This window comes from Bidens hawaiensis, unplaced genomic scaffold (genome assembly GCF_021521415.1).
Source record: "Bidens hawaiensis isolate Kalapana, Puna unplaced genomic scaffold, B.hawaiensis_p1.1 tig00031154_1, whole genome shotgun sequence".
NCBI lineage: Eukaryota > Viridiplantae > Streptophyta > Magnoliopsida > Asterales > Asteraceae > Bidens > Bidens hawaiensis.
In genome coordinates, this window is record NW_027495236.1 from 144,550 (window position 1) to 216,638 (window position 72,089).

The following is a 72,089-nucleotide window of genomic DNA, read 5'->3' on the forward strand; positions in this document are numbered from 1 at the left end:
TAACTCAATTAGCAGGTTGCGAGATAATTTCCCAAATAGGATTGCAATTTAAAAGTACAGAATCCCCACCTCAGCGCGCGATATGGCAACTGGACGGTTGCACCTGCGTGATGCTTTTGAGGTTAAGGAAATTTGTTGACTTCTCATGTAGGTGTCATTTGTATCATTTGGCTAATTTAGTTTTTTTTTGTTAATGGGTCAAAATTATCACTGTTTTGCCTATAAAACGATGTATAATCAAAACTGACCCATTTGCTTAAACGGGTCATATTGCATATGAGTCATACCTGCCTTTCTTCTTTAATAACCCATGAAACGTATTTTAAGTTTTATTTATTTGAAACACCTAGACTTATTTTAGGAGTCTCACTGTCAGGTTTTTCCATGGTCTGTTGTTATGGTTTATATAGCACTTTTTTTTTCAAGTTTATATTTTTGTGTAGAAGCTACACAAAAGATGATTTTAAATGGTTTGGTAAAAAATGGTTTACTGACGTAAAAATTGTTCCATTAATAATGGTTGGATTAAAAACCGATTCATTCATTATTTGATATTTATCTGGTAAGATTTAGTGTTTTTACGGTCACGGGAACGCAATGATTGGACTAATGAAGATACTTTAAATGATAGTCTTCGACATGCAACAACGAGTGATTGTAGATTTGCTGGTGAAGATGCGGAATGCCATAGGTTTTCCACCGACACTGAGATTTATGCTTTCAGTGTGTTTACAAATACGCAGGTAATCATATTCACATATTGTACAGTTTTATTAGTTAATAACCTTAATATGTAAAAAAACAGGTGTTTAATTAAAGAATACATTTTTGTTCAGCTTATTCCAGATGACTCAAGTTGTTGCTCATATACTAAAAGTAATCTGTTTCAACCCTTATGCTTTCAGTGTGTTTACAAATACGCAGGTAATCATGTTCACATATTGTATAGTTTTATTAGTTATTAACCTTAATATGTAAAAAGCAGGTGTTTAATTAAAGAATACGTTTTTGTTCAGCTTATTCCAGTTGACTCAAGTTGTTTCTTCATATACTGAAAGTAATCTGTTTCAACCCGTTACTTGAACCAATAAAGCCAGCAAGTTTTACAAAGTTGTGGATTGTTGATAAAAACCAAAGTATAATATAAGAGGTGATAATTAGCATATTTAGTTTTACAATGTTAGGGGGTAATATATTATAAAAAGTTACAATTTCAGTTTTACCTTCAATCTCTAATATATATTTTGATAGATTGGAAGAATAGTAATTCAGTTTTACCTTCAGTTAATTTTTTTTAACAGCGGTAAAGATAACAGTTCTTTTTTTAATAATATCATTACTATGTTGTGGCAGAATCTACGTGGCATGAATATTTGTGAGAGATGAAGAGGTCCTAATTTTAAGTGTTTAGTAAAGTTAGAAAAAATTAAGCAGAATAGTTTGGTTCTGTGAATGTTTTTACAGCTTTTGTTCATTAATGAATTACAAACTTTGTAATTGTCTGAGACATAGTGAATAAAGGTTTAGGCCAAGAAACAATGGGCCATAAGTCGACCTGTTGTTTACGTATTGATGCGCTGCAACACACGCTGGTAAAGTTTCCATCCCCATGCTATAGTCAAAACGTAACTATTTCTTTAACAACATATCCGTAAAGATTAGTTGCGGCGGGGTCTAAAAACTAGTTTAATGTTTATCTTGTAATAAACAAAATTAATTGCATCACTATGGATTTATAACAGTTAGTAATATGAAATGAGCTGAGCCGAAGCATCCATAGGAACACCATCAATAGTTCAGCCATTACTACTAACTACACCATCAGCAAAGCCAATAGGGAAAGTCAGGTCAAGAGAGAGTTTCTTTCCGATTAGCGCATCTCACACTTCCAAGTCATTCCGAGTTAGAAAAAGTCACAAGAATAGGGTCAGTAGTCTCTGTAGTCTCTGTTGTTGCAGGTCCTTCTCCTTCTGCTGAGAAGGCCCTCTTTTTTACTATAAGAAGGAACTAAGCCATTAAAAGGAAATGAGTTATGAACACCAGCTTGCTACATATGAACATTGAACCAAGCTTCAAAAATACAAAGACGGCTCTCTATTATGCGTTTGTGTAAAGCATGCCACAAAAAGCCATATTGAGTTCTTCATCTATGATCGTCGTCACAATGTGTGCATGTGTGTAAGGGTACTCTGCATATCTTGGGTCCCCACCTTTTCCGTCGAGTATATTAGTAAATTCCAAGATATGATTGATATGATCCTACTCAGGGCCGGCCTTAAGGTATGGCAGTCGAGGGCCACAGGCCCGACACCCCACTAGGCCCGAATTTTTTTTAAAATTATATACATTTTTAATAAAACAATATGTATATTTAGTGTTTAAACTCAATTACATAATCACGAGTTTGGTCTAATGGTAAATGGGTATTACTCATGAGTTCTAGTCTCATTTGAGACATGTTACAATCTTACTTTTATACAAAAGTTTTTTGCACAGCCTAAATTATAACCGAATAAGCCTATATCAAAATTAAAATTGTTTAAACTCACAAAATACCCTTTTTACTTAAGGCCTAAAAAAAATTCGCCTTCGGCCCAAAATTTTTTTTTGCTTTCTCGAAGCCGGGCATGATCTTACTTATAAATCACTAACGTTTGGCCGCACATCTATGTAAGATAAGTTTAATCCATTTTCTTCAAGTTTCATATCAATCCCTCCAATATGATCATCAATTCATATTTAACTAATTAACTTCATTTAACTTCATCAATATCTCAATTCATATTAACTTCATTTAACCATTTTTATTCAATTTAGCTCATTATGAAGCTCTCATCATGGAGAGCATAAAACCATAAATTATTAATTATACAACTAATACATAAATATAGTTATTATTTGTAGCTAAAGTTAGCGAAAATCATATTTTGAATGGTTTTTCCAATAACCCCCACATGAATGGAAATCGATTGGAAAACATGAAAATCTCAATAAAACCTTGATGGTTGTAACTTTAAGAGGATAGGTACTGTATCAACTTTAAACCTTTCACTACAAAATCAAAAACGTAGTGTCCAAAGTGTTAAGTGGACTTGTTGATTTTGAACTAGTTGTAGTTTAAAGTAGATCACTCTACTTAACCAGGTTCATGCTATCACTGTCATGTCCATTATGGTTCGGAAACACTAGCATAGTCCTGTTAAAGCTCATGAGTTGCAACCGCCACACTTCCATTCTAAACAATCTTACTTTTCTCTTAAGCGATTTACCAAGCGAACTATTAAAAGCCGTATGCCAAACATAGATCTAGTAAAACTAAGTACTTTACTAAAAGTGTTAAAACTAGTTATAAAATATTAACATAAACTAAAACCAAACCAAACCAAACCAAACCAAACCAAACCAAAAATATATGGATGTGGAATGTACTGAAATCATCACAAAATGCATGTCATGTAACATGTAGACGAAGGCATGCCAAAATCAAAGAGCATGAGTTAGAAATTACCACCATCTACACAACAGGCACGAACATGAGACGTATAAAGTGTCGGAAATTATACGGCAGATCAATAACCACCCTAAGCTATCTACTTGAAAAACAAAGGTGGGTGTTCTTAGCACCTTTCAAAAACCCGATATAGCTTCTCCAAAGACGCCACCTACATATCCAGCATCAACGATGTTCTCAGCATATGAATAAATCATTTTATAACTAAAATATTAGAAAAATAAAATAAAATAATAATAATAATAATAATAGTAAGTTGATATTGGCTCAATCTAATTTAGGGGTGTCAAATGGGTCGTGTTCGTGAATGAACCAGAAAACACCACCTGTTTAACCCAAACATAAAATGAGTTTTCAAGGGTTGACAAGACGACCCATTTAACCCAAACTTTTTATTTTATTTTATTCCTTTTACATTTTAGTTTTGTATAGCCCTGCTTGCGGTGCGCACATATGATGTATATATGTGTGAACCCTCGGGTGGGCAAAAGTGAAATTGCACTAATTTTGACGTTATTTTACTAATCTCGTGAAAATAACGTTAAAAGTGACGGACGGTTAATCAGGCATCATGTAGTGGCGTTGATAGCCGAAAGACAAGGGTACATGCACCGATCAGCCGGTGTCCCGATGATTGAGTGCTATGTGCCTTATGTCCAAGGCTTGATGCAAAACTACTATCGAGCCGGGGGTCTCACCGGAAGCAGCCTCTCTATCCTTATGGGGTAGAGGTAAGGCTGTCTACATCTTACCCTCCTCAGACCCTACTATAGCTTTGCTATTGGTGGGATATACTGAGTACGATGATGATGATGATGACATTTTAGTTTTGTAAAAGTACATGTTTACAATAAAAAAAAGTCAAATGTGTATAAAACATTTACATTAAAAGCTTTAAACTATAAAACATGATGCCTTTTCTGCTTTAACTTGAACTTTGTAAAATAATACTCAGTAAGTTCACATAAACAGTTTTTTTTTATAAATACAAAAGTAAACAGGTCAACCCGCGAGCTAGCCATGTCGACCAGAACCCACTTAGCCTAAACCCAAACCCGCGAATTTCATGTTAGATTCATGTCACGTCATAAATTCACACCCGTGGGAAAATCATACCTGCACAAATGTTCCATTTGCAGCCATTGAAGTCGGGGGCTTAAAGAAAAGTCGCATGGAAGGAAATAAAACATGTTGTATTGACCATTCACGCTGGGCCCACACGTTCTCAGCTTCTGATATTAACTCGTCATCAACTCCTACAATTTTGTTCAACAGAGTAACGATCCAAATAATTGGGTTTAATACAATTTGTATTATCCAAATATGCAAGTGTAATTTTAGTATCTGAGGGATGAATTTAGTGATTAACGGACAGTATCCATACCTTCAGCACCTCTCTTATAAAAGTCTGAGTTGTCACCTGTTGGATTTGGCAGTAGAGGTGGATGCATAGCATAAAAGTTACCAAGAGCAGCAGCTATTGTTTGAAAGCAAACTTTCTCATCATTCCATACCACCTAAACAAGAAAATAAAACCACCAGTTATGTTAACAGCTCGCAATTCTCACTGGACCAAAGAATAAGATCAACATAAAAGACTATTTACTATCTCCTCTCTCTCCAGTCTTTTTTTTATAATGTGTAAAAATGTGCACGTGTGCATATAGAATTATCTCCTCTCTCTCTCTCTCTCTCTCTCTCTCTCTCTCTCTCTCTCTCTCTCCAGTCTTTTATAAAAATGTGAACATATGCATATACATGTGCATATTGTATATATGTATATAGTGTATATGCATATATGTGCATTCAGACAACAATATCAATACCATATGTTTAGAAATAAATCTTAAAAATATTGAAATCTACATGCATTCTAGTCAATTTATAATTTAATATGATATAGTACGAGGGTTAAAGTGGTTCTCACAATTCTCAACATGTCCAACTATATATGTGTGTTTAGGTTAACTTACATCATTTCCCAAACATAAAACAAATTCGGGAACACGGTCCATGTCAGGTGTGTGCTGGTCAAGTATGACAGGAAGTCTTGACAAATTGCCTTGTGGGTCCACATGGATGCCAAAATATTCATCAAGCAGTTCAGCCTTTTCTGTAAGTAACTTCACGTTCATTTGTGTGTAAGATGATCAAAAGAGCTTAAACTCTAGTTAGACATGAGCAATCTTTCCTTTTAATTACTAAATGAAGTGAAGCAACAGAAAAATAATCTTACTTCAGCAATCTTTCCTTTTAATTCATCATTTTCAGTGCCTTCTGATTCCGGATCTTCCTCCTTCAGTGCCAGCATGAGTAGTTCTTGCAATGGAGCAGGATCACTTAATTGTATTGCATTAAAGTAACCAAATCTTTGTAATACCAGTTGATACATAAGTTCTTTGCTACAAAATAACAATAATCAACAACAAAAAGAAAGTAATAACTAAACTTCAAGAATTTAGAAGAGTTTACACTTAACTATAAAGATACAACGAGTATATTACCTTAAATTTACAACATTAGCAAGATACAGATGAGTATTATGCTGAAGGAGAGCAAAAACATCATCAGCCATTCCAACATATGTGCAATTCCTTACAATGTCCAAAAGACCTACAAAAAATTAGGAAAAAACTGGCTTTACTAGCACAAAATCATGCATTTTCAAAAATATTTAGTCTGCATACCAGAATGGCAACCATGTTCAACTTCATTAATAAGCTCCTGAACACTTGTAAGATCAGCAGTTTCCTTTGGATTTCTCCTTTGCTTGATTGAAGACCTGTAGTCAAATGACAATATTTTAGCCCATGGTTGTTTGTTCTATAAAGAAATATGTTTTATATAGTTCGTAACATCAATTATTAGTATAACCTCAATGAATTCAAACCACAGTTTCTTTCAAGTTGCCTAGAAGGCTTTACTTGCACGTAGGCATGCAACCTTCCAGAAGGATCCTGTAAATCCGTACGTACCATCTTATGTGGATATACTTTTTGGGACCCTTTGATTAAAAGCATAAAAAAAAGTCAGATCATTATGAGATCCATGTACGGTAAAAGAAAAGGGTGTCAATATGTATACCAGAAGTTGATGTACTTATAGGAGAAGCTTTGTTAGCGGCTACTTTATTGGCTGGAGAGGTATCCACTGCCTGTTAGGCACATAAAAAAAAGGATACCATCAGTATCGTATTATGTAACTTGATATATTGGAATTTAGAGACATAACCTTCTATTAATGAATTGATGTGTATTCAGTTATTCACAAACGAAAAAGAAAAGAGTACTCACTACTTGTTCTTGATACGTGCTTGTGTCATTGAAGTTCCTTAGCTTCAATTCAATTGTTGATTGTATTTTCTCAATAATGACCTCCTGGTTCAAAAGGCTAACCTGCATAATTGCATAAATATGATACATTAGTCTAGCGATGATAAAACAAAATGAAAAACATAGAAATCATGAAAGAAGCATCATTACCTCTCTCTTTGTGGGATGCACATTAACATAAACATGCTCAGGAGGTAAAGTAATTGACATATATATGAAAGGCTTTGATGCTTTGGGCAGGGTTACACCATACACAATTTCAATTGCCCTCTTCAGAGCAGTACACTCAACTAATCTTTCTGCAAAAAAAGAAAATTATGCATGAAAGTCAATAAACTAGCAGAGGTCAAAGTTTAATAAACATGTAATATTGAATACATACCATTGATAAAGAGAACCATGGTAGTCTTCTTTGCAGAGTAATTTGAGTCGGATATATAACCACTCATTTCAAAAACTGAACTAGAAGAATTAGAATCTGAAGCTTCGATTTTTATCAGATTGCGAGCGACCGAGACCCCATAAACAGATCTGATTGCATCAAGCCTTGATGACATGGAAATTGAGTGAACATCAGCTTTAGATGCACCATGCTAAACAGATGGAACAGTAGACATGTAGAACATATTAAAACAATGATACAATACGAGGAGATATAAATAATAACTTTAGTTTGAAAGGCAACAACAGCTCCTTAAATTACTCACCTTTTTGCAGGAGAAGCTCACATTTTTGTGATAATCGCAAACCGACTTAACAGATCAACAATTTTTGGATAATCATCAGCAGAGCTCTGAAGAGATTTCCTTCGAGCAATCATGTTATAGAATAAATTCTCAATCTGGTAGAAACACGGGTGGCATCAATCAAAAGAGAATCTTTTTACATTTTTACATTTCAGAATCTTGCTAATTAGACATTAGCGTACATCCTAATAATGGTAAGACATTTTCAGAATCTTGTTAATATCATGCCAATAATTCTACAGTCCACACACATTCATGCGTGTACACACACTTAGAACGCACAACCAATATGTAAAGACTGTTTAACACGCGAGTGTATACAAAGGAATAAAATCACACCATTATTTGAGTTCCCTTAACAGCCGCACAAGCCCTAGGTTCATGCTCCATCACACCATCTCTATAAGAAACCCTGACACACAAAATCCAAAACTAAAATCAAAATCAATCACAATCGATAATCAATACGTAGTAATACAACCAGCATACCTATAACCATGCAACTGACCATTGGTGATTGTAGTTACAGTAACATGAGCAACATAAGTCATACTTGCTAGGGCTTCTCCTCTAAACCCCATAGACTTAATTGACTGCAAATCTTCAAATGCAGACAGCTTTGATGTCGTATGCCTCTCACATAGTATCGGTAAATCCTCATACTGTAGCAAAAAATCACCTCTACATTTAAAATAAAAAATATAAATAAAAATAAAAAATTCAGAATTTCAAAATAAAATGCAATGTTAAGAAAATTCACCTCTACATACAAAAAAAATTAGAAAAAAAATCCCAATTTCCAAATTTCTAAATAAAATGCAATGTTAGGGATAATTCACCTCTAGAATAATTTTATAAAAAAAAACCAAGATTGGGGATGCAAACGAGCCGAGCTTAACTTACATAGAGCTCGAGCTCGTGCTCGGCTCTATTTGCTCTCCATTTCTAAAGGTCGAGCTTGGCTCGTGAGTACTTTTTGAAGCTCGAGCTCGGGTTGTTTACTATTTCTTAATTATTTTTTAATATATTTATATTTATTTTAATATATATATTTTTTTTTCAATTATAATTTTATATATAGCATGATGTATATTAATTTATTTATTTTTTCATAATACTACATAGATTAATTGATAATTATTAAGCTATAAATATATATAATAAAAGTTACGTTAATGACAGGCTAGCAAGCCGGCTCGAGCTCGTTTAGTGAAGTTCTGGCTCTGGCTCGTTTATTAAACGAGCTAAGTTTTAGGCTCGAGCTTGGGCTCATTTAAGCTCGGCTGGATCGAGCTTTTTCACGAGCCGATCTCGAGTCGCTTGTTTGCACCCCTGCCCACTTTCCGAATTTCGAAATAAAATGCAATGGTAGGGTTCTGAATCTTTCAACTCACAAAAACTGAACTAATTTACACATGCAAATCAACAATTTCCACAACTTATAATTGTTCAATTTGTGAAAATTACATATGAACATGAATTAGGGTTAGGGTTTTACGCGAATTCCATGGCCATCTTCGGAGACTTGGATGAGTTTGAGTCCTCCATCTTTAACAGACACGTTAATCGATGTAGAACCGGCATCGAGGCTGTTTTCGATTAGCTCCTTGACGGCGGATACCGGCCGTTGGATCACCTCACCGGCGGCAATTCGGTTGACGACGGAATCGTCAAGACGGTGGATCCTCGGTGGTTCTTGTGGTCGTGGAGGATGCACTGTGTCTGTGTCCATAGGGTGTGGTGGTGGTGGTGGTTCGGTTGTTTCGAATTCCATGGCCGGAGTCTGTGAGTGGATAAAGATGTGCCAATGGCTCCAATTTGGCGGCAAAATGTAAGGGCCCGTTTAGTATGGTTTGTAAGTATGTGAACTAGCTAAACGGAGCTCGGCTTGGTTTATAAATGACCTGTGTCCAGCTGGCTCGCTTAGTAAACACTATTTCAAGCGAGTTTTTTTTTATATCGAGCTTCGAGCTTTAGGTAATTAGTATTGGGTAATCAGTTTTGTTATGGCACCTGCTGCTGTGGCTAATTGTTTATCGTTTTCAAGTGTGATTTCCATATCATTCGATTCAAATTTCTATTAGAATCTTAACTCTTTAGGAAAAAAAAGAAAAGTAAATAAAAAAATTCGAGATATGCACTTACTTATTGAATCACAATGGGTTGCCAACTTGCTGGGGAGTTAGGGATTCTAACTCGGAACTAACAGAATGAAGAAGATACAAATATCTTCCTTAGTCATGCTTGCATTTTTTATTGCATGCGACTTTATTGAAAATGACATATGGATGTTAATAATGTTCTCATTCTCCCCAATAAATAGGAACCAGGTTTTAACAACACATATATCAATTACTAAAAAAAATAAAAACTTTAGTTATGTACACTTGTGCTTTGATGGCATAAAATTTGTACATAAATTAAAATATATACTTGTTATTTTTACTAAGTTGTAGATTTTCGAAAAGCATTTCGCTCACAAACCAACAAATATATATAGATATATGTGTGTTAGATAAATTAATTCGAGTCTAGCCAAGTCAAGCTAACTTGACTTGTAAAAGATCCCAGCTAAGCTAACTTTTATGCGAGACGATTTAAGCTACTTTTTTTCGAGCAGGCTCAAGTTATTTAAATACCTTACTCTAGTGGCAAGGTACTTAACAACAAAACGCTAGACATGAAAAAAAAAAAGCAATTGAGGGGATGTTTGGGATTCCTTATTTTACCTCCTTATAACTTTTCATTAAGTTAATAAGTTACAAAAGTGTAACTTATTAACTTTTTCCTCTCATATTAAAAGCAATCTCAAACACCTTATTCCTTTCAAAAAGTTAATAAGGTATATAAGTTAGTGAAAATAAGCAATCCCAAACACCCCCTGAAGATAGGGCCGGCCCATAGGGGGGCTGGGTGGTCGACGGCCATAGGCCCGACACCCTGCTAGGTCCGAATTTTTTTTTAATTTATATGTATTTTTATTAAAATAATATATATTTTTAGTTTTTAAACTCATTTGCATAAACATTAGCTTGGTCTAGTGGTAATGAGGTATTACTTCTAACTAAAAGGTTATGGGTTCTAGTCTCATTTGAGACATGTTTAATCTTATTTTTATACAAAAGTTTTTTTCACACAACCTAATTTATAACCAATTAAACTCATATCAAATTTAAATTGTTTTAACCTAACAAAATACTCCTTTTATTTAAGACCCAGAAAAATTTTCGTCTTCGTTCCAAAATTTTTTTTGCATTCTTAGAGCCGGACCTGCCTGAAGAGAGAGTTGGAACACCTTCTTATGAATTTAGCAATAACTCATCCTACCGATCGGAATTCATGATGTATATTCAATTTTTTAATTATCCATTTTGGATGTTTTCTAGCTTCTTGCTAGATTTTGTGTGTTGATAAAATTTTCCGTTTACAAAAGGAAAAAACAGAAAATAAATTATGGCGGTTAAGTATTATTATTATGTGAGTCTTTTTTAGCATGATTGAGTCCCATACCAACTATCTCTTAAACCTATTTTATATTCATAATGATACTAAAATCCTAGAAGAAACATATTTAGTAGACAATTTGATACTCTAAGATACAAGCCTGTTGGTTTATATCATGCAACTTCAAATGGTATCTTGTTGGGTTAATTCCTTTATAAAAGGTGTTATAGGGATGAGCATAAACGAAGCAAGACCCGTGAGACCTTCAAAACCTGTACAGGCCAGACCTGATTATATTATAATAGGCGGTTCTTGGATCCTTAGAATATCATTAACCGGGACTGGATCGGGTAAGACATGTTTGCTCCGACAGGTGTGCGCATAAATCGAGTAAGGCCCACCCTATGAATTGTGTGAAAGTAGGATACTCCATATTCAAAAGTTAAAAAGTTTTATAAAACGTTATTGGTGGAAAAAATCTGAATGAAAGATCCCACTGCTGAACTGACTGGACCCGGTTATTTATAATAGGGTCGATTTCCAGGTCTTGAAAATACCATTAACCGGATCTGAGTCGTGTACCACGGATAAGACTCGTTTTCTCACCCTTATGTGTCGATGGTGGTGGTGTGATTGTGATAATGGTATCGCTAGCCCTAGGTGGTGGTATTTAGTGATAGCGATACAATGAATTCATCATCCGTTCTTTAAGGGGACCACTATACCCTTGTCTAAAATCCACACATTTGTTGCAAGGGCATGTGCAGAGGCAATTATAGCAGTTAACTTTTAATTAAATAATTCTTCTTCTTCTTCTTCTTCTTCTTCTATTATATTTTTTATTGATACTTGACGTCTTCACCAATTATGTTCCAAGTGTGATAGAAGAAATATAAGGAAAGAGTTATTTCATTTTATGGTAGACATACTCCATTAAATATATATTTATACGTAAGATTGTTCAAACATCGCGTAACTCAAAACTTGTTTGAAAGTAACTAGCTCGAATTGGCTTATATAATTGCGGATTATGCTCATATAAATTTCAACATGAGATAAGCTACCTCAAATATATATAATAACGATTAACGACCATATAACATAAGTGTCAAGAATTGAATAGTACGGGTATGACTGGAAAAAAAATATAAACACAGAATTAAGAACACAGTGATTCGTACAAGAACATTCAAACCAAAACGATAAAAATACTAATATTAACCCTAGAATGGTAAGGAAGATTATAGACTACATGGTTAATCTTCTTTTCCAATTATCCCTGTTTTGCTAGCTTAAATAATCAATGGGTAGGCATGGAAAAGAGATAGAATTAGAGCTGATAATTGGGTACCTGCTTAAAACATAATAAGGCCTGCTAATAAAAAAGTACGGTACGTAATTTTTTCTTCTTAAATAATTGAAATTAGTAAGTTATATTAGACACCATCATTTTCCATTATTGGTGCATGAAACTTAAAACTGTTTATTTTTCATTATTGGGATATGAAACTTAAAATTGTTTATAGTCATAACTTATAAAATAGTTAAGCAAGTAATATTCATGTTTAATACTTATGTTAAGCACGTTGTTTCTAGCCTATAAAACCTTTTAAGACACGAATTGCCAGCTCTATATAGAATTATCTCCGGTTCTCCACAATGTAGTTAGGACTTAGGATAAGAGAATGGGTTGGAAGCCGAGCTTGAGAGGCCCATGACCAAGAAGAGTGAAGCCCAAAATATGAAACAAGAAAATAAACGTAGCAATATGATGGTTGAATATTAAATTAACCAAGAATGTATTTTTTTTCCCCACAATAAGTACATATAAAAGGGACCACAGTATTTCTCCATGTCTATGAGCAATGTGTCCTGATCTACAATTGATGCAATCGCTCTTCATTCATTCATTTTTTTTTCTTTTGTTCTTTCTCTAGCTCAGTAGCCTCTCTCATCTACGTGTATTTTTGAGTTCTAGACCGAATGGTCCTTCACTAGGATCATGAACAGCTTAATATATTAATACAATAACAAATACTAGCTACCTAAAGTGGTTATAATAATATTGCGTTTTTTTATAACTTAATGAGTTATCGACATATAGTTTGGAGTCAAATTATAAGAATTTACAATGTGTTTATTCATATAAACCCAATGTTTCTTAAATAATCTTTTATTAAAATTACCTCAAAACTTAAAAAAAAATGGTTTAAACGTTTCTAAACTTGATGGAAAATTGAATATTAATTTTATATTCTACATTTACAATTCAAAAAGCATCTTCCATATTTATCAGCTGTTCTTGTTTAATAAATCCAGTTACAATGTGATAATTTAAAATCGAGTTTCTATTATATATACTTGTTAGGGTGTTAGAGCATTCTCAGCCCATTCCCTTAAAATATGTGAGGGGAATTTATAATTACATGGTATGGTTATAAGTGGTTGTGAGTAGAAGAAAAAGAAAAAGTTATAGGGGAAAGTTAAATTTGGGGATTCACTATTCATACCGTATAATTTTTTTAATATTTTCTAAAAATGATTGTGAGTGAAGGAAAGAGAAAAGATAATGATAAATGTATAAAAGGTATTATTTAATTAAATAGGAGGAAAAAAACAGTGATTTTTAGTGTAATTATATGACATATATGGATATAGGGTAAGGAATGAGTTGGAATGCTCTTAGTGACACCATTCAGGTAGTAAGAGCCCGATTCGGGCAGACACCCATATTAATTCTTCATGGCTAGTCTTCATGAGAAATCAGGTTAATGAAACCGAATAAATTTTGAGGGGGAGGAATGGGGAGAGAGAGAGAGATTTGACCATTGGAAAAAATCATCCAATAAAAAAATCCTTCTATTTTTATTATTTTATAAATTGTATTTTTTTTATATCACCCTTCATGCGTTTATAATAAACTAGATCAGGTACTCTTATAGAACACGGGTTAAAATAAATAAATTTATTTAAAAATAACACAATGCGAAATATAAAAATACAATATATGATAGAATAAATTATACAATACACAGTATGCAATAAAAAGTTAAAAATTCATAAATCTCTAAATATTTCTTTGTATACAATATTTGCAATTAATATTAATATTATATAACTTTAATTGTAATAAGAAAGGTAATGATTACAATTTGTTAAAATTTGTAATTTTATAATTCATATTAAAATTAGTAGTTTCAATTTGTTTTTAGTTTCAACTCTGAATAATGGAACACATAACTGAGCATGTGTTAAAACATGTTGTCTCAAAACAAACAAACAAACCATCTAAAGCGATTGGCCTTAGTTTTATTAATTTTCATTACAAAGCAAACATTAAGTGAAAATTTCTTCATTTGAAATTTGAAATTAATTATTTTTATGTAAATTAACGTGAAAATTCATTACTTATAAAAGCTTAATATTAATAACTAATACAGTATAATTATATAAGACTAAACAATATATTTATGTTGGTTTTAAATTCTTTAAACCAGGAAACAATTATTAAAAGAGAAAATAACAGATCAAATATAAAAACAAATAAAATATGAAACTATTATTAAGAAAAAGAAATATATATTTAATATGAGAGAGAGGTGAAAAAATTTTTGTAAGAATCACTCATGTGTAATAACATATGACATTAAAACCCGTGTAGAACACGGGTTATAATAAATAAATTTATTTAAATAATAACACATTGTCAAATATCAAAAATATGTTTAAAAGATATATGGACATAATATATGGTAGAATAAATTACACATTACACAATATGAAAATAAAAAGTTGTTAAAAAATTCATAAATCTTTTAATATTTTTTTTATATAATATTTGTAATTTAAACCTCTATATCAAATTTAGTAGTTTAATTTTGTTTTTACTTTCAACGTTAGATAACAAAACATAACTTACCATGCGTTAAAACAGTCTGTCTAAAAAACAAATCAACCATATATAATGATTAGCTTTAGTTTTATTAATCTTTATTGTAAAATAAACATAAAGTGAAAATTTTTTTCTTTGAAATTTGAATTTAATTATTTTATCTAAATCAATGTGAAAAATCGTTATTTATAATGGCTTAATATTAATAACTAATACAATATATTTATATAAAATTAAATAATATATTTATGTTAGCACTAAAATGGATATACCATCATCCATTTCTCTCTACAATGGATATACCATCTATCAATCTCTAACTGGATGATGTGGCAAATGTTTGTGAGAGTTTTCCAAGAAAAGAAAATGAGATGAAGGTGAGAGAAGATAGAAAGAAAGAAAAATCCTTCATAAAGTACATGTATTTATAGAGAGATAATGATGTTTGCAGTATGTATTAAATGAAGAAAAAGATAAATGAAACAGAATGAATTGTTAGATGATGTAGCAAACACAAGTGTAATGACTTTATTTTGCATTGGTGATGGTTTAATACTCATAATCAGAAATTTTACTCGTATTATTCAGTACGTGACATGTCTGAAGATAATATTTGTTTTATAGACCTAACTCTACTTGAGGTGGTATTTTTAATTATTTTATTTTTATAATTTGATATAATGGAAACATTTTCCAATGTTTTATTTTTGCCCTCAATTGTTATTGTTTTTCCCAATGCGTTTGTGGTCCTGAAATTGCTTCTCTCTTTACAATCTTTAGTTTAATCTGATCATAAAAACATTTTTGGGTCACGTACCCTACCTGCCAACTCCTAATAATTAAATGTTTATAACCTGAATTTACCTAATATTCTTTACTTTCTTTTTCTTAAAATAACTATGGTATTGATAATTCCGTGTCTCGGCCTCTCGCTATACGGTGTATTAGTATATAGTTTGGATCCTTGATGAATTATGACATGTATATGATTTATAAAGTCAATAGGTGTGACATCAGCTTTCTATAAATTACTTTAATCAAGTCTTATAAATATTTCCAAAAAAATAAATTAAATTAATATTTCCCAAAAACCATTAAAAGTTAAAATATTACATAGTAGTAGAAAATTTTGAAGAAGATTTATGATGTTAAGTTAGAATATTGATGGATATACATTGTGACCAAACCCAATACTTAAAAGAGAGTATAGTTTTATCTACAATATAACAAACTATTTGAAAATCTATCTTATTTATTCCAGGCTCCACTCCTTTACAAGATCAACCCACTTTGTATCATTATCTGAAATATACACCAACTAATACTATGAAATGTTAGGAAAGGTAAATAACTTGGAGGGTTCGGAGTCGATAAACCAAATTAAGTGTGAAACTAAACATGGCTATTCTAAACGGACCTGGCTATGGGAATGCCCAATATAGTCGTGTGACTTGAATCGTCAGAAGGAAAGTTTTTCAAAACCCATTACACATACAAGAAAAGAGTAAGATCAAGTTAGATAGTAGGCATCGCCTTTGAATGAAACAAGTCATCTTTCACTTCTCTTAGGAAACATGTTAAGTTTTCCCATTTGAGTTTTGACCTCTTCCCACCTTACTAGAGAGAAGTTGTTGGTGATTACCACGAAACTTCATAAAAGTTGTCATTGGTATCAGCATTCGCTTCAAATTAGAATCATTAGAAACTTGGTGTCTTCGGTGGAGCATGTACATTTCTTTAACGTCCTTTCAAAATTTTGATCGGGTTTGATAAACGGCTTTATTGGAAACCAGTGGATATATCAAAGTACTTTAGGGTAGGATGATTTCGATAAACATATCACAAATAACAGCCATACTTCTCATACTTAGGAATGGAAGCGAGATTTTTGGAATTTTGTAGGAACAATTAGCGTTAGTTACACAACGTAAAAAGGAATTGATTCACCCTTTTTGGTTCTACACAATGGGTCCTAACCTAGTCGACGGCACTCATTTCATCTTGACTGTGATTAGCCGACCGATACAGTTGAGCCCTTGTTTAGCAAGAAAAAGATTTTTATGTTAACTGATGATCAGGACCAAACATGTTACTAATGAGTGAATGAACATTAAAACCCATGTATAACTAGAAAAATTTAATCAAACTTTAATTATACTAGAAAGGATACACACAATATCTTGAAATGAAAAATGCGTAGAAAAAAGAAAAATAACGGTTACCATGAGGACAAAAGTGTCACAAGCACGGGTCCATCAATGATTATAATCGGTTGATGGAAACGTGAACGTACAATACATAGAGTTGGGGTAGGGGTCGTATGTCTATGGTTTCCATATATGGAAGTCCCCACACATTTAGTGTAGTTTCATCAGTCTGGGGTATGCATATTTACTTCTCACAATGGTACAACCAATTATACAGGGTTGCATTCTATAACCAGTTGAAACTATTGAGTTTAGGAATGGTAATGGATGGTTGAACACGTTGAGTCGTTGACTAGTTAACCCTATAATTTCATAAAAATACAACTTCAAACTAAAAATAATTCGAAAGTACATGAGTTCGTAATGAAGATATAATTCAAAAGTTAATCCTTAATAAAAAAATCCAAAAGTTGTTCGAAGGCAATATTTAAAGGAGTTCAATTCAATGGTAAATTGGTTGAAGGTGGCTAGGTTAAAACAAAAAAGTGAGAGGTAAGTTATTTATGGATGGGCCCTAAAAATCTTTAGTCTAAAGTCTAAACCTAAAAATTACCTTGGGCTTGAATCACATGGTCGTGCTTACCAGTAGGAACACTCGGGCTACTAAGAATTCAAGAAGTGACGGTCGTGCTTATCAGTTGGCACACTTGGGCACACAAAACTTTATGAAGACACGACCGTGATCAACATTTGGCATGTATAGCGAGGCAATACATCATGAAGACACGACCATGTAACTAACAAAATGGGTTTTAACCGAAGCATTCGGTTTAAAAATCTAATAATTGGCATCTTTAACTTTTGGTTTGATTAATCAAATAAGTTCACCTCTATTTTGTGTGCTAATCTCCTACACAAATCGACAACTACATATGATCTATTTAATCATCAACACCAACATCTATGTTAACCAACAATTGTTGGTGGCATTTGGTCCGCTAACACCAATTAGGGTGAATAAGACTCTGTGATTCTATAGTCACGAATTCAAATCCCATTCAAGTACAAAATGCTTGCTACTATTAACAGAGATGTTATTGGGTTCTTAGGCATATGTAAGTTAGGTGGTTTTACGAGTTGATGGTTCTCTCCTGGAACTAGTTGGTAACTTCCTCGAGCATCAAATTAACGATGGACGTTGAAATCTAATCTGAGATATAGAGTATGAACACACATGCGCTATGAAGATGTATGCTACTGAATTCGAATTGCCATCACGGTTTATTAAAAAAAATATTAACCAACAATTGCGATCATGCCTATAGAACTCTCAATTACTACTTCTAACATTCTATAAGGACTTCCACAAGAGTCATACATTGATGAAAGTTGTAGACTTTTTTTTTAAGTCTTGGAGCATCAACATTCAACATACGTGTCAAAACCTTTCCTAAAAGTCTGAGCATTACCATTATAATTGTGCCAAGTCTTACAATAAGTTTGATTAAGCTAAAAAAGTTCTTCACGTTAATTTTCTCTCCTCCTTTCAAAAGAAATACAGGTCCTTTCCAATGTAATAGAATTCATGGAGACTTATGTTTAATTCTCACTGGTAACATTTTGGGGGAGATATGGGTGTTTTAATTAAGGAAGACTATGATCGTTGTGATCTACAGTTCGATTATGAGGGCGTTCGTGTTTTACCACCATTGAACTTTCAGGTGGGTGGGTTTTCCTTGGAACTGGAGATAACTTAGAGGCGCTTAACGTTGTGTTCCCGAGCTTACTTAACGAAAGAAAGAAAAGGTAAGGAAAACATTTCCATTACTTTCCTTTCTTTTCATTTTCCTTTCATTTCCTTCCAACCAATTCCTTCCAAATGAAAAGAAAGATTTTACACAACAAAAGCCTCCACTTTCTTTTCCTTTCCTTTCCTTTCCTTTCTCCCTTTAAATAAAACTTAGGAACACACTTTTTATTCTTCCATTCCTTAAATGAAACTCGGGAACACAACTCTTCCTTTCTTACCATCCCTTTCCTTTTCTTTCCTTCTTTAAGTTGAACTCGGGAACAGAGCGTAAGGGCTTCATACGACTGGGTTAGGCTAGCTGGCAATGACCTTTTGCCATTAGGTCATCCCGTACGAAGTACCTAGGCAATTCCCTATTTATTGGCTGTCAAAACAAATTAAAAAAAACTATCTTTTATTGTATAAATTAAGGGTAAATTCCTAAAATAGGCGAAATGAGGAGAGAAATTCCAATTTAATCCAAATTTCTAAAACTTTCTAATAATGATCCATTGAAAACTCATCGAGCCGTGACATTTGGGTTCGTGCCGTGAGTTTTCATTAGGCACTAATATTATGCCACGTGTTATATGTTTGACCCCAACCATGAGATTTCAAGCCAAATCCGTCTGACTCGTGAGCTTTGATGCCAAAACATTTTCCTTAAAAACCATCTCCTCCGTGATGTTTCACCATGCTTTTATCTCCTTCGTGAGATTTGAAAAAAGTTTGAATCCACCTCATTCCATCATTGATTCACCACCACCACCACCACTTGCCGGAAACCGGAGAAGACGACGGAGTTGATGCAGATCTTAAGTGAATTACGGTGGGTTGCCGGAAAATCAGTAGGAGACAAGGGGTGAAAACGAGTGGATTTGAACAAGACGATTACGCAAATGAAATGAGTGAATCTGAACAAAGACGATGACGGTGGATGGCTGGAAATGGAGGCTTGCACGAAGACACTGAAATGTGATGTTGGATGGTGAAGGCGACGATGGTCGGATATGGTGATGTTGGATGGTGAATACGACGGTGGCCGGATATGGTGATGTTGGATGATGAATACAACGGTGACCGGAAATGGTGAATGCGACGGTGGTCGGAGATAGTGTAGCCGACAGTGGCCGGAGATGGTGATGTTGGATGTTGAATGACGAAGATGGTGACGAAGAATAATCAGGATTATTTCAAAGAAATGAGGTGGTGGTGGTGGTGAATCAATGATGGAATGAGGTGAATTTAAACTTTTTCCAAATCTCACAGAAGATATAAAAGCATGATGAAACATTACGGAGGAAATATTTTTCAAGGAAAATGCTTTGGTATCAAAACTTATGGGTCAAACGAATTTGACTTGAAATCTCATGATGAGGTCAAACATCTAACGAGAGTCGTAACAAACCCAAACATTATAGCTCCATAAGTTTTCAATGGATCATTGTTAGAAAATTTTTAGAAATTTAGATTAAAATAGACATCTCTCGTCATTAGCCTATTTTTAGAATTTGCTCTTACATATCCACTTTCATATATCTGGTGAATTAAGTGGTTTTCTTTTTTAACGTATAAATCATGATAACAATTAAATACTTTTCCAAAATTCATATTTTTCAACAACAAATCTAGACCATCAAATAATTAATAATTATTTAATCGCCGGATGTTGCAGAGCAGAGCATTTACTCCTGTGACACGGTGACGTCGCATTTCTTTCCTCCCATCCACCTGTTTTTATAACTTATAATAATATTATTTTCTGCACTCGTACTAAGATAAACCCAGTCCCTTAAGCAAAAGAAAATCTAGTCTGGTCTGCAACCAACCAATAACAACACAAATGCAACCGACAGGCGGTGGCGGTCCCAGTCCCGGCCTCTCCAGGTTCCGGTCCGCTCCAGCCACATGGCTCGAAGCGTTACTGGAATCCGAAGAGGAGGAAGATGTCATCATTGATCCACCCAAGCCAACGCTTCCTCCGGTCCACCACCACACCTCCATTGCCACATCCGCTGGCGACTCCTCCAAACCCACCTTCGTTGATCCGAATATTAATATTATGATACCCAATCCTATCGGTCTAAGGCAAAACAGCTCTCCAGCTGAATTCCTGTCGCAGATCAACAATCCTGAAGCGTTCCTTCCCAACTACCAAACCCCGGGTTTCGACGACTACCTTTCGGGTTCTAGAGACCCTGGGTTAGATAATAATAATAATAGTCAACGAGGGAAGTTCACCACGCAGCTGGTAGTTAATTAGTTGGTTTATATTAATAATTAAAGATTTAAAGCATTCACTAACTTTATTTGTGTGTTATTATTTAGAGTGGAGATCAGAGTATGCTGCTGGATGCGGACATGGACAAGATTTTGGGGGATTCGGTGCCGTGTCGAGTACGCGCAAAGCGAGGGTGCGCTACGCATCCTCGGAGTATCGCGGAACGGGTGATAAATTATTGTATTTTTTTTTTTTGGGTGATGGTGATTAATTTGTTGCTAAAGTGATTTGTGTGTTAAAAGGTGAGAAGGACTAGAATAAGTGACAGGATAAGGAAGCTTCAAGAACTGGTTCCTAATATGGATAAGGTAAAGAGTAAGACAGTCTCTTTTCTTTTGGTCAGAGTTTTCCTTTTATGGAAACTGCTTTACATTTGAATGGATACACTGTACCACAGCCTTTTCAATTTCATTTGGGTCTTGTTCCAAATTATATATATATATATCTTTTTGTGTGTGTCAGTGTCACTACCTTAAATCCTGATATGAATGTTGAGATCTAGTTGCATATTCTCTCATGTTTTTCTGTTGGAATATAGACTTGGAATGTCTGGGAGTTAAAGACTGCCCCGATCTGACGATTGCGGGGGCATTTATGATGTTTTTTTTACTGGTTTTCTTTAGCTTAGAAGTTAGAATGATTTAGAAGATCTAATGAGCAATGGGATGTATGTGATGCAGCAAACCAATACGGCAGACATGTTAGACGAGGCCGTGGAGTATGTCAAGTTTCTGCAAAGACAGATTCAGGTATGTGTCTCATCGATCTAGCCAGTGATGCATTTAACTTGTTGGGTGGGTAACGGGCAACAGATGCAAAGGGTTAGCATGAACATAACGAAGATAGAATTCTCAAGAAAGAAAATGATGTAAAAATGAATACTTGAAACGTTAATAAGATGAGTTTTTAAAATTGGCAGGTATTGGCGTGTTGCCAAAATTTTTTAAATTACAAGCCAGCAATAGTATCAATATCGTGATAAAAAAATGTGTCCCTCCCAAGTGGTGAGGGGAAGTCTCATTGTGGGACAAAAATGGTGTTGATTTACGGCTGTGTGAGTTTGTAAAGAAAAAAGAAAAAGAAAAAGAAAAAAACAAAACAAGCAGCCTAATATATACTGAAATTAATAATAAGCGTGTGAATTACGATGAAATCGGAGCCCTACTTGAGGAGTTCAGGTCCGATAGCTGGGTCAATCCACATGTGGCCCCGTAACTCCATTTGTAGAGCTAGTTATGCTTATTTTATGGTGGCCAATTTCCAGTAACTCCTTATCAACTAGTGTATTTAATATGATTGCATCTTTGGCCTGTTTCATTTTGTTAAAACACAACCATTATCATGATTGACCCACTAATTATAAGCACACGATGCGTTGCTACGTAAGTGCCATATTCTGTATGGAACTCATATTTACACTCTAGTTTCATGTAAACTCACTCAACGCAGGAACTTAGGGAGCATCAAGATAAATGCACGTGTTCAGTTAAGAATTGATCAAGGCAAAGAATGACTCAATGGTGTTTATGTACGTTGTCAACATCTCCTTTGTGCTATGGTGCTTCTTCCAGCATCCGAGATCAAATTATATTTCTTCTTTTGTGACCATAGAGCACTATTAGAAACGAGTAGATTAGGGTTATATATGTGATGCTCGTCACTCACTTGTATCATCGGTACCATTTTGTGTTCCTGTCAACTCTAGGATCTATCTAGTATGTGTAGTGTAAACTTCTCCAGTGAAGTATGACTGCATGTGTATGCTTGGCTTTTGCTAGTCCCCTACTCCCCTTTAAACAATCTAGGGAAGTTATATGCCATAATGGTGTCTAATAGCTACTTTCGGAAATGTAAGACCTTGCCGGTTTTGGGAATGTACAAGTTTCCCTTGCAACACTCCAGAATGAATAATTATATATTTGAGAGCTCTACATTATAATATGAAAATTAATGAAGTTATGGGTTGATCCTGGTATATGAGTCAAAATGATTATTTGGTTTAACCAGTGTAGTACTACTGTTTTTGAGCGTGATAAGTTGAAGCACATAAGGCCATCAAGTCCTAGATCGATAATCAAACACGAACTAACGAATAACTCTCGTTTATATTAACCAGAAAATCTTACTCAAAAAACTGATTACAATTCTCAAATTCTAACTCAAATTCTAACTCGGTTTGACTCTTGATGAACCCTAACTCAGTTACATCTAGATGAACCCTAACTCGGTCACATCTGGTGTGTCGCTAGATGAACCCTAACTCGGTTGCATCTCACATCACACAATCTATAATGTCTAACCATAACTTTGTTTATATAGACTAACCTAACTTGCTAGCCAAGACATTACCTATTATAATTGCAATACAATTAGGAAACATAATATAAGTAGGAAATATAACCAACTATGACCTACTTGTCAACATTGGTCCATCAAGTTCACCGACTTGTGACTTTGAGTCTGAAATTACTTCCAACAGGCCAGTGTTATACTTTGAGCTTGAGTGGAGTGACGACCACATATAAGCAAGCTCATGTGAACATTGAACCACCCCTCTGGAGTGAGCCATGAGTCCGTGAGTATCCTCATGCTCGTGGAAGTCTAAAAATATCCGGCAGTTACAAAAAACCGTTATAGAACGCTTATATATAAAACAATGTTTTGTTTAATCCCATATAAATACCGCATAAACCCTATTTTTTTATTAAGCATTTTTTTTGCTAATGGATTCATCATCATCCTTCAAAGAAACAAATGTTATGGAAATACGTCATCTAGCTTGAATTAAGGGTTAAATGAGGCCAATGAAATTTCAATGGTAACAATCATAAGGCTGAATGCTATGGTGAGAGGCATCGAAGCCCTCCATAGCGCCACATCAATGCCACGTCATCGCCTCGTAAAAAGCCGGGGCATCGAAGGCCGTCCCACTATGGTTTAATGCCCCTTGGGCGCCCCAATATATATATATTATATATATATGTGTGTGTGTGTGTGTGAGAGAGAGAGAGAGGAGAGAGAGAGCTCTACCAATGGCGCCGGTCGTCCTCATGCCCGACCCCCCCTCCGCGCTCGCCTCCACCGCGCCCCCCAACGGTGTTCCAACTCTAACGGCGCCCTTTCTCCCCCCTTGAAGGCGCCCATAGTGCATAGTCTAAGCGCTGCACAAACATTCGTATAACAAAGCTAGAAGCTCACGACAAACAAAACATGAGCGTAATGTAAGCTTACAAAATATGATTTTGGAGGACGAATGACGTTATTTGTCACCACTACAAAGAGGGTATGCAACTGACTTTGAACCAAATAATGAGCAACATACAAAAAGCAGCTAACAGACGAAAGCTTCACAACCAAGGAGCACATAAAAGCCATCGCGTGGAAACATTTGTGCTTAAAGGTGTCGGTGTTAGTGCCAGTTTGGCATCCAATATCATAGCACGAGTAAGTATGTCATTAGTATATTTGGATTGGTTTAAAAGAGTCCATATGATGTATAGGTAACTTCAAGTCCAAGAAAGTACTTGAGCTTCCCCAAATCTTTGATCGCAAATTCTGATTTAAACGAGTGATGAAAGAGGTGAGTACGTATATGAGGGTCATTTCCTGTTAAGATCAAATCATCAAGATAAACCAATAGGTACATGATGCAAAAGTATTTTTTGAAGATAGAGAGTGATGGTTTAAAATGACCACCCGCAAAGTCTTCGTTGATAAGAAATGTGCTAAGGCGATAAAACCAAGCCCAAGAGGCTTGTTTAAGAATATAAAGCCTTATTTAACTTGTACACATGATTAGAAAATTAAGAATCAATAAATTCTGGTGATTGCTCATTGACTCTAAAACACTTCCAGTGAGATGCCCATAGAGAAATGCATTGTTGACATTTAACTGATGGAGTTTCTATTTATAACATCTAAGGAGAGGACAACATGGACCGTAGCGTCTTTAACAACGGGATTGGACGTGCGATAAATTATACATTTAGAATTTTATGTTGGGATATTTTTGTTCATAAGAAATCCTAACAAATATTACTTTACATGGGTCTGTTATTATTATTAATAATAAAAAAAAGAAAAAGAAAAAAAATATGTAATTCCTTTTCTGTTACTTTACGAATTACAATACACACACAAAATCAATTATTGATTTTGGTTTTGACTTTGGGCCTCCGTGATCACAATATGATTTGTGGGCTTTGACTTTGCTCACAAGAAACAAAAAGGATTTATATTGGAGCCATTCTATTCAGCCCTTAGAGACATATATTCGAAAGAAATTGTGAACCTTTCTTTGGTGTTCCTCTTCTGCTTTATGATGCCGACATAATATTAGGAAGAGAAGGTTTTTTGGGATGCTCAATTTTTTTGGTGTTTTGTGAAGATAAGAGACGTTTCAGAGATCGATTTATTCTCTCGTTGTGGTACCTCTTATTCGTTTACTCTTTTGTATTTGGTTCCATATAATTGATGTTAGTTTATGCCAAGTATATGATGATTTGTGTATGTCTCTAGTTTTACCTAGAGAAGACTTTTGTATTGCTCATTATTGGTGATAGTGGATTTAAAGCGGCTCTAGTAGTCCCGTGGTTTTTACTCTCGCCTTAAGAGGCTTTCCACGCTAAAATTTTTGTGTCACTTTTACTTTCATATTACCCTATTTGTTTGCATCCTCATTGGTTCATTCAGGTCGGGAAAAAGTTTAGCCAAACTATGATTAATTCCGCAATTTTTGTTTACCGTTCGTGGCTATGTGTCGTTTTTCCCAACAGAGTGGTATCAGAGCTTCGGCTCTTGTTCTTGGGTTAAGACTTGTTTGAACGATGAAAGCTAATACAAGTAGGATTGTGAATTTGAATGGTTCTAATTATCATGTTTGGAAAGGCAAGATGGAAGACCTTCTTTATGTGAAGGATTATTATTTGCCTGTGTTTACTACCGATAAACCTAATGATAAAAGCGATGAAGAATGGAATATTTTGCATAGAAAGGTTTGTGGGTATATTCGGCAGTGGGTTGATGATAATGTTTTGAACCATATTAGTGGGGAGATTCATGCTCGTACTCTATGGACCAAGTTTGAATAGTTGTATGCTCGGAAGACCGGGAACAATAAGTTGTTCTTGATTAAACAGTTGATAAACTTGAAATACCGTGATGGTACGCCTGTTACTGATCATTTGAATGTTTTTCAGGGTGTTATTAATCAGCTTGCAGGTATGGGTATTAAGTTTGAAGACGAGATACAAGGTTTATGGCTTCTTGGTACGTTACCAGATTCTTGGGAGACTTTTAGGACTTCGTTGTCCAACTCCGCAACAAACGGTGTTGTTACTATGGAATTGGCTAAAGGTAGGTTTATAAATGAAGAGATGAGAAGAAAGTCACAAGGTTCCTCTTCACATTCAGATGCCTTAGTTACCGAAAGTAGGGGGAGAAGCCATAGTAGAGGTTCGAGTAATAGAGCAAAGCACCGCAGTAAGTCTAGAGGGAAGTTTGAAGAATTTGAGTGCTATCATTGTGGTAGAAAATGGCACACGATAAAATATTGCAGACAATTGAAAAAGGAGAACAAGAAGACAATTACAACAATAAAAAGAACAACCACAAGAAAGACGACGATGATGAAGGTACTTCTAAAACTAACGCTGCCACCGAAGAATTTCATATTTGTTGTGATTATGATAGGGTGAACATTGCACGTGATGATTCAAGTTGGGTTGTTGATAGTGGTGCTACTTGTCATGTGACATCACAAAGGGAATTTTATTCGTCTTATACTCCTGGTGATTTTGGGAATGTCAAGATGGGTAATAATGGGCTATCAAAGATCGTTGGTGTTGGGGATGTTTGCTTAAAGTTTGATACTAGGATGGAGTTGGTTTTACATAATGTAAAACATGTTTCGGATATTAGACTTAATTTGATCTCTGCAGGCACATTAGATGATGATGGTTTCCACAGTACTTTTGGTGGTGGAATTTGAAAACTCACTCGTGGTTCGTTGATCATGGCAAGATGTGAAAGAACTTCAAAGTTATACATGGCACATCCAAAGATTTCTAGGGACTCAGTTCATTCGTTAACGAGCTCTGATGTAACCGATATGTGGCATAAGAGACTTGCTCATATGAGTGAAAAATGTATGTCTATTTTACTGAAGAAAGATGCCTTGTCTGGTGTGAAAGATGTTCATTTGAATAAGTGTTCTCATCGTATGAATGGTAAGCAAAAGAGAGTTTCTTTTCATAGTCATCTGCCTCATAAAAAAGAAAGTATACTCGAATTGGTGCATTCGGATGTATGTGGTCCTATGAAGACTAGAACACTTGGGGGCTGCTTATATTTTGTCATATTTATTGATGATCATTCGAGGAATGTATGGGTTTATACTTTGAAGTCTAAAGATCAGGTATTTGATGTGTTTAAGCAGTTTCATGCCTTAGTTGAGAGACAAACTGGGAAGAAGCTCAAGTGTATTCGAACAGACAATGGAGGTGAATATATTGGTCCTTTCAATGCTTATTGTAGAGAGAAAGGTATTCGACATCAAAGGCCACCTCCAAAGACACCACAGTTGAATGGTTTAGCAGAACGGATGAATAGAACATTGGCTGAAAGGTTTAAGTGTTTACTCTCACATGCAGGGTTGCCTAATTCCTTTTGGGGTGAAGCTTTAAATACAGCGGTACATGTTATTAATCTTACTCCTTGTATTCCTTTGCATAATGATGTTCCAAACAGGGTTTGGAGTGGCAAAGATGTTTCATATCGTCATTTGCGGGTCTTTGGATGCAAAGCATTTGTTCATATTCCCAAAGATGAAAGATCAAAGCTTGATGTGAAGTCCAGACAGTGTATATTCCTTGGTTATGGGCAAGATGAGTTTGGATACAGGCTATATGATCCGGTTTCAAAGAAGCTTGTAAGAAGTCGTGATGTTGTGTTTGTGGAAGATGAGAGTTTGAAAGATATTGAGAAGACACAGGTAGTTCCTCAGTACACTGATGATCTCATTGATTTGGATCCCATTTCTACTCAGCAATCTGAGCCACATCACGAAGATGGTATTCAAAATGATGAACAACATGGTGCCGATAATGTTGATAATAAAGAGCAGGCAGAGTTGGATAAGGATATTCATCATGAGTTACCAGTAGATATGCCTGCATTTGTCTCACTCAGGCGGTCTTCGAGAGACCGTCAACCTTCTACTCGTTATTCTATCGGTGAGTACGTTTTACTCAATAACGGGGGAGATCCCGAGTATTCAAAGAGGCCATGGCAGATAAGCATAAAAGAGAGTGGTTTGAAGCCATGCAAGATGAGATGAATTCCTTGTATGAGAACAACACCTTTGAGTTGGTGAAGTTGCCTAAGGGCAAAAGAACTTTGAAGAACAAGTGGGTCTACAAAATGAAGACTGAAGAACATACCTCGAGGCCTAGGTACAAGGCAAGATTGGTGGTCAAAGGGTTCAGTCAAAGAAAGGGTATTGATTTTAATGAGATTTTTTCTCCGATCGTGAAGATGAGTTCTATTAGAGTGATTATTGGTTTAGCTGCTAGTCTTGATCTTGAGGTTGAGCAGATGGATGTCAAGACAACATTCCTTCATGGTGACTTGGATAAATAAATCTATATGGAGCAACCTGAAGGTTTTTAGGTTAAAGGTAAAGAAGATTATGTTTGTAAATTTCAGAAAAGTCTTTATGGGTTAAAGCAAGCGCCGAGACAGTGGTACAAGAAATTTGAGTCAGTTATGGGGAAGCAAAGCTACCGAAAGACTGCGTCTGATCACTGTGTTTTCTTTAAGAGGTTTTCCACGCTAAAATTTTTGTGTCACTTTTACTTTTATATTATCCTATTTGTTTGCATCCTCATTGGTTTATTCGGGTCGAGAAAAAGTTTAACCAAACGAAGATTAATTCCGCAATTTTTGTTTACCGTTCATGGCTAGGTGTCTAGGTGTCGTTTTTTCCAACTTTTTACTAATTCCTAACTAAAGGTATGTATGAGAGCAATCCCAACTTTTAACCTGTTACTTTCACCAAGGTTTTTTCTAACAAAGTCTAATCCAATTAGAATACTTGAAAGATTGTGCTCCTTTTTTGTAAGGGAGTCTAATCCAGTGGAACACGACGTTTGATCCGTTTCCCAAATTTTACACCGGTTGCTAATTTATTTTGGACCGTTTTCCAAGGTGCTAACTATTTGGAACGTGGCGTTTTCCAAATTTTACACTGGCTGCTAATTCGTCGTGGCCTGTGGGTTGCTAAATTTGTAAGATGCTTAAGACTATAGTAGCAAGTATTATGCCAAACATTCATGCTTACTCGTTTTCAATCCCATTTGGACAGATATACCAACAGCAATTTACAAACTTCAAATCGAAGATCAAAATTAATAATATTAAGAAGTTCTTATAATCAAAAACATCACTATCCTCCAAGTGTACAAGATCGAAATACAACGACGCCAGTAAAACAAGCAACAAGAAATAAAATTTACCATAATAGCAAAACACAAACTAACCTTCCTAAAGAAGCACAAACTACATCGAAATTGTGAACAAAGCAATAACAGTCATAGTAAAAACTACATATGTTTTAGTGTAAATCTACAACCGTCAAAAGCAGCAAGTGAATCAAGGGTCGCTTGTGTGTGCAACCTCTTTTACCCACCTCTTACCGAGTAAGCATGAAGCCACCCTCCTACCGAGTAGCATGAAGTTGTCGCCCCAAGTAAGCCATATACCATGTCAGAGCGATGAAAGTCAACCCATTCAGTACAGACGAGTACGTATTCAACCTTCTCAACTTCGCGTTCAACGCCAATACATCTTGCCTCTCCGCCACTACTGGCCTCACCGCATTTGGACCCTCATTATCGACCAATGTGTCTCTATAAGTTCGGCCTGGCCTCACCACAGCTGTAGTTGCGGTTGCAGTTGCACCACCATGTTGTGGTGGCAACCCGTCTGGGCCGATTATCCCGTCTCTAGTTGGGGGCTCTACCCCTCTCCCTTCTTCCTTCTCTATCTTCATTTTTTCATACATAGTCTGCAAGTATCAAAACAAAAAAAAAACATTTCCACACATTATTATTACTTGAATCCCCCAAAAACATTCAAAATTTTCCACAATTTAGCATAATGTTCTCCCTTAACAAACAACATTTATATTGTACTCCACTTCAATTAAGCATCTAATTTCTTCATTAAATATTTTGAGGATTTTAAGTCATTTTATAGCGTTCCCTTAGTAAATTTATTGAAGAATCACAATAGTTTACTCATCCTCATCTCTAAATTGTGTTATTTGACTTCTACAGCATCCACATCCTCATCTCAATCCCCCAAACTTTTTAGAAGAAATTACGATACTTCGCCATATCTAAGAGTCGATATTCATCCCACATATCCATTTTTTTTTATATTTGTGTTTAATGAATGAATGAATGAAAAAGAAAACTAATTTGAAAGTGTTTTTGAGTGGAAGAAAGAGAGAGAATACTAAAAATGAACAAAGTAGTACTACTTATTTGAAATATGGGAAAATACGAGGAATGAGATGTGGATTGTTTTTGAAAATTGAGTAAATACGGGGAATGCGATGTGGAAATTGAGAGATGAATTTAGGAAATTGAGAGATGTGGGAGCCTGAATTTGAAATATATGAATGACAACGATGAAGAAGAAGAATAACTACTATGAATGCTCTAGTTAGATCATTTCCTAAATTAATGGCTCCCTGTAAAAAGGACACTAAATTTATAATTCAACACCAAGGGATTACTATAATTCAACACTAAGGGAACTACTAAATATATAATTATAAATCAGCACTAAGGGGACTACTAAATATGTAATTCGACACTAAGGTGACTACTACGTTTGTAACTTGACACCAAGGGGACTACTGAATTTACATTAACACTTTTAATTTAACATGAAGCAACACAAATTCATAATTCACCACTATGGGTAATACTAAATTTAATAATGCGACACAAAGGGGACACTTTATCTATCATCCGATGCTAAGGCTGAAACTAAATCTATCATCCGACGCTAAGTGGACACTAAACGTACACTAAGAGTAGACTAAATGTACTAAGTGTATCATTCAACACTGAGGGGACACTGTGTAATATTTTGATTCATTCAGCAATGGAAATACTTTAGAAATTTCTTTATTATCGTGTTTCCATTCAACAAGTAGTTGGCACATATAAGCAAGCCATAATGCAAGTGAGATTTACGGTTTACCTTAGTGGCTCTAGGATCAAACACGAACAAGTTGGCCAAATCCATCAGTAGCGCGGAAAGAAGACTCAGACCCTGCGACCCAATCATGCCAGTTAAACTATCCTTCTTCTGACCCGCTAAATGCGCCAACAAAGCAGCAGAAATACAATAAGCCATGGCTTTGAAATACACCGGGTATATCCGGCTTTGCACTATCCCAAACTGCTGTCTTGGAAGACACCTCCCTAAAATATAGCTCGAAATAAACGTCACCCACACGCTCATACCATAAGCGGTCGAAAACCCCAACATGTGAATCAACCCGACCACCGCATTAACCTTATCGCGAGACACAACATACCAAAAAACATCATTTGCTACCTCTCTCAATTTCCCTAAAATTTCACCTAAACTCTTTTCACCGACTTCTTGTACCCTCTCCACGGTTCCTTTTGCGGCTTCTTGGATTTTACCTAAACCCGTCACGTTTCTTTCTATATCTCCTCCCAACGTTCTAACCGAGGCCACCACATCTAATTTGTTTTTAGCCTTCACCGCCCCGTCTTTCACCGTGCCCGCCATGTCACCCGCTACCTCTTTCGCCTTATCGATCCCATGAGCCACCGTGTCTTTCGCTTTCCCTAACGACTCACCAATCGTAGGCCCCACGGCCTTCTCGGATTCCGACACTTTACCGACCGCTTCATTAACCGCCTCTTTCGCGTTATCGGCAACCCCATGCGCGGTTTCCTCGACCTTATCCTTCGTTTTCCCGAAAGCGGAAGCGATTTTATGTTTACACTTGCCGTAAGCGTCACAAACAAGCTCTCTGGGACCGGAAAACACTCCTTCAGAAGGCGGTTTCTGGTCGATGGTGGTGTCGGTTTCGGTGTCGGGTGGTGAAATCAACACCTTGGTGCTGCCATCAGCTTCTTTGTCATACTCAACCACCACCACACGGTGGCCTTCTTTGACAATCACCTCACGGTGGTCGTCAGCATGATGAGCACTAGAAGATGGAGACCATACGGCTGCTGCTAGCAGTGAAGTTAAGACAAGACCGATTGCTAATGCGTTCATCATGATGTTAATATGTTGTTTGTTTGGTTGATAACTGGAGAAACAAGAGAGGATCGGTTGATGTGAGAGGTGCAGGTTTAAAGAAGAAAGGATGAGAGTGGCAGACATATGTGGACGTGGAAGATGGCGGTGTAGAGAAGATGACACGTGGGATGGTGAACGTTGCCGGTGAGCTATACGTGTCTTCCTTGAGAGGGTTTACTTTATTCTTCCATTTCGTAAAGAAGCTAACAGAAGCGTGGGTGGGTGGGTGGGTGGTGTGTATGGAAAGATTAGTTTCATGAAATTGTATTTAATAAAACTATATATTAAATAATTTAAATATTAAGTAAAGTTTTCTAACCTAAACTAGTTGCTTTAACCCATCGTATTACCGTGGGAACTCGGTCAGTGTTGATTTGGTTCATTATGATATCTATTATTGGTACTATGATGAAAATTCGTAAGGTTATTTGTTTAAGTTAATGAAATTTGAAGGTTATCATATTTAAACTTTGTGAATTAATCGTGCAATTATTAGTGTTGAGTTGTTTTATTATGATATCTATTGACACTTTAATAAAAATTCATAAGGTTGTTTGTTTAAGTTAATGAAACTTTAAGGTTACCATATTAAAACTTTGTGAATTAATCGTGCAATTAATGAAACTTGCAAGTGTTGAAAATATTCGAGGAAGTCCTATCCAAGAACTTGTCCTCGAGATAAGTTCAATGACTAGCTTTCTCATTTAAAGGGAAAAATATATAAAAAAAAAACCAATTAACCCTGTGTCAAAAATATGCCGTTTAAACATGATTTCAATTTGACAAATTTGGAGAACCCTATGTCAAGGATAAGTCATTGAGATAGCCTAGGCTATCTTGACAACACCATGTCATCAAGATAGGTCTTGTCAAGACAAGTCTCATTTCTCATAATGTTGAACATTATCATATTAAAATGTTGTGAAGTTATATTGCGTAGTTGAATGAAAGTTTTTTTTAAATGAATTAGATGTGTGGGTTAATAATATGATTAAATGAAATTTGGGGGGTAAAATATGTAAACAAGTGTATGGGGATAAATATGTAAATAAATGAAAGTTGTGGAGTGAAATATATAAATATGTGTATTGGGTGCAATATGTAAATATGTGTATGAAGTGCAATGTCAAAGTAGGAAACTTCGAGTTATTTGTGTCTTTCTGAAATCGTAACTCCAGAGGTCGCAATTTAACTTCATCGATTGGAATGGAAGTTGGGGACTAGAGCTTCCGATGACAACTTTTAATAGGGTTTTAAATTTGGGGGGTTAAAGGTTAAAAAACATACATTGAAGATTAAATGGAAAAATTGAATGACGCTAGCTCAATGGAGGGAAATGATAACAAAATAGAAAACACAAAGTCAAAATGACACAATTTAAGATATTGAATTGAAATAGTTAAATTGATCAAACCACATGGACAAAAACAAGACTTAACTCTTTTACTTTTCGTATATTTTAAAAACCTCATGCATGTCACATTTCTCATATCTATGTCAATTTGATTAACTAATATTTTCTCTTTTTCTTTCACTCATAAAAGAATATATATGAAATGAATAGTGAATCTTTTTATTTAGAAATCACTTTTGCTTTTGTAAAGTCGTTTTATATTTTAGAGATCTTGACTAAAGTGGTAATTTAGCTTATATCCCTAAAGTTTTTATTGTTGTCACATAATTAAATAAGTTGGTTTTATTTTTCATTTACTTTCATAACCTACATATGTAAAGGCTATGTGTATGCTATAATACATGTAAATATGTAACTAAAAAAGCATACGGACGAATTATTCCGGTGCTCAATAAAAATGTGAATGCCCCATATACGGTATATCATGACTATGTGCGTGGAATTCCTCTTATGGTATATCAATTCATCCTAGCTTAGTTGATAAGCCAGAAGCATTTTAAAAGTAAGGTGGTGATTTTGATTCCTACCAACAACATATTTTTTTCTCGCGTCTGAAGCTGTGGAGTTATTTACCCATGTTCAGCGGGTCATGCATAGTAATATTATGACTCAAAGATCAATAAATGTAGTTTTTAAAAGATTGGGTTTTGCAATTCAAAAATAGGTAACGGCGTAGCTTGTTGCCCACTTTGCCTTTTGTTTCGTGGTAATCTAAACATTGAAAATTTTTACTTAAAAAAATGATATACCTATGTGATTTTATAATAAAATAATCACAAGAATAACTAATTTTAGCCCTAATGATTAGCTTTCAATAATTGGATGTGAGTAAGCTCCATAATGAGTTGAGTTGGATATACCTCCTCAATATACGAGGTACACTAGTCTTCTACTCGTTTTTGCCAACGGCAAGTTTGGGCTTAAGAAATAGAAACATAACATTACACAGAAAACAAAAGAAGCATATATAATAACTCATAAGAAAGAAAAAATGTTTTCAGAAGCACAAAATAATCACAAGCCAACACAAATGTTATGTTATGAATTTAAACATAAATATCTTATTAAAGTTTTAAAACTAAACTTCACAGTTCAATGTCACTTATAACTAATAAGCATAAAGTACACAAAATTTCACAAATTATCATCAAAATAAGAGAAATATAACCAACTAACTAAAATTAGAACTAAAATAAAACGTTGCCTGATTAGAGTAAAAACCTTAAATGTTTTAATTTTTGTCGCTTTTGTATCTTCATAACGGGTCCAAAAAAAAAACATAATGAAAAAAAAATAAAGACAAAATTCTTTTAATTTCTATGACTAAAACTCATAACCATAGATTTTTAAAATAAAAGATTTTGTCTCTGTCAATTAACCACAACCCTATGACACGAACATAAGAAGCAACAACAATAACTTAGGGAGGAGGAGTGCAACCACCCGTTGGAAAACTAGTCATTGACCAACAACTTATCAGTTTTCCTTGAGCCCACCTGAACCCGCTACAATCAGTGCTTCATTACCCATGAACCCGCCAACTCCCCCCCCCCACCCCACGCACACAAACATCTCACTCTCTCCTCTCCAGAAGCCATGAGTTGTAACACTTATAATATTGTAAAAGTTTTATGGAAATGGGGAGACGGCGGTGTTCTCGAAGTACCTAGTGTACCTACTGCCATGTACTCGAACTAGGGCTGTCCCTTTTACCCAAAACTCGAAACTCAAAAGAAAACCCATACCTGAACCCGAAAAATCCGAACCCAAGATAAGACTAACCCAAACCCGAACTGAAGTAATTTGGGTTGGTTCTCGGGTTTGATTTATAAGTTTCGAGTCAACCCGTAAAACCCGAATAAACTTTTAGTTTTGAAATTAAATATACTTTTAGGTATAATAGGCTAAGTATTAACCACTTAAGTTATTATTATAGTCTGGCTTTTATCGACGGTTGTATTCCAACTATTATGGATCGATTGTTTATTGTTGATTTATGCTTTCGGTTTATTACTAATATCAACCGTAATCGAACAACCAAATCACACCCGATTGAAGACGATTATAGCTCGAGTTAGTTCACTCTTCTTTTTGAATTGTTTTATCAAGTTATGTTGGTTTATTATTTAATTATTTGCGTTACGAGCAAATAAAAATATGTTGTTTTAATTTTAATTTTTAAAATTTTTTTGTTGTTTTTTTTTTGGTTTTCTAGGATACTGAAACCCGAAAAAACCCCAACCCGAAAAACCCGTGAGAGATTTGAGTTGGGTTTCGGGTCAAGATTTAAAACCTTGCAACACAAAGAGACCCGCGCGAGAGACCTAAACCCGAAAAACACCTCTAACCGGAACCCGCCCCACCTCCGTTAGTATGTCCCAAATTACTTTCTATATATTTTCAAAGGTAATAGCTTAGAGCATTTTCATCTCTTCCTCTATCTCTAAATTCAAAATTACAATAAAAAGTAAAAACATTATATTTCCCTCTTATTTACAATTAAATAATATTTTCATATTTTTATCTGTATCTTTACTCTCTCATCTATTCACAATCACTTTCAACAGATATTAAAAAGTTATTAAGAGTAAACAATAAGTTTTCAAACTTCATTCCTCAATCTTTCAACCACAATACCTAATATACTCTCTATATTATAAAAAGACAACTCACTTAATCCCGTGGACAAGATGCGAATGCTCAAAGTTATTAAGTATATTTAATTTTTTATATATAGTAAGTTGTCGTGTTTATCATCACAGAACTTATAGAATATTATTTCCCGGGAAACTTCGTTGAAGGTAAATTAGAACTAACTGTCTGCGGTAACGATATTTTGAAGCCAGCCCACAACACAACACAACACAACACAACACAACACACCATTATTATTCCTGCGTTTACCCCTCTCTCTCTCCGACGACCCAAACCCTAATCCAAACACACCTCCATTCCATTAATGAACCAATTGCCAAACAAAACAGACCTCCGTGTCTCTCAATGCGTCACCTACCTCAATTCCTCCTTACTAACAACAACAAGAAGCCACGTAAGCCGAAGCTAGAGCGTCTGAACGCACGGAAGAACATTGACTACGAGTTTCATTCGGAAGATGCTTCTTCGCGGTTTCGAGGTACTCAATCGCTTGAATTGCCTACGAGCTTTAGAATTGATGGAACTGATGATGTCAACCAGCTTGAGACTGTTTACCGTAGCTTAGGGTTAGAGAGTGCTGAAGATTTAGGCATTCCCATGTCCTCGTGGCAAGCTAGTAAGATCCGCTCGAGTTCGGATCTTCCGAGCTCGAGTTTGAATATTAAAATTGAACAATTACCTGAAAATGATGTTAGGGTTAGGGTTAGTGATGGGAATAGAGTTGGGAAGGGGATTAACGGTGTCCGGCCTCCGCTTTTATCTCCTCCATCGATTTCGAAAGCCTTGTTAAAAAGCTTGTGTGATGAAGAGGAAGAAGCGGAAGAAGGTGATTTGGATAATGTTAGGAGGCGGCTTGAAAGAACGACGCTCTCGACGTTTTGTTCTTTTACGACTTCGAATGATGATGATTCGTCTAGTACTACCACGGAGCCTCTGTCCAGTGTTTCATCGAATGGTTGCGGGCCGAATATATCCACTGATGGAAGATTTAGGCATATCAAGATTACGAGCTGGCAAAGGGGACAGCTTTTGGGGCGTGGGTCGTTTGGATCGGTATATGAAGGCATTTGCGAGTATGTGCTTACTGTTTATTATTAACAATTTAACACCAGAGAAACATTTTTTACGATTACATTTGTTATTCTTGCAGTAGTGGATATTTTATTGCTGTGAAGGAAGTCTCTTTGCTTGATCAAGGGGAACAGGGAAGGCAAAGTGTTTTCCAACTTGAACAGGTAAGCAAGGCGTATGCTTTGTACTATTTTAACATCATAGGGTGTAGTTATCATATCTGATCTCTGTTTATTTGTACAGGAAATTGCTCTTTTAAGTCAGTTTGAGCATGAAAACATAGTCCGATACTATGGGACTTATAAGGTATTGCTTTCAATTATTATCAGTTTGATGCTTCATGGGCTTAACCTTCTGTTTTTAAATTATAATATATGAATGAATGTAAATATGTAATAGCTTGATATTTAAATGATGCGGTTGGCTTGCAGGACGAGTCAAAGCTGTATATATTTCTTGAGCTTGTGACAAAAGGTTCTCTTTTAAGTCTCTATCAAAGATATCATCTTCTAGATTCTCAAGTTTCCTCATACACACGCCAGATCTTACGTGGTCTTAAGTATCTACATGATCGCGATATAGTGCACAGGTACAACTAATTTATGCAACTGGTTGTACTAGGGGCTTCATAGAGTACATGATTGGCTTCTAATGTCGAAATGTTCTTGTTTGTGTACCAGGGATGTAAAATGTGCAAACATATTAGTCGATGCTAATGGCTCGGTGAAACTTACAGATTTTGGATTGGCAAAGGTCGCTTCGCTTTTCATTTATTAAATTATTTCCTTGTGATAGTTATTCTTTTTGTCTTAAACTATTCATTGTCTTACATAGGCCACTAAATTCAATGACGTGAAATCTTGCAAAGGAACAGCGTTCTGGATGGCTCCTGAGGTTTGTCACAATATATATCTAGTTTAATTTTTGATTTAATTCTGTTTCTCATTCTGACTTAATGAAATTTGCAGGTTGTTAATCTTAGAAATAAAGGGTATGGACTTGCAGCAGACATATGGAGCCTCGGCTGCACCGTCTTGGAGATGTTGACACGTAGTATTCCCTATTCTCCAATGGAATGTGTATGCAACTCTCTCTCTCTCTCATATGCATGTATGCATATGGTTATAACTTATAAGTTAATTGACAGCATATTGTTATTGTGGTGATGAACAGATGCCTGCATTATTTAGAATCGGAAGTGGTCGTCCTCCGCCAGTTCCAGATAACCTTTCGAGAGAAGCAAGGGATTTCATATTTCAGTGCTTTCATGTTAATCCGAAAGACCGCCCGACCGCTGGTCAACTCTTGGACCATCCGTTTGTTAGAACATCGCTTCCCTAGTCCACGCATTTGCAGTCTGCATACTCCTTGAAACTTCAGGTTTGAATTCATCATCAAGTAGAACTAAACAAGGTGTCTGTGTGTGTTTTACACCTATTTTTACACTAACATATTGCGTTATATGCCTTTCTTGTGACAGATGCAATATCTCAAATCATACCTTATGAGGTTATGATGAAACTGCAAAGTCCTTTGACTACTTCAGTTTTGGGTCTGGTTAAAGTTCTTATTGGAGCATATCATATTCTTTTCATTGTTTCTCCCTCGGGGACGGATCTGTTGATGCTGTGAGAAATCTTTCTCGTTCTCTGGCGTTGTGTGTTTGGTTTGTAAATTAATTATTTTGGGTGAATGATAGTTTGTTTGTTTATAGATGTAGTTTAAAATGTAAATAAAGGCAGAAAGATTATGTTTGATTAAGTGATGATTAGGAAGCACATATGAGCTGTTGTATTAGCAATAAATATGATCAAGGATATCAAGATAAGTTTGTTACTTAGTTATCTTACTAATGTTATCCTAGATTGGTTTGTTATGTGTATTCATTGTATTATATTTAGTAGATAATATTACATAATCAATTCATCATTGAGTTTACCAAATAACACATCGAATAAGACAGCCTCCGGTCCTGCTACTTGCCGCCTACTAGTATTAAGCCATCTTGTTGCAGTTCTCTCATGACAAAATCGGCAGTTCGGTTTCTAACCTATTCTTGTTAAACTGGTTTCAATGCCGGTCCGGTTCCTAAACAGGTTTTTCTTGACACATTCCAGCCTAGAGATATTTGCAATTGAGGATGTGGTCACCGACTCACCGTGATACTTTTTGAGGATTTGAGGTTTCTAACACAAAAAATGGTCACTTTCTTAATCAAGTATGACCACATTCCTACTCAAAACTCATGGCTGCCGCTCTTGCTACTACTGATAGATTATGTTGCATCGCTCAATTGTTGCCCTCTGGCACGTTATAATCATTCGTCCAGGCCTCTGTTATCCCAGTAGTACATTACATTCATGCTAGTCAATTTACATGTTCCTACCATGGCTCATTTTCAGCCCATTAGGCAAATTCTTTGATAAGTTGGAGACACTCTATCTACGGCTCTCATACAACATCACTCCTTGTGTATTTGGATGTAGATTTGGCTCATTGTATCAAAACTAGACGGTCAGCAGATGAGTTCTTTTTTCTGGGTGGCATTAACTAGTAGACATCTTAACAGGCCTTTCACCCCCAATTTTTTGAACATCTCTGTGCCAAGCTTCGTATTGATCCTCCGCCTATTCGCTTGAAGGGGGTATTACTGTATTAGTGATGATCAAGGATAATAGATAAGTTGGCTGCTTATGTCCAGTTTGCCTAATAGCATATTACCTAAATTAGTTTGTTATTTTATATCCATTCTTTTTTTCGTTTTTCTGAACGGCTTATTTATATCCATTCTATTATATATAGTTGTCGATGCATCGTCATCCAATCCTACATGTTAAGCATCCATCTTTAGGAACCATTTTTGCCTATTTGGCATTTTGTAATATCAAAATTTTAACCATTATGTTTTATCATTTTGATACAAAACAAAAGGGCGATACACAATACACAGGAGAAACATCAGCTGAAAATATAATTCGGTCAAATCACTTTTACCTTAAGAAAGGTCATAAACATTGTCTCGCTATCATCAACAGACATGTACAAGCATGAGTATGTAAAACCACAAATGACACCTAACACCTTGAAATGAAGACCTCACTCTTTACTCCGAATGCGACGTCCAATACACAAGTCCACTACACATCAATTATTATGAATAAGCTAAATATCTTGTTAGTAGGACAAGTAACACATTGTATTTTCAGCAAATAAAGAAAGACCAACCTAATTAACACAAGCACACACTGCAAAACACCAGCAGTTCCCGTCCAAGCTGAAGGGCCTTCAGGCACAAGTGCATCTTGAATTAACAATCCTACTGATGCTGCCAATGAGACAAACGACACAACATACGCTAGAAAAAGCCAAAGTTTCAACCTGCAATATTACACACAGTTAACGCCAGTTTTTGGGGCATGGTTGTATAGGACACAATAAAGCACATGGCTGATAGAATACAGTATAAATGCATACAAATTACAACATGAAGGCTATAAGCTAAGCTGAAAACATACACGTTTCTAGAAAGATAGCTTACGAATTGGATAAAATGAAGGTTATAAGCTAAGCTAAGCTTACAGAAGACAATAAAAATGTTTGAAAAACACAGGTTCCCTTTAATAGTCCAATGCCAATGAATAATTTAAAAAAGTGCTCCATGTTAAGTGATTGCTGCACCCATGTCAGCAATCAAGAGTGAAGTACAAACATATAATCAAGTAACAAGAATACGAAAAACGTGACACTTGTAGGCTACTTTCAATTTGGGAAAAAAGTTAATCAAGTTAATCTTCCATACTAATCTCAACAAAACTCCAGATTAAAGTCGCCTACTCTAACGGATTATTAGTGTTCCTAAAAAGATAAACCTCTAAAGAATTAAAGGTAAGAATGTAAAATACGTATCAAAATATGATATAATCGTCTTAACAATTTTAACATACATGATACATCAACATCAAATTCTCGATGTTGTTCTTAACAATGAGGTCCAGAATAATCAAGAAATTGTACATGGTACAAGAAAGCCTTTACATTTCTAAAGCAGATCTAATCTAGGTTTTTTTAAGCTTGGAGATATTTGGAATCAACACAAAGTGCCTAGGGATACTGGGGTCTGGGGCTTCTATGTGGATATGATACTGACAACCCATGATCCATGTTATATGCTCGCTACTAAATTCTTCATCTAATGACATCAAAAAACATTTCTGTTGGCACATTCAATATCAGGTTGATGGATTTACATTTCAACAATGAGATAGTGATCCACATATTCAGAGAACCTTTCGTTAGCAGACCATATGCATTAGCGTAATGCAGTAAACTGACAATATGTTTGTGATGTGGTTGTCCCGGATCTCAAGGATATTAATAGTATTTTGAAAACCTTATTAAGTTACACAACTTGATCATATCAGCACCAGACGTGATTTAGATCTGATTTTATCTTCCATGTTCCAGGTTTGCTTAAGGGTCCATATTTAGACTAGTAGGCCTAAATGGTAGCAGATCAAGTAAGAATGTAAGATGTACACACCTTTGACTTTAGAACTTTAGATATGGGCAATAACGTGTGGTGTCCAATATTACTATTAAGTGTTAATATTATTATGCGCCTTACCTAGCTCAGGCATATACCTGACATTAAGCTGCTGAACACAGTTAGGCACCATGATAACTATGGTAGATACATACGTAAGTAGTGTAAAAATGATAGGATTCGATTCTGGTTAATGGCAATGGAAATTGAATGAAGTAACATAAACTGAAACTAGAAATGATATGAAGAAGATGATCCTGTCGGATCTTACAGACACAATAGACTAACACCGAATTGTTACCAGGACTATGCCCTCTCTAAATGCTAAGCAGAGAGCCTAAAAAACTGAATAACACTCTCCTTGCCCCCTAAGGAGTCATTGATACCTATCTATAGAATATAAGTTGCACTTGACACCCTCCTAAAAGTGACAAATGACATTTAGACTAGAAACTAGAACATGATTCCTATCAACAACACACAAAAAAAAACCTTGGTAGCCTAAGAAAACAATTTCCTGTAAGAGCATACCCTTGTAAAATTGTGATGCCTAAAATCAGCATAAACACAACTTGTTACTCTATGAACAAGCTGTAATCTCTATAGAGATTAGACTTACATGAACTGAGTAAACCATTACTAATTAAACTAGCGTCACCAAAAAAAAAAAAAAAAAGAAAGAAAGATAATTTTTGTCTACAGCAACGAAAATAGAGTTACTGGTTTACTTTATCTATGGACTGTTTAATAGACCCCCCCCCCCCTTTTTATCTGTGCCCAATATTGTTTCGTTATTAAATCCATTTATGATAACTGCCCGCAGATCCCAAATCCTCATCACCATCATCCCTACACTACCCAAAATTAACATGATGTCAAACAAAAAAAATAGCAGCTAAGCAACACAATACAAACATGGTGCATATTCATTCTCAATCAGCCATCAACATAGCATGGCATACTCCATCCAGCTCAAACTAAGCGTGTCATTTCATAAAAGTGCATACACTTAAAAGAATTTAGAATGATGAATGCTTTGAAATGTAAATTACCGTACGTACATAGATCACTACCGAACTCATTTTCCAACAAACATTTAAAAGATAAAACAATGAAAGATCATAAAAGGGTTAATAGATATTAACCGTGAAAATAGATCAAAATCAAACATTGCGAAAGGCATTCATTTTGTTAAGTAAAACACACTACAATAACAAAAGGTATAGAATCATAATTAACTTCCTCATCCACATTCAAAAAAAAATAATAAGAATATCTAATTAGGGCTTAAATAACTTAATTTGGGGCAAAAACCAAAAACTAAAATAAATAGTCGAACCTCCATTCGCCTTCTTCGTAGGGAGAGTAGTCAATATCCTCTCTTCTAACACAATTAAACATCAAAGCAGCCAAAGATGCAAATATTCCTATAATAATAAATAAACTAAAATTAAATTAAATTCATAATAATAGTTGAAAGAAAAGCAAACCCTAACAAGCAAGAGAAATAGAGAAAGAGAACCAGGAAGGTAGTGAAGAAAGGAGACTTGAACGAAGCTGCAAACGACGGCGTCCACCCAAAACCACCACCCGGCTCCGAATACAGCCCCCGCGACGCCTGGTCCGAAGATGGCCCACAATTCAGACAGATCCATCTGATTGATCGATCGAATCAGTTTCTCAATATCAACTGTGCTGCCTGCCACATAAGCTTCCTTCTGGAATCTGGAGGTCTCAAGTATATGATAATTACCCAATTATTTATTTATTTATTGCCTATCTATCAGCTTATTATTATCTTTTTTCATTTTAATAATCCAACCATAGTTTGAGCTTGACTTGTTTAACTTACATAAAGTTTGAGCTCGACTCGTTTCGGTCTTTATTTTTAAAAGCTCAAACTTGACTCGTGAGTAATTTTTTAAGATCAAGCTTAGCTTATTTACTATTTTTTAATTAATTTTTAATATATTTGTAATTATTTTATAACTTTTAGTTATATTTTATATATAACATAAAATATATTATTTAGTTACTTTTATAACATTATATAGATTAATCAATAACTATAAAACATATATGTTTATTACCAACCTTAATTTTCGGCTCTGACTCTTTTCAGCTCAACTAGATCAAGCTTTTTCACGAGCTGATCTTAAGTAGCTCGCGAAACGTTTGACTCATCTAGACTAGTTGGTTGTTAAGTTTTCTCAACTAAGTAGGTGTAGAATGGCTAAAATGTCTTCCCTGCTAAAAGACAAACATACTAAAAAGTTTAACTGATAACGGCTGTCCACGCTACAAAGCATCTAGATGCACTATATCAAACCATTTGGACCAGGGGCTAAACATGAAATACATGTAAACCACTGGAAACATCCGAGCAATTAACTATTTAATAAATTCTTGTTGCATTTTGTTAATATATTTTTTACTAGGATAATAACCCGTGTTACACACGGGTGAAAAACATATCAACAAACAATATAAAATATAAACTATGCATTCAGTCAACACAAATATTTGACATAAGTTTTTTACCCTCAGATGTTACAAAAGATGTTAAACTATATCTATAACATAAAAAAAATACTTTATAAATAAACAATGCAATGAATAAGAAATAATATAACATAAATGAACCATTATACCTGAAAAAAAATAAAAAACACATATTAGTAAAAGATTTTGTAATATTAATTGAAAACTAAGTTTACAAATACATACCAACTTTAAACTGTATCACATTAAATTTTTGAAAATCTCTTTGTAAACAGCTTTATTTAATTTTTTTTATATGTTCCTAATTGTTCAAAAGAATGTTTTTTTCTTTTTTCTATAGAGTGTATTTTATAAATAATTTTCAGAGATATCTATATTTTTATAGTATTTTTCATGTCATTTCGTAATAAATAAATAAATAAAACTTAAAGAACATTCAGGTTGATCACCATTCACCGGCTCTTCTTCTTTCCTCAAGAGTAATTAAATCATTGACAAGGTGGTTATTAATTGGAATACATAGACTTAATCATGAGTTAATTGCATTAATTTGAATAAATAGATTTAATTGTAGAATTAAATTGGAATGCTTATTTTAATTTAGTGGATTAAAAATAATTGTGAATATGTGAAAATTATTGATACGGAAATGTGATTACATAGAATCCTATGTGAATAGGTTAGAATAAGGACATATGAAGAATCAACTTGCTTTAATATATTAGTAAGATTTTATAGATTAAATACCTAAATTGCTTTTAAGTTCTAACAAGTTTTATCTCCGTGTTCCAGCAGAAAATTGCTCATATGCAACCAGTAATAACTAGATAAAAGTGCGTTTGTAGTGAAAAAAGTATTGTGATTGTTCATTAATAGAATTATAGAAGTTACATAGTATAATAATAATTATTGGAATATTAATAACGATTTTAAAACAATTACTATAAGAAAAGTATTTAGTAAACATGAGCGTTTAAAGAAGAAGAAGAAGAAGAAGTTTCTATTGTTGTCGAGTAGTTGAAGTGCGTAATTATATTCCGTTGATAAAAATTTATACTTTATTTTGATTCCAACTTCAAGATCGGTATCGTGCCAAAATTCTTAAACCGAAAATAAGTAAAAACTCAAACCGGATATCGTACTAATTATGGGGGTACAACACCGGTTCAGTATCGATAGTCCAAGAATATTGTAACTAAACCACAAAAATGAATGTTGGTACCACAATGTTGTTCGGTCAGTATGAGTATGGTACCGGTTCTCGATAAAAAATGTTATCATTGGTTTATGATACCAAAAAATACTTTATTTTAAATATATATTTTTTTAACATAGCTATGCATGTAGACTTTTTAAAAATAAATAATGAAATAGTTATTAAGAGAAAAAATTAAATGATAAATAAATGGGTTAAGGATGTATATTATTTATTGTGTAAGTGGTGGAATTGGAATTTTAAAAAATAACAACCCTCATCAATTTTTGATATGCATAGTTACTATTAGTAGAAACACAATTTTTGATATGTAAATTTTATTTAAAACTGCGATGTGAATGTTAATTTACAAGTCGTTGAAATTTTTAACACCCTCTGCCCCAACACACAGGCTCCTCGTTATAACTTTTCGTAAATAGTTAAATGCCCTCGTAATATTTAAACTCGATTTCTTTTTAAGTCTTTGTTTACATAATATATATCCAAAATCATCAAATTTTAATACAACAAGAAAATCGGCTAATAGAACCACAAAAGACAACATCATCAAAACCTTGATCGGGTGTTGATGTGCTGCAAGTTGACTACAGTTTGTACACAGTGCATTTGGTGTATGTTTTGGCCTTTCGTTGGGTCTGCAATGTTTAGAAGATATGTATGTCAATATAAAAGCTAATATTTTAAGTTTTTAACATCCATACTAGTAGAAAAAATATTATTAGGGCTTAAAGAGTGCTTGCATGTATTGCACCAAGCTACTTATTAGCAAAGTTTCCATCTTTCTAACATAGAAACAAAACAAAAGATGAAAAACTAGGAATAAAAGAAGTAGATGAAACTTGAAATACGGCTATCACCGTCATTGTCATTCAATAGTGATTAAGCTGAAGTAGGGACGTAGGAGGCCATCTTGAAGATCAAACCATAGATACCAAGACCATTCATGTGTTCTAGGCCGACTTCATAAACTTCAAGTTCACCAAGGCTTCCATGAAGCGGTTGGCCATTCTTCCTATCTTCCTAAATACAATTATAATATAAGGCATAACCTTATGAGTGAATAATTTTGTAAATGAGGATTTTGGAACACCGTTTTTCAACATCATCCATATGTCAGAAATAGGTTGCCATGCACCTTCGTAGTCAAGCACGACAAGAGACTCCTTGAGCTTAGATATGCCGAGATATCTGAGGCCTGCTAAATTATATAGAATATCTACGTGTCTAAATTCTTCCCTTATCAAATCAAATGAAATAATCCGATTATTATTTATAATTAAATAATAGACAACCCAATGGAAAACCCCGTCCACATTATTCGAAAAGTGTATTGGTCCATACGGATTCATTGATATGTTTCTCCAAGCCCCTAGATCTTAATGTAAAAACCGCAACCACTGTTTTGAAACGAATCTGGATTGAGTCAGATCTTTAATAGGAACCCTTTGAGATTTCCACTTGAATTTCTAAAGGAATGTTGGCAGACATCTTCACATGGATTTTCTTTTTTTATTATGGGGTTGTTTGAATTTATGTTTGTATAGTAGGGGATGGAAACATGGAAGTTCCAAGTAGGAATATATAAAGTTTAGATAGAATAGGCCGGTCATGAATTTTGGGCCATTGGGCTTCATACGCAACGGTCCATATGAGTTCATATACATTGGTCCGAAAGTTTTCTATGTAGCCCGTCTAACTTTTGATACTAGAAGTTTGTTTTAATGTACGTTATATTCAGCTTACATCGAAACAGAAGGCAATCGGGCAACAAGCTGCGCCGCTACCCCCTTTTGAATCGCAAAACCCAATCTTTTAAAAACTATATTTGCTGATCTTGGAGTCATAACATTACTATGCATGATCCGCTGAACACGGGTAAGTAGCTCCACAGCTTCAGGCGCGAGGAAACCAAAAGTGTCAAAAGCAAAAGGAATAAATACATGTTGGTTGTCAAGACACGCCTTTTCATGTTTTGCCACCTTACTTGAAGCAACTTTTGATTAGACTTGAATTCGACTAAGAAGCGAATTATTAGCCAAAATATAAATTTAAATAATAATAATAATAATATGTAAAAGTGTTCCAGAAATAACGGTGATAATCAAAATTAAAGAAAAATAAAGAATAGAAAGAAGAAAATAATAAACTTACCAATTTGATCTTAGTGACAAAAATTGCACCCACAGTTAAACGTCAAGAACTAATTCGTCATGAATTTTCATTTTGGTGCGAATGAACTATATGAGAAAAATCATAGTGGTCAAACCCATAACTTACTGCTTTAATTACTTTTTATCTTTTATACAAAAGTGATATCTATTCTTTAAATATGACAAGTCTTATTATAAAATTTAGTTAAAGGTTAAACAGATAGTTTTTTTATATATAGATGTGGATGTATGTAATATGTCTATTGTTTAAAACATATTATTTTTTAGTTAAGCCATAAAGTAAATCGTCCCCTGTATAAATTATCATTTTAATAACATTTTTTTTCTTTTGTGATACATAAGTTAAACAGACAGAACTTATGATAAATGTCGTTATTTTTACATTACATTTTCGAATTTGTTGGTACAAATGTTTTAGTAGTATCCATACAGACTTATATCAAAAGTTAACTTTCATTAATAAAGAATTGAAAATACTTTTTGAAAATTATAAAAAAGGTAAAATATGTTACTACTAGTATTATTATCAGTATTATAAAAAAAATGAACACACTTTTATAAATCATAAAACTTTTGAATAAAATAATAGTTAATAAATAAAATTAACAAAAGTAAAATATTTAATAATATAAATGAATTGTACTAGTTAAAAATTTAAAAACAAATGGAAAAAAATATTTCTATTATATTTCTGAGTTGTAGATTTAATTGTTTTGATTGTTCAAATATACAATTCTTCGCAACCTTCAAAACTTGCGGTACCATATGGCATACGGATGAGACGATGTTCCTATGAGTACCGCAACGCTACCTCCTCCTACCTCCCTCCAACCCTCCACTCTTACAACACTAGTGACCATCGTTATCATATTCCCCATCCTTTAATATTTTTTTAAATAAAAAATATTTTAACCTTTTGTTTTACAAATTATGCAACATTAATAATATTTAATGTATTTTGTTAACAACACATTATGCTAAACATTTTTTAATAGAAAGTAGTCAAATACATTTATATCACTTAATTTAATTGTATGAAATAAAAGCTTCTTATTGAAATTTCCATAAAAGTTGTTGGCCGGCAAATCCATTAATAATATCAATTAATTACATGATAACACATTAATATCAACTACTTCAATGCACTTGTTTTGTTGGACAGCCACGTGTAAGGAGTTTACTAATGCATCATAATATGATTGTGTGTTAAAATGTGATCGGTGGTATGGTGGAAGTTTTGACTACTCTTCAAGCGTCATGGTCGGCACCACAATACCGTCCATCCTTTAAATGTGGTAGTACCGAGGTGGTGTTCTCGTTGGTACCGCCCTATCACATCCGCAATCCCGCTCACATCACTCATGCACTACCTCCGCTTAAGATATCAAGTCAATTGTCGTATAAATGCTAGGTGTAATTATATATTTGCATCAAAGATAATGTTTTGAAACATAAATGATAAAACTTAGTATACATGTAATACTACCTAAATCAGGATATCTCTTTTTTTTCCTTTTTGTTTATACTCTCTTACCTTATACTTTTTGATTATAATTAACTCAGTAAAATAAGTGAAGAGCATGTCAGATAATTACGTAATCCTATATAATATTTTGATATGGATGATTAAACTTTATTCAGTTTGTTCTATGTTTTTCTTGTGTTGTTAACATAATGCTCACAAAACACTTTGTTACAACTTCGTGTCTATACACTTCGCTAGCATATAGTTTATTAAGTTGTTATAGATTTTTCTACTATGCATCTACACATTTTATGCAAATGTGTGTATGCATGTAGAATAAAATACAAAGTGATAATCGTATGGGAAGAAATATGAATATTTTTTTAATCAAATTGATTTAATGATTAATTAGCACAGTGGTAATTTGATAATTTACTAGATACTTGTAATAGTTGGGAGTGTATAATAGGGAATATGCCCCTTGTGTTAAGTTTTTCGACTAGCTACATCAGTTTTTTTTAACTCAAATAATTATTATTTATGTTATCATTTTTTTTATAAAAGTTATACCATAAAATTCAGAATTTTATTATATTTAATATGAGTACAATATTTGATACTGCAATTAATTAGAACTCACAAAGTTCTCTTTTGAGGATGATTAATATAAATTATTACTCAATAGAATAGCAATCAAGTTTTGAAATTGCTTTAATCAGGTTATTTATAAAATATTTTGTTTCGATCAGGTTACCAAAGTGTTATTTGTGTTCCAATCCTAGATATTTTACCTGGATAGCATGTTATCTAGATTTTTTTATTTTTAAATTGTTTGACATTACATAATATTTTTTCTTTAAATTGTAAAAACTAGTAAAAATTAAGGAAAATAATTTTTAAATTGTGAAAAATTACAAAAAAAAATCTGAAAAATTGCAAAAAAAAAATCTGAAAAATTACGAAAAATTACAATATAATTAATAATATCTTTTTTCTTTTTGTATAGAAACAATTAATAATTCTACTATTAAATATTTTAGTATCACTTAACAATCTTTTTGAATTTTTTCTAAAAAAATGATGGTTTCTTATAAAAAAACCGCTACTTAAAAAGGGTGATTTCTTACTACCTTTTTTTTTTGCAATTTAAAAATTATTTTTCTTAATTTTTAATAATTTTTTAAATTTTATAAAAATATTTTGCAATGTCAACCTATTTAAAAATCAAAAAAACCTATATAACCTACTATCTAGGAACAATATTTAGGATTGAAACACAAAAAAAACTTTATTGACCTGATTAGAACAAAATGTTTTATAAGTTATATAATTAAAATAATTTTAAAACTCGATTATTATTCAATAAAGCAATCACCTCATATAATTAGCATAATAGCATGATAAATGTTCTCTTTTGTTCATATGCCTCATACAAGCCTTTCAATGCTTAAATTATTCCACAAATAAAGCCAAGTCAACCGAAGCAATGCCACACGTGACAAACAAATCAAGTCAAACAATCCAAATGTAAATATGGAATATCACACGAGTGAATAAAATCAACTGAAATTTTTTTTTTCAAAAGTCTTCAGATATCGATTGAATGAAATGTTTGTAAACCAAAAGTTATTTCAATCAATTTTTTATAAAACTCAAATAGGTTTATAAAAATTAAGAACTCTATATATTTGTCAATATTATTTGAGTTCAAACTAGTATTACCTAAAGAGAGAAATTCCAACATGGCTACATGAATCATATAGAAAACATAGACTAGCTTAAAATGGATAAAGTAAAGTTATTTAAAAAATTAATTCAAATCTTTCAAAAGTAAGGCTTACTAAATACTAATCATGTGTGAAGACCTTTTAAATAGGTAAGGGTCAAATATCACTCTTGCTAAAGATAAAAATCAGTTTTTTTTCTTTTTTCTTTTTTTTTAATTTAAGAGAAATACCATAGAAATATGAATTTGAATCATTTGATATTGTTCCAGCACATATAAAATTTTCTGGATAGTTGTTTGGGTAAGTAGACTTTATTAGGCGGTAAAAAAGTTGTTGTCTTGATTCCACTCTTATCACTCACACCCCTTGCAATAAAAAAAATTCAGAAATATTTATTAGTTGGTTTCTCTTTCGCTATGTCATATATTCCAATTATTTGAAGAAGTTCAAAAGCAAAGCAAGAGAAGAACTTCAAGCTTTAACATTACAAAACTTGTATTAGGTGATCATTGCATTATTTTATAAGACGTAGAAAGCGATCACTACCTTGAATTAATGAGATGCTTGTAAAGTAATCACTACCTACACCTAGCGAGGCAAATGCATATCGGTGATCTATACCATTCTAGATAAGCATTTAGTGGAGCAATTTTTTATGTAAAAACAATGAAGTAGATGATGTAACTGGACCAGTTAACATCTACTTGAAACTTTATAGACTGAGTTTCATCTTTTCATCTATTAACTGATCAACGGTCCAGACCAACTTTGCACACTTCACACGATTTTTTAAACTTCTAATTTGATATGGCAAATGTGTGCATACATATACATATACATATATATATATATATAGAGAGAGAGAGAGAGAGAGAAAGAGAGAGAGTGAGTGAGTGAGAGAGTGATGCTCATTCCAAAACATTGCATTATTGCAATTTGCAAGAGAAAAAAAATATTAATCGTTTAAGAAGTCATACTCAAATCAATAACATGAAAACACTTTATAATTATTCACCAAACACAAATGTATGCATTCCTACTTCCTAGTACACTTTAGTAACTTAAATTGAACGAAATGACACATGAACCCTACACCGGTTGTGGTTATGACGATTTCAAAAGTGATCGCACCAATTTTGATGTAGAAACTCTTTGTCACAGGAGGTTCATCCGTCTCAACTGTTCTCTAACTTCTATATTCTCTAACTTCTATATAGATGATAATATGTTGAAAATCTAAATTCTCTCCTTTGAAATAGACTAAAACCAACGGAACACCACCAAAATCACCAAACTGGTGTATGATGCGCCGAGTCGTCGAACTTGAACACCCACACGATAATCAATACTATCTATGTTGATTCAATGCGCTACTTTTGTTGCTAGAGCAGCGTATGATACACCACTCGAGGTATTATACGGCAGGTGCCTTCTCCGGTTCTTTTGTTCATCTATTAATTAGTTGAATGTGCCCAAGACTCGTTTGTTCATGATGTAACCCCGTAATTGTATGTAATCTTCACTGCTACCAAGCACATATAAACGTGAAATATAGTATGCTTTGAAACACAATAACAATTAACAACAATGTTAAGGCACTATAAAAACAACATATCAAACCCACATATCACACGTTTCTTCCAAGTCAAGTCTAAAGTTCTTGTGCATAGCCCTTAGACACCCACCACGCTTTATATATGTCGACGCTTTTTGTTCACTTGTAAATATATGGCAAGAACCATGTTTGATGTTGCTCTAAAAATGTTTTTCTCTAATTTCATAAAGTTGCAACTTCGGCATCATATATTGTCCTATTTGGACACATTTATGATTTCTCGATTCAGTAGTTCTCATATCTAAGCTTGTGCTTGTGTGACAATCCAGCTTGATAGAACAACTGTCTACCTCCAAAAATAGTCGCACTAAGTATTTTCAAGCATCAATTGCTAATGTTGCTCAACTTGACATAAATAGTCTTCCTCTAGCTCTCTTTGTCATTAAGGTGCTGTTTGTTTTTTAAGAGGTAAAATGTCTGCAGTCTGCGAACCACATCTGCAGACATCTGTGGAAGAAGAGGTGGACCAAACATCTGCAGTATACAAGAAGAAGACTATTTGTTTTTAAACGTCTACAGAGTGCTATAATAAACAGAAATTTAAGTAAACCGATTCATTATACCTAACTTTTCTACAAATTTTCTTCAACCAAAAATTAATAATAATTGAACACATGCAACAATAAACAAGCAACAACAACATTCATTATATCAATCCTTTCTACAAACTTTCTTCAACAAAAAATTAATAATAATTGAACAATTACAAGAATGGTGAATATTAAAGTAATCATTATACCTAAACTAATAATAAGGTTGGATGTAAGTTAAAAAAATTATCAAATATGAAAATTACAAATATGAACATTACACACTGATATGTTGGATATGCTGAGAAGAGGTTGGAAGAAGTGAGAAGTGGAAGGTCCAAGTCTTCATCAAGAAGAGGGCGCGCAGACGTTTTTTAATGAAACGTCTTCGAAAAAACAAACAGTCTGCAGAGGGCAATGTCTGCGCGTGGTCTGGGCGGCGTAGACAAAATAGATCAGGAAGATCTTTTGTGAAAAAACAAACACCCCCTAAGAATCTTAAAGATTTCAATCCAGCTAAAGAGATTCTCAACAAATCTTGGACTTGAGTGTAGAAATAGTGACACTACGAGAACTAATAACACTTGGAAAAGTGTTACGAAGTTATTTGATACACATCTCTATCAGAATGAGTTCATAAATTGTTTGCACACAAGAATTTCCATTCATAACACTTCATACATTTGCATATATATTATTTGTGCACACTAGCTAGTTTATTCATCAAATGCAAATTAATATTTTAAAGTTTTACGAAAGTTAATATTCGAAATACTTCATGTTGAATCCGACTACAAATGTTTTTAAACTTGTTTATGTATGATTTTTAATATTTTTAAGAATTTTTCTAAACATTTGGATTTTTGTTATATTTTCTATATTGTATATTTGTTCAACAACAAATGTTTTGTATAAACTAAAGCATTGCTCAATTTCCTGTGCAAACTATTTGAATTTAACCAATTAAACACAAAGGCAACCAAAAGTGTGACATGAGTAAGAAGACCACCTCCATATAAAGTCTGGTTGATCTTATGTTTATATATTTATGATGTCATCGGACTTTTAAATGCGGCATGATCTGTGGATTAGTGAATTAGATGACTAATTTTATAAAAACTCCGGTTCTAAAAACATTGATTATTATAACAATATAAACATAAAAAAAATTGTTAATAAATATATTAATCAATTGCACTTAAATAAGAAGTGTGTAGGCAAAGTTGAAGTGGTTTTCAATATGATAATCTATAAACAGTTGCGTTGCGTTAGCAAACTCTGCATGCACGGACACGTAGCAAAGTGTGTAGACATGAACGTGTTCATCAATAACGTGTCAGAATCAACTGGTTAAAGATACACTTTGCAACACAATCAAAGATGCCATGTGTAAACTTATAGCCGAATTGCGTAAAGTTTTTCAAACCGACCAACATGTTATATGCAAACGTGTAATTTTTAGTTTTGTAAAGTCTCTTTTATTTGGATCAAATTGGTAATATGATAAAAATAAAAAGAAAATTTGAAAATTAAAGTTTTACAAATGAAAATAAACTTGATAACAGATCACTTATGTATTAAAAGTTGTTTATAAAAATTAATTGAAGTTGATTTTGCTTGCTATACATAGAAGATATTAAAATCATTTAGTTTTAATTCGTTAATTTTTTTTTGGGATTTTTTTTATCAAGTGAGTCTTTTAAATTATGGGATTCTTTATATTGATAGGAAACCATTAAATTTCAAATACCATAAATTAAAAATAGTGGGTTGAATTTTTATTAATGCACAGTTTAAAATACGTAAATTTTTATTATAAAACTATCTGTCTATCTTTTCCATTTTATTTCAAGTAAGAAAAATGTGAAGTTTTCAAAGATGCATTAAAGTTAAAAATGAGTATAAAAAGCAATGTTTTTAAGAAAACAATGCAATAAAACTATAGGAATATATTAATTTATTGGTCCAGTAGTATTACTATTCTTTATTACGATGAACAGATATATAAAAAAAATAAAATAAAAAATCGTCACTCTGTTAATTATTTATGAGCGTAAACAATGTATAAATCAAATTAGAAAAAGTCATCTCCCACCCTTTCCACCATCACTCACACACGTCATTGACTCCTTGAGTCCTTGGTCTTTCCCTAAACACCACGATCCTCATTTGTTTTTCCTAACATCTTTTGAATAAATAAACTATATAATACAAATCAAATAATATAAAATAAGTTATTTTCTTTGTAAGTGTAACGTTTTTACCTTTTTCATGCATGCGTTCATGTCCGGCTTTGAAAATTGAAAAAAAAAAATTTCGGCCTGAAGGCAAAAAAATATTTTTGGCCTTAAATAAAAGAAATATTTTATTAGTTTTAAATAATTTAACTTTTAAATTGGTTTACTTGGTTGTTTAAAAACCTTTTATATAAAAAAAGGCTAAAAACATGTCTCAAATGAGACTAGAACCCACAACCTTTTGATTGAGAGTCATACTCTTTTTTTGCCACTAGACCAAACTAATTGTTATGTAATTAAGTTTAAGCATTAAATATATGCATATTGTTTTTCATAAAATACATATAATTTTAAAAAAAAATTCGGGTATAACGGAGTGTCAGGCCTGAGACCGTCGACCACCCAACCCCTCCTATAGACCAGTCCTGCATGCGTTCTAGCTACTTGCTAGATATTTTATAAACAATAGCCACACTTTATTATTTCAACACTTATGGATAAAATTGAACACCAACTAATACCACTTTTATGTAATGAAAAGAATTATCCACTTCTAATTCAACCGTTTTGATAAAAATCACCACTCCAATTAATGCTATTTAAGACATGTGGAATAATTTTTATCATATCAATAGAGAAAATAATAATATATAAATATATTCTTTAATAAATACATCTTTATCATTACAAGAATCATCCACTTCTAAAATTTCCTTTTAACAGCAAAGATTTATTATAAAATAAATGATAGTTAGACAAAGCGAACCAAACATTTAGAATATTACATCAAAAGAAAATAATTCTTTAACCACTCGACCTAAGATAATTGAATTTACTGATCCGGATATTAGTACGATTTGCATATATCCAATTATCCACTTCCAATATTTATATAAAATCGTACAAAAACTCAATCCGGTTCCCGATTTGCAAACATCACTATTGCAAAATATTACATATTATTGTATTTAAATAAAGTACCACTTGATATCCTATATGGTTAGACAAAGCGAACCAAACATTTAGAATATTACATCAAAAGAAAATAATTCTTTAACCACTCGACCTAAGATAATTGAATTTACTGATCCGGATATTAGTACGATTTGCATATATCCAATTATCCACTTCCAATATTTATATAAAATCGTACAAAAACTCAATCCGGTTCCCGATTTGCAAACATCACTATTGCAAAATATTACATATTTATACCAAATTCAAAACCAAAATTACATATATTTCTTCACTTAATGAAAAAAATTATTAAATTAACTTATTCACTTTAATTTAGTTTATTATAAAGAAATTTAATTTATCCTATTTGATTTATTTTATCATAAAGAAATTATAAATGACTAACTTACCTTTCTTTTGTCCTAAAACTTTATAATTTTATAAAACTTCATATTCACTCACTTTAACTATTTTCTTTTGTTCTTTGTTATTATTATTATTTTGGTTTTTTCTGTATCTTTTTGTTTGTTTTACTTACTAGTGAAACACTAAAAGCAGAAGAAAAAAAAATCACCCGCATAATTATTAAAAAAAAAGTCAAGAATAAAATAAGTTAAAAATGGAATGCTTTGTATAATAATAAAGAAATTACCTGTGAGGCTTTTTTGCATTTAAAAATGAAATCTTTGTGAGAATAAATGGAACGATTATATATCTTGATACAAATTAATACCCCATAATTACAAAATGAAATTGTAACAGCTTATAAAACTTAATGCCAATTAATGCTGTTTATGACTATTAGGGGGACTAGACTCAACTCTCTTTCAAATACACGGAAAAAAGAAGAATTATGAATTATCCACTTCTTACATTTATTTGAAATTGTACAAACAACCCATCCAAATCCCCATTTTACAAACACCCCCAATCTCTATATAAACCCACCACCCCACCTCTTCAATTTCAATTCACTTCTATCCAATACCCATAAATTAATATTATTATTATTATGAAAAACACTAAAATCTCCGTGTCTCATCAACCTCCGATGACCTCGTTACAACTGGAGGCTGTCTCATCGGAGCCACCGCAACGGCCGATATGGCAGATAATAATGGTGGCCGCCATTGCCGCCGGCATTCAGTTTGGGTGGGCCCTACAGCTCTCCTTGTTAACCCCTTACGTTCAACTGTTGGGCATCCCACACAAATGGTCTTCCTATATGTGGCTCTGCGGCCCGATATCCGGGATGATCGTGCAACCGCTCGTTGGGTATTACAGCGACCGGTGCACCTCCCGGTTCGGCCGCCGCCGCCCGTTCATCGCTGGAGGCGCCTTACTCGTCGCTGTAGCCGTTTTCTTAATCGGCTTCGCAGCCGACATTGGCGTCAGATACGGTGATAGAATCGGGAAGAACACTGCAAAACCCCGAGCGATATCTATTTTCATCGTGGGGTTTTGGGTTCTTGACGTTGCGAATAATATGCTTCAAGGTCCGTGTCGGGCGTTACTTGCGGATCTTTCCGGTTCGAATTCTAGACGAATTCGAACCGGGAACTCGCTCTTTTCGTTTTTTATGGCTGTTGGTAATGTTTTAGGTTACGCGGCTGGATCGTATAATAATCTTTACAAAGTGTTCAAGTTTACTAAAACAGACGCTTGCGATGTGTATTGTGCTAATTTGAAAACGTGTTTTCTTATAGCGATTGCATTGTTGTTAGTAATTACGATTGCAGCACTTTTCACAGTTACGGAAGACGTGTTCGAGCCCGAAAACGTTAACGGTGAAGAAAACAGTTTGGTTTTCTTTAAGGAAATTATGGGGGCATTTAAAATGTTGTCTAGGCCAATGTGGATATTGTTATTGGTGACGTGTCTGAATTGGATTGCTTGGTTTCCTTTTTTTTTATTCGATACCGATTGGATGGGTCGGGAGGTTTATGGTGGTAAGTCAGCCGATAGTAAGCTTTACCGCAAAGGAGTGAGTGCTGGGGCGCTCGGGTTGTTGTTGAATTCGGTGGTGTTGGGTGTGGTCTCGTTAGGAATGGAGCGAATGACGCGGGTTTGTGGTAGTGTGAAGCGGTTATGGGGTGGGGTTAATATGTTGTTTGCGGTGTGTTTGGCTATGACGGTTGTGGTGGCGAAGGTGGCGGAGTCTCAACGGGGGTTTATGATCGTTAATGGTGAACCAAGTCATGAACCGTCTAGTGGTATTCGGACCGGTGCTTTAACTCTTTTTGCGGTTCTCGGTATTCCTCTTTCGGTGAGCTAAACACTCAACACTCAACACTCTTTTTTGATGATTTTATTACTTTTAAGTCAATGAATTAATGTCGGTTATGATCACGATGAAAACATTTTCAATGGTTTGAATATTATTTTTATATAAATATTAAATGCCTTTTATGACATTTAAATATTTAATTTCTTTACATCATTCGGATAAGATGAGAATTGACAAATCAATGAATTGATTCACTAAACTTTATGGCGAATATTCGAAAATTTAATTAGTTTTAGAAAAAGTTATAATATGGTCACCTCATTACTCAAAAGTTATTTGATTGCATGTAACTGAATTTGTTTTTTTTTTTTTAAAATAAGTAACTGAATTTGTACACTGAATATTCTTGTATTACTAATATAAAATCGTCAAAATATAAATGAATTTGTTTTAACGAGTGTTAAGATACTTGCTAATTTGTTCATGTTATGGGTAATTTATGTGGTGCATAGTTATAGGTATTATGTTCTAGTTCTAAAAGCATTTGTTACAATTCAGGTAACCTTCAGCGTTCCTTGTGCTCTCGCCTCAATATTTTCCAATGATTCGGGTGTAGGACAAGGTAAAACTTGCTAATTTTGTTTCATAATTAATATTATATGTAGATCTTTGCATTTATTATGTTTTTATTATTTGTACAGGTTTATCGTTAGGTGTTCTTAACATCGCAATCGTTGTACCACAGGTACGATGACACGTCTGTCTTTTTATTTTAAAGTTCGAGCCTGACACGTGAATAATTATATTTTATGCAAATTTTCTTTAATATTTTACTTTTGGCATTACAGATGTTTGTTTCTTTTCTAAGTGGACCGTGGGATTCGCTGTTTGGGGGTGGGAATTCGCCATCATTTGTGGTGGCATCAATCGCAGCAGCAATAAGTGGAATAATGGCGTTTACAGTGCTTCCATCGCCACCTTGCGAAGCTGTACTTTCAAAGGTTTCTGGGGTAGCAATGCACTAAAGAGAGTGTGCCGTTTTCATACTTAATTTGGGTCTTTAACTGATCCTCTTTTCTTTGTAACTTAGTTAAAACAAATTGGTCGTGAAATGGTTGTGTTTTTGCTCATTTAGTTGGCATGCAATATTTTTATCATGCCAATCGTATGTAGGTCGGATGTTTTGGTATAATTTATAAATTTAGTACATTTTATATATAACTTATTGCTGTGAAACTTGGGTATGTTATAGAGTGTTATGAGGTATGTTGTTTTCATTTCGAATGACTTAAATATCCTCATCTCTTTTACATATGAAAATTATTATTTTTGTTTCCTGACTTATGCAATTTTATGGTCTTACAAAGAAACAGAAATTAATGTGGCATGGTACACTGTTATCAAAGTAGTCTCTTATTTGATACTAGCTTTTGAATTGGTACATTACATGAGATTTGTCAAACGAAAAAAATAAATAAACTCTATTAATTGAAATAAGAGTGAATTCATTAATCCTTTTAAGTCTAGTCTGGTACTCTGGTAGTTAAACCTGTTAGTGTGTTCTTTACTCGAGGGGCAGTTTTGTTCTTTTTTTTTTCCAAAATACATTCGAGCCTCTCACGTGAGGGGGCTTGCGAATTAGGACTGGGATTTATCTGGGGAGAAAAATGACAAAACTGCCTCTCACATGAAGAAACATGCTGATGGGTTTAACGACCAGACTTAACGGGATTAGTGAATTCAGGTTTAATGGCAAGTGAAATGAAACCACAGAGACGAAAATTGCAAATTTGAAATTATTGGATTAAAATCGCAGATTTGGACAACCACAGGGAGGAAAACAACAGCTTACTCTTGAAATAAAGACACAACTTAAAGGTAAAAAAGAAATGAAATATATAGTATAAATAATAAGAAGTTTAGAATCTCAAATTTACATCAAAGAAAAGGATTTAATATTGCTATTAGTTCAATACTAATGTGAGTGCTGTGAGTTTGAAGAAGCAGTAAAAACATATTTAAACGGATTAACAAAAATAATAAAACCAAAAAGTTATAAGTACATAGAATGATGTAGTTCATGTCATATGAAAGTAAATTACAGGAAATGTTGTTTTTTTATATAATCCTATTTCTTTTGTTGAAATTGATTATGTGATAAATGTTTGTGAAAAAAAAAATAGAATTGACGGTTTCCAAAAAACAAGCAACTCGGATTTATAATTTTTAGCAAAAAGCATGAAATATATGACTCCAAATTTTTTAGGTATAATTAATCATGGTTTTAATGTTTAATTTTTTTAAAATGATTATGTTGAGAAAATTAAATTAAAGATTCAAAATTAAATAATCACATTAATTAGAAATTTAAATTAAATAGCATAGTTAAAACTTTATGTATATGAAGTGAGAAATTTTGCATAATTCAAAGTGAATTCATGAGCCATTATTGTTAAAAAATGTTGACTTCTTTAATAAAAGGTAAAGCATGCATCAAACATAATTGTATTTTAGCTATTAAATTGTTGTAAGTATTCATTAATATGTGCATAATATATTGAAATATATTGAAAATGTTGTAACTCATGGGTCAAACCATTTTCGTCCATGACCCATGAATAGCATGGATTAAGGAGACGAGAGATTAGAATATTAGTAAAGAATTTTATTCTACGACTAGGTTATTGACCCGTGGACGCCACGGATAGAAATATAGAAATTTTTCAATAAACACATACAATTTCAAACGACAATATTGGCCTTTCTTATAAGTTCATTGAACTTTTCTAGAATCGAAGGATAGACAATGTCTTAAGGCATGTAAACCATATCCAAAATATGTACACATCCCTATCTTGTCAAATAGTTTGGGGAGTTAGTTATTAATCTGCATAATAGTAATATGTTATCAACCACGAGATTTAAGCAAGTCTAAAATCGCTAAATAGGTTATTAATTTTCTCCATTTACATCTTTGCTTCTAGCTTTTCAAGATGGTGGTATGTGTGCCTTCGAGTTCTTTAGGCTTCACCTCGCGCCGCTCGAGCATTTAGAAGTGCGCTTCTTGTGTTTTTCACTAGATGTTCATGCAACATTGTAATAAGTATAAGAGAGCGCTAGAGGATTTAAGAGGTTTAAATTTAAAATGGTGATTAGTTTTGGTTTGTAGATATAATTAAGCCTACGTATAGGTTAGCACTATGTAGTTAAGCAAGGGGCACACGTCTAGGCACTTGAGGTAAGGAAATTCAAGGTGTATGCATCTCATAGACACGCATTGCAACGATTGTTGAATATGTAGTCGCTTTTTGCTCTTTTTTGGGAGTTAGGATTGCTTGGTCACCAAAATCTGACCAAAAATAGAAACAATAAGGAACCGAATCGAAACAAAAATAAACCCTAATAACCAAATTTAACTATGGTGAGTGGGTATAGTGAGGCAATTGCATGCAAAAGTTATGTAAAGGCCAATTGACATATAAAAGATGATGTGTATAGACTTTTAGAGAGTTCAAGATAGACAGAGAGAAAAATTTGAACACTTTTATACAATGAGAGAATTTTTAACAGATAAAAGTAAACAAAAACTTAAACTATATTGTTGAGAAAAGAAAACCAAACCCGTAGATACATCCCACAGGTAATCAGTCCTCTGCAAGATCTGTTCAAATAGATTCAGTTTTTGTATATTTCCCCGCTCATTCTAATTCTTCTTTGTATTAGAAACACAGGTCTCATTCTTGGCATTTCGCGGTTCAGTTCTGCATTTGATAAGGTATTTTGATTATTCAGTTTGTTATTGCTTTTGTGTTCTGAAGTCGATTTAATTACTCTATGAGGGTAAATTTGGAACTTGACAATCAGGCATGGAAAGATTGGCAACAATAAACAGTGGATATTTTGGATCTAATCAATATGCACTTGAATTGGATGGTTAGCAGCAACATTCAGGTTGGTTTTAACTTTTTAACCTAAATTTGATAACTAAAGTGGTCAAAGATAATAACCGACATGATAATAAAGTGGGCAAAATGATCGTCATGCAGTTTTTTTATCAGTTTGAAATCTGTAGTCAATGCTGATTTTTTTAACTAACTTTAGCTTTTTTTATTGCATTTTTTTAGACATGATTGGCATTTGGTGGCCTTATCGGATTGCCATTTGAAGCGTTGCTTCGGTTATTGGAAGTTCTATGTTATGATATTTTTCTTAAAAAGTTTAAATTGTTTTCAAAACGATAATGTTTTGGTTTTCCTTAATTTCGGGACGAAATTCCCTAAAGTAGGGGAGACTGTAACATTTCAGATTTTCCAAACCCATATTCGTTTACGAATGAAACATTTTTAGATCTTTATATTAATCAAAAACAAGTATTTATAAGTAATTAAGTTTATAATATTCACTTTAGGCCCCTCATCCTCTACATACTGTTCATTTCCTATTTATTTCCTAAAAAGTTCAATAAATGACAAAATATCAAAGTTAAAGGACTAAAAGTGTAAAAATGAAATTCCACCCTTGGTTAACCGAAGCGCCGGGCGGCGGCCACCCCCATGGTGGTCGCGCAGCGCATGGGAACCCCTGCACCAGAATCGTAACTTGTTTTCGTTCGTTAACTCGTTTAAGGTATAAAATCGTTTATTTTAGGCATATTAGAGAGAATTAAGGGCCAAGAAACAATCCTATAACTGAAACATAAGTATAATCTCGTTTCTTATCATCCAAGATCAAATCTTTTGATTATATTCAGTGATTTATTCATAAAAGTATGATTTACTTACCTAAATGGGCCAAAAGCCCAGAATTAGTTCGTTTTATGTTTTTCTATATAAACAACCATTAAACATCTGCTGTAAACCTTAATCTAACCCTAATACATCTCCTCCAGCCATCACCTACCTCTGTTCATCCTCCAACCCTTCGGTTTTTGCATCTTCGTTAAAGATTCAAGACTTGTTCGTTGACTTTGCTTGCTTTAGGATCTTTGACTTCCGTTTCTCGTCAATCCTTTCACTTTCCGGGTAAGTTGTAAATTGATCGTTCATACACATTCCCTAGTCAATAGCCTTCAATAAATTTCGGTGATTGAAGGGTGTTGACTGGTCAATCACTTAAAACCCGATAAAGGGTAAAACAGTCAACAAGTTTGACTTATCGTTTAGTTATGCTTCTGGTCGGATTCAACGTTCGGTACAGAAGACTTTTATTCTCGTAACGAAATTTTAAGGCTACTGCCCAAAACCCGACTTCCGACTCGCTGTTCGGATTCTGGTCAGTACCAGCTCGCTTAAACGTTTAATTCAACATAACTAGAGTTCTACTCATCCGTTTGGATTGATTCCAGTGGCATTAAGTTCGTTTTTATTTATAGTTTCATATCACAAAGTTTCAGGTTCTGGTTCGTTATCTCATTTGACGCGTATTGGACGACTCGCTTATCCGTTGACTCGTTTATTCTTAATTGTATTCACTTGCCTTTAATCTAAGGTGAGTTTGATCATTCCCCTTTTTATACACTGTTTTCAAATGTTTTGGGGACATACACGTACTTACTCATATTTTCTATGCTATATAAATACACTCAAAATCGCAAACATAATTATTGTGTGAATATCAGTTGAATGCTCTTTGCTAATTGCTATATGTTTAATTGTTTACTTGATAACGTTTCGGAGAGGTCCAAAATATCCCCTTTTGTATAGGGTTCTCATTAGTATGATCATACGACCGTCTTAGTAACCGGAGCCCGATTCGCTTGGCAAAGGTAAAACGACAACCTTAGTCATTGTAATCAACGCCCGATTCGCTTGGCAATGATTTCATTGGCACACACGATTTGGTTATATGCATGATTGTTATGATTCGATTGATTATTATCACATGGTTGGTTTGAGCATTTATCATTTATCAACTATATATATATATATATGCTATTATTTAATGTTTCAAAATTGGTGATCATCTCACTCAACATGTGTTGTTGACAAACTCCATTTTCTACGCATATGCAGATTGTTTAGATTGAAGTATGAAAATTTAGTCAAGACCATAGGTTTTATTGAAGACAAACTTAAATTTAATTGATTGTATTTATTTATTTGAATTGTTTTGTTGTATTTGATTATTGTGTGTACATTTGAATTAAAATAATTAATTAGATACTGTCACATTTTATTTATGATAGTATCTTTGAGCTGTGAGCAATCGAATCACGCCCCGGCATTTCCGCCTTAGGTTGGGGTGTGACATTTTACTCTATATAATGCCACCAATCTGCATTTTATTACTTTGTTTTACCATTGACAGGAAATCACACATCATTTGCAATCATGCATAATCATATACATAACCACACACTTAATCATAGTAATGTCTAAGTAGGGGTTAGAAAAAAGTATAGGTTATCGAAATCGTATTCGTTATGAGAATTTACGAAAAGAACTTACCCGTTGTTAGCATAAATTGGATGGTTTAGAAATGGTATAGTTTTCCATTCTTTTTTTTCCTTTCATTCTTAAAAAGTCAAAGTGTGACATTTGAGCCAAAACAAGGTACACCTCAGTATGTATTTACCGATTAAGCAAATAAACGCCTTTCGCGTAACAAACGAAAGATTAACCGAACGGGTCGGGTGATGACCCAGATATCTCGGGGGCCATCTATAAGTGATATACGTTTAATACAAGCTAAAATATTAGTAATATGGCCTTAGTTCGATAACAAACAAGTTAAACGAAAACATGCTCGTTTAACTGCCCGCTATAGATTTAAACGCGAAAGATAATTACAAACCAAGCATTGTATCATCCGTTAAGCCAAAAAACATTTACCAAACACTTATTTGAAATGTTTTAAGCAATCTGTGAAAATATTTTTGATTTTTACAAACATATAGTATGTTTTTATAACTTTACACAAAACTAACCGAAAAACACTCGTTTTCGCACTGTTTAACGCACCCGATAAGTTTTTCGCGGCAAAAACCGAACCCGAACTAAATTTGGACTAGGCTTTTCGTGTTTGGGCTTGTATAACCAGATCATTGGGCCAAAGCAGCCCAAAATGGGCCCATATGGACTTCCGATCGGCCAGCCACCCCACCCCCCATTTTTTTAATAAAACTTGTTACTTAAGCTTTTTATTCATTCCACTTGATAAAAAATGGAGTCCAAGCAGCTGCAAGTTATTTTTCCAGAAATCTTCCAAAACCCTAAGGTAACAACTTAAATAGGTAGCTTTTAAACTTGTTTAACCTTGATTAATACCATAAAAACATGTCTTAATTGCTAAAAATCATTTCTAACCATGTAAAAATCCTAAAAATGGTCCATAAACATGTTTTGATCATACACATGGTAAGGAACCTGTTTTGATAGTTTTTTTTTGTCATAAACACGGATTAAAGGGTTGAAACGGCGTTTTTACGGTTCAAAAGTTCATTTTTGTGCACCAGCCGAAACCCTAAGTTAAGGGCTGTTATGTTGATGAAAAATTGCTTGGTTTGTGATATAGGACCTGTACCTAGCCTACATAGGAGCACAAGAGCTTGAAAAGTTGATTAGAAAGGCGGAAACGAACCAAAACCGCTAAGGTAATGCCGAAACACTCGCTTACGGGCTGTTTAGGTTAAGGTTATTATGTGCATATTATTAGGCCTTGAAATTTTTCAGGGACATCAGGGACCATGTCATTGAGTCCCTGTTCAAATTTGGTAATTATTCGACCATCCGAGAATATTTGGCGAATTAATTACCGAATTGGGACGTTTATTTGGGAAAAATAGCTAAAATACTTCAAAAATTATGAAATTTTTCTGGGAACTCATATTTGATGTATTTTGATCATATATGAATTTTGGGATCATTTGGAGAAGTCTAAAGGTGTTTTGTGTATATGCGTTCGTGTGAATTTTTATAGCCGAATTTGGGCCGAAAAGAATATCGCACGAGCTTTTTACATTCTGGAATTGATACAGGTTGTTTTGGGACATGATTTGAGTATTCAGGAATTTTTGTGGAATTTTTGGAAATTTTTTGAGATAAACAGACGATTTTCAAGTGAAATATAGCTGATAAAATAAATTTTTATAAATTAATAAATCAGAAAATAATTCCAGAAATATTTTTATATAAATATACATATTTATTTGATAAGTGGCTAAATTTTCATAATTTAATGATTAACGGTTATTTAATTATGCTAATTTAAAGATTAAACAAATTCAGTTTTTATAAAAACCGGCAAGTTCGCGATTAACGAACCTGCGGGAATATCAAAACACCAAGAGTGATCAAAAATCATATTTTTGGACTAATTAAGTTAAAACGAACTTTTTTATGAGAAACCTGGACAATCCGGGTGGATTGTGCGTGTTTCTTCTTAAATTAAACTGAATAAACGGAAACGGGCCCCGTGGCTAATCCGGGACCCCAATATGTGATCTTTCTTTATAACTTAATCATTTTATTAAGCAATACATTTAATCAAGCTTACTTCCCTATAACTGTTTTCTGAACGCGTAAACGAACAACTTGGCCCAGCTGGGAAAACGGGAATCTGAGCCAAATTTGGTTTTAAGTATTAGACATTGAACAACATCACAATCTAAGCCTATTGCCACTTTCTGGGCGTTCCAGCTATACCCAGATTAGTTATACAGCCCAGTTTAGTATTGAGATTATAATAATATTAAAATTTTAATATTATTATAATATTGATTATAGGAACTACTGATAGCGGGCCGAACAAACCACGAGTTGATACAGTACTGATTATCTACTAAACCGTGAATTTCATGACCCCACTCTTTAAACAGTTTTACGAACTTTTGGGGTGAAAAACATGTTTGATTACATACACATACCTGAAACATATATTGATGTGAATTATCTAAGTGCTAACACACGAAAGTCCTCATGATCACAGTGATTAACTTCGAGCCGGTGGCTTGTGAATAGTACTATTGGTTTGACAAACCCAAACGGAATCGGCCTGGTTGCCGTATCACATAGCGCCGTTTGCACATGACCATATTTATATATTCAGGCTATGTAGTGTTAGACATAGCTACCGGGGCATGTTGTGGGCGGAATGGGAGCCACAGTGGTTGATTGAGCGTGGAAAATGGATGCACGCAGCACATACAGTCAAGGCTTCACTGTAGCTTAGCATAATTACATCATATACATACATACATACTTATTTCATAATTACAAGTGTTAACTTGTGAATACTCATTACTGTTTTCTTGAAACTCATGAAACTCACAAACTCTAGTAGTTGACCCGTTTTAAACTGCTTTTCAGGTATACCTAAGTCGGAATGATTTGGTGATCTGTTACTCGCCTGAGGTGTGTGGTTGATGCTATGTGAATAGAAGCAAGGGCGTTAGTAGTAAGAACGTATAATTAACGAACTAGTTTTGTTTGTATCACCTAGACTATAAAACAATGATAGAACAAAGAGATGTAATATATTGTAAATTAGTTTGTAATGTTTCTTTATAAACAATGTGTTGATACCAGAGGTGTCTGTTACATTCCCGTTTTACGCTTCCGCATTGTGCTAGTCGGGGTGTGACACAAAGTCAGGCAGCCATATCAAATTGCTACAAAAACTTCAAAGCAAATTAAATTGTAATACTCTTTAACTACTCTCACACTTCGAAAACATTATAACGCACAATGAATTAAATTAAAATAAAAATTATATATTCAAAATAAAATTAAATAAAAAAACTAAATAAACCCGCATCACACGCTGGCTAAAAACTAGTATATATATACATATATATACACACACATATATATATGATTATGTTCATTTCGAAAGTCAACGACAAAGGTAACCTCGACCAGGGGCAGATCTACTATGTTGGTTGTGGGTTCACGGGAACCCACTGAGTTTCGAAATTTTAATAAAAAAACGCCTATATAAAATACTTGAGTGAACCCATATATAAAATGTTTAGTGAACGATTTACAAATAGAGGTTACGGTCTAGTGGTAAGTACTCCACCTGCATACTGTGAGAACCCGGGTTCAATTCCAGTACTTGCATGCATATTTTTTTTAATCCCATACAGCAGACACAGCCACCACTTCACTTGACAAAATTCCATCGAACCTCAGGCCAGCCAAACCAGTGCAGCTACCGCCTGCCGCCTTCCAACAACGCTGCTTGCCTGCTTTCCTCCCTAGCTCCCCTTCATGACTTTTTATGTGAATTTTCCATTAACCCGTTCCGGTATGCTTATTTTTCATTTAAATTTGATGTTTTGATCGAACATTTTTGTTTATTTGTTAAAACTAGAATGATTATGCTGAAATTTGTTGATTTGATTTGTTGAAACTATTAATAAAGTTATTGTTCGGGTTAGGAAAAGGTGGGAGTAGTCCACAAATATCATGTTAGCTGCAATTCATCCTTGAGATGTAAGCTACTATGAAGGTAATGAAAGATCATCATCTGACATTTAGTTTTCTTTAGTGTTCGTTTTGTTTAGTTATCATTTATCAATTGATATAAGTCAACTGGTCAAGGCGGTTACTTATCATATGGGCAGAATTAAAGATCTTTTCTATTCAATCACACACTCATATTTGAACCTCATATTGTATAAATGGGATTAAAACTATAGGCTAGCATAAATCACTAAGCTTATTTCTGTAACTACAAATGACGTTTTGTTTTTTTAAAAGCACCTAATCATATGACAGCCTATTGGTATGGATGTGAATACCGGTTGCCGTCACTCACCATCATCACTAGCCAGTAGCCACCATAAACGTAATAAAACAAATAACAAATTTACTAATTGAACACATTTGAGATGTTTTTAGTCTTATTATGACCCGAACCCATTAGTCCGTTAGACAACCCGACCAACTCATTTTGCCATCTATAGGCGACTTATAGGTCACTAATACTTGGTGTCTCTACTAAACCTTATCTTGTGCGTGCTGGTCTTGGTTTTATATCCGACCCAAACCATCGAACCGAGCCAAAAATTTATCATGTAACAATGAACCTATTGGAAAAAATTCCTAGATCCGTCACCGACCTCGACTGAAATCTCACCGGAGCCACTAAATGTCATATCTCATTCTCAACAGTACAACCGGAGGAAATCTCATCGGAGCCACAAAATTTGACATCCCAGTCTCATCAACCAGACTGCAATGACTTCTGTGCAATGGGAGGAAATCACATTGAAACCGCAAAACGTGACATATGAGTCTGAGCAACCTCCAACATCCCCATTACAACTCGAGGCCGCCACGATAGATAGTGCCGGTGGCCGCTATCGCTGCCGATATTAAGTTTGGATGGGCGCTACCGCAATTAACCTCCTATGTCCAACTGTTGGGAATCCCGCAAGTGGGCATCGTATACTTGGCTTTATATCCGGGGTGTACGTCCATCCAGTAGTTGGGTATTACGGCGACAGTTGTATCTCGCAGTTTGGCCTCCGGCAGCCATTCATCGTCGGAGGCGCCATGCTTGTCGTCGTAGCCATATTAAGCCATTTTCTTAATCGGCTACGCCGCCGACATTGGCGTCAAATCGGGCAATGTAAACCGGATCGTACTTGTGGCCATCTCATCGGAGTCGCCATAGCTGACATGGAATATGGTAATGGTGGCCTCTATCGCCGCGGGTATTCAGTTTAGGTTAGATGAGCGTTACATATATTGTTGTTAACCCTCTATGTCCAACTATTGGGAATCCAACACCAGTGGGCATCCTATAGCTGGCTATGTGGCTTGATATCAAAAGTCTTTGTCCAACCGGTAGTTGGGTATTACAGCGACAGATGTACCTAGAGATTCGGCCATCGGCAGCCATGCATCTTCAGAGGCGCCATGCTCGTCGTCGTAGCCATTTTCTTAATTGGCTACGCCGCTAACATAGTAACATTGGCGTCAAATTTGACGATAGAAACCGGATCGATACAACAAAACCCCGAGCCATATGTGTTTTCATAGTTGGGTTTTGGATTCTTGACGTAGCGAATAATATGCTGCAAGGTCCGTGTAGGGCTTTACTAGCTTATCTTTCATGTTCGAATTCTAGACGTGTTTGAACCACGAATTCACTGTTTTTCCTTTTTCATTGGTGTTGGTAACATTTGTGGTTACGCGGCCGGATAATATAATAAGCTTTACAGAAGGTTCCCTTTCACTAAAACAGTGGCTTGGAATATGGTTTGTGCAAATCTGACATCCCCTTTTTTCATATCTATTGCATTTTTATTGATAATTGTCCTTTTAGCTTTGGTCTTAGTTAAATAAAATATTTTTTGAGGCCGTTGAGGTTAAGGAAATGAAACGAAAGGGTTTGTTGTTCGTTAAGGATATTGTTGACGTGCACTTTTGCATGGTTAGCATAAAACTTTGCAAAAACCAATGGGTTTACATAAATTTAAATGTGTCAAAAATATACTTAACAAACACGAAACCCATTCCTTTCGTTTCCTTAAAACTCAACGTTCTCCAAAATATTTTCTTTAACCAATAAATATGAAAAAAACGGATTTCAAATATGCACAAACCGCATTGCAAGCAAATTGTTTTAGTGAAATGGAACCCTCTATAAAGCTTATTTGATCTGGCCGCGTAACCACAAACGTTACCGACATACATAAAAAGGAAAAGAGTGAATTTGCGGTTCAGATCAGTCTAGTATTCGAACCCGAAAAATCAGCAGGTAAAGCCCTACACGGACCTTGCAGCAAATTATTAGGCACACTAAGAATCCAAAACCCAACTAAGAAAACACATATGGCACAAGGTTTTGTGGTACCGATCCAGTTTCTATCGCCAAATTTAACACCATTGTTGGCGGCATAGCCGATTAAGAAAACGGCTACGACGACGAGTTTGACACCTTCGGCGATGAATGGCCGCTGGAGGCCCAAACCGCAAGATGCTTGTCGATGTAATACACAACTACTGATTGGTCGAACACCCCAGATATCGAGCCACAGAGCCAATTATACGATGTCCACTTGTGTGAGATTCCCAGCAGTTAGACATAGTGGGTTAACAACGATAGTAGTAGCGCCCATCCAAAAACTGGACACCGGTGGCGATAGCGGCCACAAGTACTATCTGCCATTCCGGTCATGGCAACTCCGATGAGAAGGCCTCGAGTTTTAACAAGGATGTTGGAAGTTGCAGAGACTCAGAAATCACATTCAGTGGCTACAATGTGATTTCTCCCATTGCAACGACGTCGTCGCAGTCAGTTGATGAGACTGG

The 72,089-nt window shown here is 34.3% G+C and overlaps 5 protein-coding genes and 1 pseudogene across 5 annotated transcripts; 3 read left to right on the top strand and 3 right to left on the bottom strand.

The window, feature by feature from the left end:
• Positions 1-3,617: 3,617 nt before the first annotated feature.
• On the bottom strand, positions 3,618-9,372 carry LOC143581736 (DNA mismatch repair protein MLH1-like; annotated as a pseudogene).
• An 11,332-nt stretch (positions 9,373-20,704) lies between these two features.
• On the top strand, positions 20,705-23,061 carry LOC143581738 (transcription factor bHLH80-like). Its single transcript, XM_077064447.1, has 5 exons — positions 20,705-21,112; positions 21,190-21,309; positions 21,385-21,450; positions 21,823-21,891; positions 22,592-23,061. The coding sequence occupies exons 1-5, from the start codon at positions 20,705-20,707 to the stop codon at positions 22,637-22,639; spliced, it is 711 nt and encodes a 236-aa protein (XP_076920562.1). The 3' UTR covers positions 22,640-23,061.
• Positions 23,062-29,858: 6,797 nt separating this feature from the next.
• Positions 29,859-32,476, bottom strand: LOC143581730 (uncharacterized). The gene is made up of 2 exons (XM_077064442.1): positions 31,415-32,476; positions 29,859-30,206 (listed from the first exon to the last, which is right to left on the bottom strand). The coding sequence occupies exons 1-2, from the start codon at positions 32,474-32,476 to the stop codon at positions 29,859-29,861; spliced, it is 1,410 nt and encodes a 469-aa protein (XP_076920557.1).
• Positions 32,477-36,821: 4,345 nt separating this feature from the next.
• On the top strand, positions 36,822-39,472 carry LOC143581739 (mitogen-activated protein kinase kinase kinase 1-like). The gene is made up of 9 exons (XM_077064448.1): positions 36,822-37,639; positions 37,717-37,801; positions 37,881-37,943; positions 38,069-38,226; positions 38,318-38,390; positions 38,472-38,531; positions 38,606-38,716; positions 38,811-39,017; positions 39,118-39,472. The coding sequence occupies exons 1-8, from the start codon at positions 36,912-36,914 to the stop codon at positions 38,976-38,978; spliced, it is 1,446 nt and encodes a 481-aa protein (XP_076920563.1). The 5' UTR covers positions 36,822-36,911; the 3' UTR covers positions 38,979-39,017; positions 39,118-39,472.
• Positions 39,473-40,740: 1,268 nt separating this feature from the next.
• LOC143581731 (uncharacterized) lies at positions 40,741-43,839 on the bottom strand. The gene is made up of 4 exons (XM_077064443.1): positions 43,703-43,839; positions 43,520-43,607; positions 40,863-41,015; positions 40,741-40,774 (listed from the first exon to the last, which is right to left on the bottom strand). Exons 1-4 carry the CDS (start codon positions 43,833-43,835, stop codon positions 40,741-40,743), a joined length of 408 nt encoding a protein of 135 aa, XP_076920558.1. The 5' UTR covers positions 43,836-43,839.
• A 13,812-nt stretch (positions 43,840-57,651) lies between these two features.
• Positions 57,652-59,852, top strand: LOC143581732 (sucrose transport protein SUC8-like). The gene is made up of 4 exons (XM_077064444.1): positions 57,652-58,866; positions 59,386-59,449; positions 59,529-59,572; positions 59,676-59,852. Exons 1-4 carry the CDS (start codon positions 57,652-57,654, stop codon positions 59,850-59,852), a joined length of 1,500 nt encoding a protein of 499 aa, XP_076920559.1.
• Positions 59,853-72,089: the final 12,237 nt, after the last annotated feature.

Coding starts and splice junctions, on each gene's coding strand:
- LOC143581732 (XM_077064444.1), top strand. CDS start 57,652: ATGACCTCGTTACAACTGGAGGCTGTCTCATCGGAGCCACCGCAACGG. Junction 59,450..59,528: donor TGATTCGGGTGTAGGACAAG/GTAAAACTTGCT, acceptor TTATTTGTACAG/GTTTATCGTTAGGTGTTCTT. Junction 59,573..59,675: donor TCGCAATCGTTGTACCACAG/GTACGATGACAC, acceptor TTGGCATTACAG/ATGTTTGTTTCTTTTCTAAG.
- LOC143581731 (XM_077064443.1), bottom strand. CDS start 43,835: ATGGATCTGTCTGAATTGTGGGCCATCTTCGGACCAGGCGTCGCGGGG. Junction 41,016..43,519: donor TACGAAGAAGGCGAATGGAG/GTTCGACTATTT, acceptor GTAATATTGCAG/GTTGAAACTTTGGCTTTTTC. Junction 40,775..40,862: donor TGTGTGCTTGTGTTAATTAG/GTTGGTCTTTCT, acceptor ATTGATGTGTAG/TGGACTTGTGTATTGGACGT.
- LOC143581738 (XM_077064447.1), top strand. CDS start 20,705: ATGCAACCGACAGGCGGTGGCGGTCCCAGTCCCGGCCTCTCCAGGTTC. Junction 21,113..21,189: donor GGAAGTTCACCACGCAGCTG/GTAGTTAATTAG, acceptor GTTATTATTTAG/AGTGGAGATCAGAGTATGCT. Junction 21,310..21,384: donor CTCGGAGTATCGCGGAACGG/GTGATAAATTAT, acceptor GTGTGTTAAAAG/GTGAGAAGGACTAGAATAAG.
- LOC143581739 (XM_077064448.1), top strand. CDS start 36,912: ATGCGTCACCTACCTCAATTCCTCCTTACTAACAACAACAAGAAGCCA. Junction 38,227..38,317: donor GATCGCGATATAGTGCACAG/GTACAACTAATT, acceptor TTTGTGTACCAG/GGATGTAAAATGTGCAAACA. Junction 38,717..38,810: donor CCTATTCTCCAATGGAATGT/GTATGCAACTCT, acceptor GGTGATGAACAG/ATGCCTGCATTATTTAGAAT.
- LOC143581730 (XM_077064442.1), bottom strand. CDS start 32,476: ATGATGAACGCATTAGCAATCGGTCTTGTCTTAACTTCACTGCTAGCA. Junction 30,207..31,414: donor TTGATCCTAGAGCCACTAAG/GTAAACCGTAAA, acceptor TGATACTTGCAG/ACTATGTATGAAAAAATGAA.